At 32.0% G+C, this 72,089-nt stretch overlaps 2 protein-coding genes across 7 annotated transcripts; both read left to right on the plus strand.

Annotated features, from left to right (window-relative positions):
- Positions 1-12,783: 12,783 nt before the first annotated feature.
- LOC106124753 (uncharacterized) lies at positions 12,784-30,610 on the plus strand. Of its 2 annotated transcripts, none has more exons than XM_013321709.1 (17): positions 12,784-13,084; positions 19,267-19,597; positions 19,743-19,907; positions 20,167-20,350; positions 20,445-20,588; positions 20,673-20,788; positions 21,084-21,258; positions 22,798-22,926; positions 23,201-23,346; positions 23,699-23,924; positions 24,477-24,751; positions 25,005-25,186; positions 25,365-25,556; positions 26,306-26,465; positions 27,991-28,115; positions 28,601-28,770; positions 29,722-30,610. In XM_013321709.1, exons 2-17 carry the CDS (start codon positions 19,507-19,509, stop codon positions 29,900-29,902), a joined length of 2,661 nt encoding a protein of 886 aa, XP_013177163.1. In that variant the 5' UTR covers positions 12,784-13,084; positions 19,267-19,506; the 3' UTR covers positions 29,903-30,610. The 2 variants fall into 2 exon arrangements, with proteins under 2 accessions (XP_013177163.1, XP_013177164.1); XM_013321710.1 differs by lacking the exon at positions 12,784-13,084 and adding an exon at positions 19,040-19,130.
- LOC106124756 (keratin-associated protein 10-5) lies at positions 15,401-18,685 on the plus strand. Of its 5 annotated transcripts, none has more exons than XR_001228220.1 (3): positions 15,401-15,828; positions 16,121-16,418; positions 17,003-17,237. XR_001228220.1 is itself a non-coding variant. In XM_013321712.1 (3 exons), exons 1-3 carry the CDS (start codon positions 15,508-15,510, stop codon positions 18,597-18,599), a joined length of 504 nt encoding a protein of 167 aa, XP_013177166.1. In that variant the 5' UTR covers positions 15,409-15,507; the 3' UTR covers positions 18,600-18,685. The 5 variants fall into 5 exon arrangements, 3 of the variants coding, with proteins under 3 accessions (XP_013177165.1, XP_013177167.1, XP_013177166.1); XR_001228221.1 differs by having other exon boundaries at positions 16,121-16,412; XM_013321712.1 differs by lacking the exons at positions 16,121-16,418; positions 17,003-17,237 and adding exons at positions 17,264-17,377; positions 18,531-18,685 and having other exon boundaries at positions 15,409-15,828.
- Positions 30,611-72,089: the final 41,479 nt, after the last annotated feature.

Consider the following 72,089-nt stretch of genomic DNA (forward strand, 5'->3'; position numbering starts at 1 on the left):
GACGGCGGTTGTCCGTCGCACGAAGTCGTTCACGCTCTCGGCGTAACTCTTGCTCCAACATCTGTACTCTCTGACGGCCCAAGTAGAAATCTTGTCCGTCTCTGGCTCGACTCCGGCTGCGCACACTTTGGCCGCTTCGACTTCGTGAGCGATCCTCTCGACTCGGTGTCTCCAGTCTATGCCGCCTGGAGTCTCGATTTGAGCGTCCCGGTGGCTCGTCCATGATCTAGGCACTCGCAGAAAAAGAAGGTGTGTTAATAACAGTTTCTTAAAATATGGTGAAAAAATAATTATATAGCATCATATCTCCGATTCGGGGCATAATTACTATGTAATATACTTGAAAACTCCAGACTTATTATTATTAGAATTATAAATTTATACAAAATAATTTATATTAAATATGTATGAAAACGTTAAATCGATAAAAACATACTGTAGGTAACATTTCAACACAATACAGCACTACTTAGCGCCGCCGTTTAGATAAGTTTTAACATTGTTTATCTTACTACCCTTGTTCAACGCATGTTCATTCGCTACGAAATACGTTTTAAACTACCACTGATTTCAATAGCATCATTAGCTTTAATCAAATTCTAGTTCTAAATAAAACTATAATTTAATATGCACAGGTAAACACATTAAGAAATATAATATAAGTCAGAATGATAATAGCCATGGGCGTGTACTTACGTTTTAAGTTTGGTTGGCGTGTCACTTCTGATATATAAGACGCACGATATATCTGGGTTTCAGGATGTCTTACTCAAGCAAAACCAAATATTATATTCACTGCTTTATTTTCACTTTTGCGACAACCTTCCACTTCAACCGCTCGATGCCGAATGTCCAACCGACCTCCTTCTACCTCCCAGCTCTCGATAAATTTTCCGTCCCTCTCCCCGACAGCTTAAAGTGTTGCCCGTACAATTAACGAACCCTAATATTAGGGAACCCTAACACTTTGAGTGTGTCATACAATAAAGTAAATTAAACTTACGCTAGAATGAAATCATTTCTAAACCGTTCGTGTAGAATAGTAAAGGAAAGTTCCAACAACAGCCGCGTGACGTATAATTAAAAGTTCTTCTGTAGATTGTTTTGTACAACGCGAACATGCTCCAGGTTTTAATGTATGGAGTTAGAAACTAAAGGTGAAAGGCGAAGTGCAGTGAAAATCTGGTGGTAGTTGATTAAATAATTAGTAATTAATTATAAGAATCAAGAAATCCTAGAGACGTAGAAGTAACTAACACGAGACATACTAGCGGTCGCCCGCGACTCCGTTTGCGCGGAATTCAAAATAACTTAATTAGAAGTATACGTGTTCTTCCATGCAGTCGTTCTGGAGACACCTGCAAACAAACATTTATCCATCCCAACATTTGCATTTATAATATTAGTTAGAATAAGATTTTAAGAATTAAGAATAATAAATAGATAACTAATCCTTCAACTATACGTAAAATTCAATAACTATTACCTTATTTAATGTTATTAATATGATAGGAATTATGTTTCGTGGTTGATTAAATTGGCTTAAAATATCGAATTTATTAACGCGCCTATAAATTTATATGCGGTTGTTCAGCTGTTCATATTAAATTGTAACTAACTTACAGTTTATTTTGCATACGTTTTACATAGAGGATATTTATTTTTAAATTTCCTACTGAATGCAATAACATAAAATTAAATCGAAGGTTGTTACAAACAAATGGTTCTGTTATCGTCTTGTTCATGCGATATTGTTTTAAAGCTATGTTTAAATTGAAACAAATGAATGGTTATTTAGTTTAAAATAATATTAAATGAATAAGTTCTCATTGGTTGATCTAATATTTCGTGATTTGAATTGAAAAATATTAATTTACTACGTACTTGTTACGTATTAAAATATACAGAATATAAAGAGATAGATGAATAAATGAATGAACTAGAAAGCTTAAAGTTTACCTCTAATAATCTACGTGGTTCCTTAAATATCTATTGCAAAAAAACAAGAAAACGTTCGTACATTTTATAAAATTGTGCAGGGGTGTGAAGAATCCTCTAATCATGGCCACTTGTAAAATAGGAACGGCAATAAATCAAAGTGCGCGAAATGACGTCACCTCGGATGTCGTCGCACTGAGTCGCACCGGAACGACGTGCCACGAACAAAATGATTTCCGGCCGAGATGAACAGTTTACTTTGTTCTGCCGAGCTTCGAATAAAATATTATAGAACTCTGAGTCTCAGAGAGTTTATATTACAAAGCGAGAATTACCTCTTAGTAATATACTATTGGACTGATATTATAAACATGAAAGATTTTGTTAGTTTGGATTGAATAGGCTCCTAAACTACTTGCTCATTTTGAAAAATTCTGTCACTGTTGTAAATATACAATATCGCCGGGTAACATAGACTATATTTATGACTATAATATTTTTTTTAATTGTGCGAGAACGCGAAGTTAATTGTACAAAAATAAATCCTACAATTTTTATATTTTTTTTATTTTTTTAATCTATGGATCAAAGTTTCTACGTTTTCTATTAAAAATGAGGAAGCATTTCGACTAAAAATAGGTCAGACCTTAAACCATCAACTAATTTAACACCATTGATTAATGAAAAATGTTAAAACCTGCACCTTTTTAATTTTGCTTGTACTGACTTTTCTCAGTTCTTTTCTCCGTTATGAAAAATACGTTTCGTATTCATTAGAGTCAATTAAGATACGCTTATAGCTGACAGGATTTCTTAATAAAGTAGCTTCTTTTGATTTTAATCACTAAGAAAATTTAAGACATTATTTTTAATTAAAAAAAATAATGATGAATCTGAAATAATACTTCGTTAGTTTCAATTTAAACATGCGGAAGTAAAAAGGGTGTTTAATTCTTTACGATGAGAATTTTCAAAGTAATATTTTAATTTTGGGCACATGTATTACTTCTGAACTACATTTCTTTCTAATGTTAAATTATAAAACTTGGAAAACAATGAAGATAAAATCTAAATGTAAGAACAGCTGCAAACGCTGTGTTCAACAGAGCTCCTCAAGTACCAACGATTTATGATAGCTATTAACGTGCGGAGAGTATTAACCGTTCTAAGCTAGTGGAAAGCAGCTTGATTATACACTTTCCGAACAGCGAATTAAAAAAAACCTGAACGCTAATAAAAATAAAGATTAAAGATAAAAGCTATTGTATAAAAAACAGATCTAAAGAAAAAGAAAACTTGAAACAAAGAAATTCGATAGACAAAAAGGAATCGAAACAGTTCTTAGACACACAAGATGAAGGAACGGGATACAGTTCTAAGTAAACACAACAGCAATTAGGAGAACAAACACTATAATCATAAACGTAAATCTGTTGCCAGAAGAATTTCACTTATAAGAAGATACCATAGTGGTGGGTGAAGGTTATCATTTATGAACTTCAAAATTTACTTTTCACCGTAATTATTTGTCATGTGTCTGGTATTGTAAATATCCATGGGCGTCGTTGAACACCTCGCCGTTCCGTTTGCTCATTTCCCCCATCATTTTATTTAAAAAAAAAATGAATTTGGGAATTGAAGCCTCTTTCATGAAGCCGAAGTGAGGTGTTAGATAAAGAAGTAGTAGCCTTTATTGCATTTAAAGTGTTACTACTACGATAGTACTATAGGAGCGACCCGAAGTGGGCCTTGACCTCCAACAACAATAGTCTCCTCTTTCCAATGTTAATTAATTATTCACTGTTCAAATAGCCATCCAATTCTTACCCATCATTTTACTTATGTCTCATGATGTTTGTGAAATCTTATATGATATTATCTGAGTCACGTAGCTCGAGTGATAATTTGGGTCGTTGCGATTTCATCTGCCATAAAAAAGCTTTCAGAATTACAGGAAAAATACGACAGGTGATAAAACTAACGGCTTTTTGGTGAATGCCGTGGTGTCGGGAGATTATTTTTGATGGTCGTAATAAAAGCTTTTGGTAAAAGTGTTATTGTTGTGACCACTTTGATCTACTGCTGACCCATCATTGATTAAATATTAAAAACTAGCTTTAAAACAAAATAATCGTATATAAAAATCCGCGCAGATAAAAAAAGAACTTAATTAATATCCTATGTATTCTTTCAGATTATGTTCTACATGTGTGCAAAATCTCATCAATATCCGTTGAGCCGTTCCGCAGATACCTTCAAACAAACATCCATCCATCTAAACTTTCGCATTTATAATATTAGTAATAAGTAAGATATATAAGTTAATAAATTTCACTTGAATAGTATTTTAATCAATTAACTTATAACTAATTACATATATCTAGACATATCGTCGTATATAATAGTCGTAATGTCCATTATATACTATTCAGGTATCTACTTTGTTATGCAAGCTGAGGTGGAATGAATGATGGCTGCGATTACTGAAGATCGATAGCGATTTCTTATCTTTTTACTACTTTTCCGCAAAGCAATAAAGTGAAGGGACTTTATTTTCGATAAAAACCATCGTATCAATAGATTTATTTGTTCAACATTTTAATATTAATAGTATAAATGTAACATAAGTGTAATTTGTGTGTAAAGCGGTTTAAACATAATTAAGTCCTATTTCAAAATACCGCTACATTACTCCAAACGCATATCATCATCAGCTCACTATACGTCCCCACTGAAGGGCTCGGAGCCTAGCCTAAATCAAGGTTGGCTAGGCCTTAGTCAACCACGCTGGCCCAGTGCGGGTTGGTTGACTTCACACATATGTTTTGAATTTCTTCTCAGATATGTGCAGGTTGCATCACGACGTTTTCCTTCACCGTAAGAACGTCGGAATAAATATACATATGTAAATCGAAAAACACATTGGTACATGGCGGGATTTGAACACAGGACCTGCAGCTTGCAAGTCAAATGCGTAACCCACTGATCCACCGACGCTCAATACCAAACTCATATAAACTACACAAACGATCGAAGCGTCGAATGCTCTACTGTTTTGCAGCTCTATTCAAAATTTTGTTCAAATTTTATCCACGCTTGCAATACTGACATATTTCGCCGCATACAATTACGCGTGTCAATTGACACATCTCTAGTGAATACATGAGAGGTATTAATTATTACTAACAATGCCACATGGATTGCGTCAATCGGAATTAGGCTAAATTGTGCACGTACAATTTCTGAAATACCTCATACAGCATACATACATAGGTTTCTATTCCTATTAGACATCATGACGTCAGATTCAATGACAGCTGTATTTAATTATTTAAAGTTATTTAATACTTACTAATATAAGTAATATTATGAATGCGAATGCTTAGATGGGTGTTTGTTTGAAGGTATCTTCGGAATGGCTCATAGGATCTCGCTGAAATTTGGCATAGATGTAGAACATAGTCTGGAAGAACACATACGCTTATTAAGTTTTTTTCTATACTCTAGGACGGAGTCGCGGGCGAAAGCTAGTGTACTATAGATATAATGTTGTCTACATAACAACAAGATTTGAGGGCCTAGCACGAATATTTGCGACAAGCGCTTTCGCAGGTAATGCCATCGACGAAATATGTCAAAATAACTATGATATTTTTTTGTACTTTACGCCCGGTCTCGCTGCACAAATTTTTATACAAATTTTGTCGATGAAGTTACAAAAACGTACTCAGGATAGACGTAATTCGTGTTAGGCTCTTTGAAGTGAACTAAATAACGTTGCAATTACTAAATCATATCCAAGGGGTATAACTACCTAGGTTGTTATATTTCGTAATTGTTCCACCACTTCTAACATAGAAATATGTGATTAAATATGCGGCGCCTGTTTTAAACCCGGCGCAGACTAGTTGTATCGATCCAATTATATTTTTAGAAGCCACACGTTCACTACTACTTTTTAACCTTCTCTAAAATATTCATACGTATTGAATTTCAGAATGTTAAATATTGGTAAAAACTATTCAGTAGTAAGTAAAATATTTTTTTTAATTGAAAAACAATTCGTAACTAGTTATAAATTAAAAATTGTTGATGCAAACTATGCCTTTTTTACCTTTTAGAGATAAAGTCATATATTGTTACAGTTCGTGTGGTAGTGGCAGATTCAACAATACCTATGGACGAGGTTTGGTGCGTATTTCGTAGTGTGGCGTTGATTTATTGTGCGACTTTTTATTCTTTAAAACACTAGTTATCGCCCGCGACTCTGTCCGCGCGGAACTAAAAAATAAATGATTAGTAGTCTATGTGTTTTTCTAAACTATGTTCTATATGTGTGCAAAATTACATCGAGATACATTCAGACGCTCTGGAGATATCTTCAAACAAACATACATCCATCCATCTAAACGTACACATTTATAATATTAGTAAGATATAAATGATACATACTTATTTTTGTTTTAATAAAATTGATTTTTAGGTTACTTTGTGAGGAGCTGACTAACTTTTTATGTATTATTTTGTGATTTTATTATATACAAGCCTAATATTGCTTCTGTTTAACTTCACTGGTCAGTTCGTTAGTTAAGTCAGTTAGAGAACGAAGTTAGCTAGATTTGTACTTCCGTATTTCACATTGATTTTAAATACAGTTCGAATGGTACTGAATATTAACTGCTATTTCACTGAAACAGTTTTTGAAACTAAAATTACAAAGTTTTTTTTAGTACGTAAAATTATTTGCTAAATTTTTGCGGAGTATTTTTAATTTTAACCCAAAAATTAAAAGGTGAAAGTAAAAAGAACATTTAGTTATAACATGAATAATTTTAGCAATGCCAAAATTTGTTTTGGATCAAAATAACTAAAAAAGTAATATGTATAATATAAATAATTAATGTATTTTAAAGTACATATTATGTACATACCGCCAAAAAGTACAAAAGCCAAAAGAAGCGTATAAGTAAGTTGTCAATATCGTGCTACAAGTCAATAAATTTACGTAAAAAAGGGTCGGTCACATGCAAACAGTTAACACCACAACCTACGCGTAGACGAAATACTTTCGCTTTTTTATTTCACTTGTCATAACCCCTACACGCCCAGTCATTTTATGTTTTTTATCAATGGGACCACTCACTAAAATTACAAATGTAAAGCCAAAGAGGTTAAGGCGAATAATAACGAAACCGCTTGTCTCATCATACACGAGACTATATTTCTTAATCCTTTAAATATACATACGTTTTCTTGGTTATGTTGCACTCACACTAAAAGCCAACAAAAGGATACGTTGAAGCTACCCTTCACCATATCCTTTTGTCTTCCGCATTTGAGGGTTTTTGAAATAAGAGCTTGTTTGAAACAAAGAACGGCTTACAGTTGCGATGTGCTACGTATGTATATAGAAAGGGTAAACACAAGTCTCATTACACTTTATAAAGTTAGTAAAAGTTACAAATGTTATATAAGGATGAGCAGTGGCCTGCAACTTCGACATCGAAGTATTAATAAAAATTGTAGCCTATAATATTCCCGCGTGTTTCAGCTACCTTCCCGTTCTTGTCCCGTCAAAATCGGTCCAACCGTTTCGGAGATTACCCGGAACAAATGTGACTTTACAGATAGATTTATATAAAAAATTTAAATTGGATTTTCATGAGCACAAAATATACGACATATTGGGTGCTTCAGTCCTAAAATATAAACAACACACATATAAACTGCGGAAAAGTTAAATATCGCTTTGGCTAGAAACTAAAGAATGTGCTTCAACTTTTTTACCTTCTTAGAATTAGTAACTATTTAGTCATTAAACCTTAAAGTGCGAACATCTGTGGTGTAGTGTATTTGGCATTAACGTGTCTATTATTCAAAAGATGTTGGTTTGTAAGGGTTTCTTTAGTCATTCCTGAATAATTAATCAATCTCAGCTTAATTGAAGCAACGTCTAAGACAACTGTGAGCTGGGGAACATCATTTGTTACAGTATTAAGTGCAGATTGTGACTAGGAAGAATTTAAAATGTTTTTGCATTTTGTTACCGTGGAAATAAATCCAACATGTATTTAAACATAATCATAGCATAGACTTTTTGTGAGTTTCCGCTGCACATAAATTCGAACAAAACACATTCCTATCACAACTTTCTCGCGTAGAAGTAAATATTGCCGGCTATGTTTCGCGCAGTGAAAACTTACAATAAGTCATTACTCGCAATAAAAAGGTGCAATATTATTTACTTACCTCATAATATTTATCTGTTTGAAGATGATCAAAAACTCTAGAATAAGTGAAGAGTTTAATATGCTCATCTTGGCTTATATCTCCCTAGGTAAAATAGAAAGATAAAAATTGTACGTAGGTAGCAAACCAATCACATTTGCATCCCTTTTACTTTGTAGTAAAATGAAAAAAACAGTAAGCTTTCAAAAGCTCTTTCAAGGTCTAATTTCGTCTATATATATTTTTTATTTACTTATATAATAGAGGTACAACAATTTTATTTAATATATTTTTTTTAATACCAAAATATATCTTATCATAAATTTATCAGGCATTCCATATTAAAAAAAACGTGTTGATTTAAAGAAATCTTCCCGTTTGATAATTTGGTTACGTGCGATTTTTAAATTGCGAATTCTTTGTATAGTGACTCAAGATAGTATAGCTTGAACTGTAAAATATTTTTAGAACAAAACTTAATTAAAAATTATTTAAAAGTGGTGATGACTTAAATTACACCTGTAATATTTGTATTCAAAACAAAAAAGCACAGAATGAGAATTACGTTGCCAGTATTAGCTAATCGAGAAATTGGTTCATAAAATTGCTTATACAATTTTCTTTTACAAGTCAAGTTATTCTCCAGGGAAATTAAGGACGTGTTCAAAACATGCGTAAATTGCTTAAAAGGAAAAAAAACATAACACGTATGTAACCGTATTCTGATGACAGAACTTTTTGTAAGAAGAGTCTGAATTTTCATATTTTATTTGTTTATTACATAAATGAATAGCTCAGTGGTTGCTAGGCTTATCTGATAGTCTAAGATTCAATTTACGATTAAACCTTTTTTTCTCTTACAAGTCTTAATATTTTTGTTATATTCCAAATTAATACGCCATTTTAAAGGTTCGTGAAGTTATCCATTCACATGATAGTTTAACTATCATAGTTGTGGAAACTCAAACATGAAAATGTTATAGATTTCGTAGAACTCTGTTAAAACATAAGTTATTTAATACGAGATAGTAACAATATTGTAAAGTTGTGAATAACTTACAGGTTCAATACCCGTTTACGAAGCAACTCTAAAAAGCGGGCAGGTAAAATACAATTGCTATAAAAAATTTACATAAAGGAAAAAAATATTTTCAGCACACAAATATAAAATATTAAAAAACGTTGCAAATATTCAAATGTTTATTAAAAAGCAGGATGCCATTTCCTTTACTGTTTTTTTTTTTCGAAAAATATTTCGCTATGAATATGAGTCGGTGGGTATGAAATAAAACCTTGTGAGTTATGCGGTAAGTAAAAAAATGTTTTGTAAAATATTTTTTGGTTACGTAGCGTGTAATATGGTCAACTTTCCATCAAATGACGGTATACTAGGTACTTAAATACAATATTTATGTATGAATCTGTCATATGTTACCGTTTTAGGAACGGATGCAATTTTATGAAAGAAAATAAAAAAAAAAATATTTATAACTGGCAACCAAAACTGCTTTATTGTCGTTACTAAAGGAAAAATAATTTAAATATACAAAGTTTGATACTTCTGGTAATCACAACGAATTTATCTTACTGCTTGTATTTTGACAGACAATGTTCGAGGTGCCTCGTAAAACGATTCTACTAAGGATAATAAATTGCCATTTGATCGAGATTTGTTTACGGTTTTATCGGTGAACATTTTACGATGTTAATAAAATCAAATCAATGTTTCATTGTAATCTATTTTATTTAATGAAATAAAACGAAATTAAAAAGGTTTCTTTATCTATAATATTATAAAGGCTAAAAATTTGAGTGTTTATTTGCATTGATCAGGCTCCGAAACTATTGAACTGATTTGAAAAATTATTTCACTGCTGGAAAACTACATTGACCCTGGTTGACTATATTTACCCATCGCAAGTTTTTTTTTAATTCATGCGGATAAAGTCGGGGGCAACTGCTAGTATAAAATCTAAAAAAGTTTACGATTTAACTATATTGTGCCAAAAGTATTAAGTACACATTTACTTAAATATATCAACAACTTTTTAAAGGATCTTACATTTATTTAATATGCAGATTTTAACACAAATATGTAATCACTATAAGATGGCTCTTTAAATCTTTACTTCGTAGTTTTTCTTCGAATAACAGCATCACAATATTGTTGATAACTTGGGAATAACTTCTTAATTCAATTACAAATAACAATCATAAAGTTATGCAGTTCCCAAAATAGTGGCAGCAAATCAAACTTTAACAAAGCTTTCAATCTAGGTACCAAGAAATATGAAGTTCTCCTAGTATTTATGTCCAAACCCAATAAAACTGACCATACTCTTGCGTTAAACAACCTTTATTTAATAACTGGCGCTCACGAGTCCGCGGGACACGCGCGGTTTAAAAAAAATATTTAATAAATAGGCTAAATAATGTCTTCTACGGTATGATCTACATCTGTGACAAATTTCATCGAGATGTGTTCAGTCATTCTGGAGATACCTTCTAACAAACATTTATACATCCATCCATCTAAACTTTAACATTTATATTATTACTAAGAATTATATTAATAAATTGAAAACTTAACGCCTGCAATACCTTTTGTCTATGTATAACTTTCTACTTGGTTCAGTCATGTTATCGTAAAGTAAAACATAAAAGAGCGAATAGCACATATAACATGATGGTTTGTTTGACGTCATTGTGACCTCGGTTTTCTATTTACAGTGGGGATTACCTGTCGCAGTTGACATTACCAAAGCTAAATCTATGTTTAAGCGGTAAAAAGTTCCTTTTTATGGAAGTAGTTTAAACTAATAAGCCGCTTTACTCATATTATATTATCTTTTATTTTTTCTGCTGTTCGATGTTGTTTTTAGATACTTATGAACATTTGTTATTGATTCACTTGAACACACAAAGCTCTATATTTCCGAGAATACAACCTACGTTGAAAAGACGATGCCTAAAAAGATTCGGAATGTTCCTGTTTATTGCTTGTAAACAGGTATTATGCCAACATTTATAGATATTTTAGCTTTAATAATCATTGTTATTAGCTGTCCAAAACTGATTGTATTGTGCCTACCTTTTTGTATTGATCGTTTAAAGCTGAGCTTCGTTGAAAACTCCAAGAGTTGTTATGGCATCTTTACAAAGTATAAGACAATTTTTATCGGCTTAAAAAGTACCTTAGCTCATTTTTTCTTTTTTTGCTTTTATACAACTCAATTTAATTAACCAATACCATTATTACACGAAATTTATACAAAAATTAATAAGATTCTTAAAACAATCTAAGTTTGAATTTCTACGTCGTCACACCCTAAAAAGTTTTTATGACGGGCTTAATTTAACCTCAAGTCTCTGCCCGCCATTAATTAGGTCGAAAGCTATCTGCTTTAGCGGTTTTTGTGGCTTCAACTGACGTATGTCCGTCCCAGGGAACTCTGACTTTTACATTGTTAGGTATTTACATTTTAATCGAATTATTTCCTTCTTTATTGAGATTGCTTCGAATTAAATATACCTTCTACTTATAAAAGGTCAATAAGTACTTACTAAATTTATATTATTAAAGAAAACAATGTAAATAAATAAATAAATCTTCTACAAGATAGAACACATGCATGAATAGATTCAACCTACATATAGTCCCTATCGATTGTTACTATTTTCAGATTTGTCCACTGACATCTTCTACTAGCGAACCATTAGCCAATGCCTTGTTTATATTCTGTCCTTTAAATGTAAATCTAAGAACTCTAACCAATGCGTTTAAACTCTACCACAGCTTATAATAAAAATGTAAACATTAAAAAAATGCTTCAAAGTGAAAAGATACAATCGCGCTCCGACGATTCAACTCAAGTGTTTCAGCGTACCTACTTACATAATAAATTCCGGCATTGTTTGTGCGGTCATGTTTTATTTATAAGATAAATGGAAATGAAGCAACAGTGAGAGTAAAGTTGTTAAGCGTCACGGTTGAGGGATCGGCGACCGTCCTAAAAATACGATAAGGAACCTATCGGGCAGCCGGTTATTGGCCCAAAAAACATACGCCCAACCTTTCATGAATACTTAAAATGTACGCGGTACTCAAGAGAACCCACACAAGCGAATAAACACGTATACAATATCTTACTTCTTACTATCTTACTAATATTATAAATGCGAATTTTTGGATGTGTGGACGGGTAGCTGTATGTTTGTAAGTAGGTATCTTCCAAACGACGGCATGAATCTCGCTGAAATTTGACATAGATATAGAACAAATCTGGATGAACACATACGCTACTAATTTAGTTAAAGTCGCGGAGGACAGCTAGTACCAGATATTAATTATAATGTGATTTGTTGTGGAAAAAACAATTTTTTTGCTACATACAAATCTTTTGCAGGAAAATAATACAAGCAGAAACACTGGCACGTATGCTTTATTCACAATAAACGAAGATAAAATGGCATATTATTACCATAACAATCATTACAGGTAAGAAGAAAAACTTTGAATAGTCCGCGAGAGACCTACTGAGTGGTGTCTGAGTTAGGACTCAGTTTGACGCATGCGCACTAGTGTTGTAGCGAGAGCTTGCAGAGTGTCGACAGACGTCACGGGGCCAACGCGGGCTCCACAGTACTCCGCGTAACGTCTCGTAACAATACCGTTACGTTAACGACGTGCCTACTTACGTAAGTCAATAGTGAAAATACAATTAAAGTATACGAATAAATAAAAAAAAATATAAAAAAAATGTTGAAGGGTTGAATATATTTTTTTTATGTTTTCCGCTCTTCAAACATTGATAAGACGGCAAAGTGAGCAATCATAAGTGGGTGTTAGATATTACAATGTTGTTTGACGTTTTTGTGTGTTGCTGAATATTGTCGAAGATCCTTGTGAAATTTTAAGGTAGGTAAAAATAAGATTTTTCCTAAAAATACAATTGTTTGTTAAAATTTCATCACTAAATTTCATGTTTATAGTATTGCTGTGTGTTTACATTATGATAACATGAACAAAAAAATAATTGAAATAAAATTAAATGCATACGATTTATACAAATGCGTCGATAGTATTTGAAAATTGAACCTTTATAAATCCCTTTGCTTTATAAAACTATATTTCTTATTGACCATACTTTTAGCGATATACGTATTTTATCCTAACTATAATATCTAGCATAAATGTCAAAAATGGAAAAAAATTGGCAAATATTAAAAAAAATGAATGAAAAATGATGACGATTTTCTTACTACTTAATATCTTATCTGCTTTATATTACTGTAAATTTAGTACCGGAATAACATAATACCGATGGCAGGTTTTTTTTTGCAATGACGTGTAATACATAATTTAAATGTGTAAAGTTAGCGACAAAGTTTTGATCATAGTGTTGTACCGTAGCAATAAAGTACTTAATTTTTTGTATGCAGGCAAGAGTGCCAAAAGTTTTGCGCACTGCGTCGCTTCCTTAAACCACAATATATGATGCAAACCTGCCAATTCCAATTCGACAAATTATTTATTCTTAAGGAATTTGAAATTATACAGAATTCTAATTTATCAAATATTATTTCACAATTTATCATTTATTAAATAGTATATTAATGTACCAGAAACCTAAATTAATATAAAACATTAGTTTATTGAGTTTTTAAAAACTATAATAAATTTAGCAATCAATAACTTTTACTTTCAAGTTGAAAACAGCTTCTTTTTCTTCTCTTCTAAACTTACTACACTTTATTTAATATGTATTTAACAACTGAAAATTAAATGTACGTCGAAGTAACAGACTTCACTACATATTGGCCAGATTTAGAGACAGCAGTCGTCGCTTAATATCAGGTGAGCCGCGTGCTCGTTGGCTATATTATTTTACAAAAAAAATGTTACGTTTTATTAAAGAATTATCGGTTGGTCCAAGTTCCGCACTGGTGGATTTTTTTTTATATTTTATAACTACATTAAATTTAGCCTATGTCGTAGTCACCTCGTGCCCACTGAGAGGCTCGACGCTACCCTTAATTAGGGATAATTAAAGGTGGTATTCAAATTGCTTCCAATATAGACTCTAGTAACTACTACTATACTGTAGCATTCTGATGGTGAAAAAAATTGAAATCGCTGTAGTAGTTTTTGATTTGATTCGTTATAATCAAAAATACAATAATTTCACGTTTATAACATTAGTGTAGAACACAGATTTAAATTAAAGTTTTCAATATTCTTGCATAAATTAAAGTCAAATTAAGTTAAGGTATACATCATAGAATTTAAATGAGAGTACGTTATGACGTCAGTTTAGGGTTCTTCTCGTAAGCGAGGGCGCGGAGATGGAGAGCGGCCTTGAACTGCTGTAGTGCGCTGCAGTGTTTATGTGTAGCTCGTATTCTTGCCGAATGTGAGTTTGCACTGCCGAAACATACACATATCTTAATTGCAACCTATATCTGATAGTATAGAGAGTAGTTGGTATCTTTATCAGTCACGATATATCACAGATCGCCTTATTGTTTTTATTCAAAATCACTTAAAAATTAGGTAAATAAAAATTTAGATAAATTACAAACAATTTTGTACAACACAAAAATGACATGAAACAAATAACGTCCATTTTATTTATTCTATTCACTACTCGCCCAGGAATAAATTTATTGCGACCCGATAAATTGGTGCCTTTAGGCAGGCATCCTCAAGTGTACCCACCTCTGCTCTTTGTGAAAGGGCCATTAATCAAACCAAAGAACCCCCAGCCCACATTGACAAAAGTATCGTTATACATAAATAAATTACACGCACTCGGGTATCACTTTCCGCAAATTTGGGTGGATTCGCTTCAAGAAATATACGAAAAAATTATTATATTATACTTATAATTTTTTTCTTTGCGGATTACAATGAAATTTATTGTTTCTACATTCACGTTTTAATAATTTAGATTCCTGTCATTGCAATATTTTGTTACATTATTGTTTATATTTGTAGTAGTAAGAGATAAAAATAATAATAAGTTGCTCTTAATATAAAATGGAACACACAAGAACTGTAATAGAAACCCCCCAACAGAAATGTAGACGCAAAACTCTGCTTTGTAACAAAAAAATCAATTGAAACTTTTTCGTCTAGATTAAGATTAAAAAATTAGAATAAAACATTCTTCTTCAAAATACTGGCATTCTAATTACGATAAGGAAAAATAAATTTATAATACGATATTCAAAATTTGAAGTTGCTGTAATGCATAACACATAAAAATTTTAAGTATTTTTTATAAAATAAATTTAAATTAATTTATTTAAAAATCATATAAGAACAAATTAGATATAAAAATGGATTGCTGCTTCGTAAATGAATGCGAAAGATTTGCCGTAACCCCAGTACTTGTGAGTCCTCAAGTCAAATGCTGCGAAAGTGCACCAATATACGTTCCGTGTTGCAATGATAAAGTAGTATATTGTTGCGAGAAGATACGACCTTGTACGCCGGTGGCGAGGAAAATATGCTACGATGGTAATTGTGACCATACGTGTACTCTATGCTCCGAGCCACCACAGAAGTTTTGTCCGACCTGCCGTCAACCAACCGGCCCACCTGCGAAGCCGGCAGTCAAATACGTCATGCCATGTTACCGATATGAAGATGGCCGAATTGTAAGTTAAATGTATATTCCTAGAATTTTACCAATATCATAAAAGTGGCATAGACGAAAGAAAGTACAAGCAAAATCTTTTATAGAGCTCTTTTCGTCTGATGTGTATATCTTTAACTTTTAATATAGCCACCGTTGTCCTCTACCGCGAACAAGGTTGCGTCTCTCCTCCGTCCTTTACGCTTGGTGACAGTTGCTTACGTATTCATGTAGATTCGTACTTTAAGAAATTCTTTATTGATATATTGATCCTCTAACCAATGGTTTATTTTTAAGTTTTCCGTTGGTTTCAGGAACAATTCGATTCTAATATCCACGGTAAACTCCCTGCTACTGCTTATAAGAGGAATGGGATACAGGATCAAATTAATGGATATAGAGGAGCAAGGCGTGATTTGTGCGCGGTAGAACACGATGGCAAATATTTTGTTTACACTGCAATTGAGCCTTTTAAGAGAATATATCCAAGAATTACTCATGAAGTAAATCCCGTGAGACTGTCGCCGAAAAAGATTTACGATAAATAGTTTAAGGGAAAATAAGAATGGCGACTGACATGAGTAAAAGTTGAAGTACGAATTCGGAGTAAGGGTTAGCAATTACATATTATAAGCATTTGGCATAACATGTAAAAGTTAAGACGTTAAGCATATTATCTTTCTTGACCCAAATCTATACAAAAAACAGTTCAAAAATAATACCATGCCAATGTATTATTAACGTCATAAAATAAGTTGCATAAAAAGGTTACAACACAATATGCAAATAGACAATAAAATAACCCAAATATGTTATTTTATATGATAGATTATTAAAGTATAAAACATACATAACTTAAATAGTACAATAAACTTGGCAGGTAAGAGTTATGCCATCAACTGCGCTAAAACGGAACGGCATTCAGGACCACGAGTATCACGAAAGTGGAGGAGTTTCTTATTTATGCCAAAGTCCGGACACCATTTGGTCGGATAGACCTATTTATATGCCTATCAAGCCATTGAAGAGAATTGCTAATACAGTGACTTTGAAAGGATTAAAATGACACGAAACGAGTACATCGATGTCATTTTGATCGTTTTAGAAGAGAATGTCAAAGTGCTTGAAATGACTTACGATTGATTGTCAATTGATAGCTATTATGCTTATGAATTAAAGTTGCGGTATGATTACAGGTACAAAACCTGCCTGTGTCCGCATTCAAGCGTAATGGAATGCAAGATCAAGAGCATTCCAAATTGTTGGGAACCGCAAATTTCTTGTACCGATGTAGGAATGATATTGCGATAGATTGTGACGCGTAGAATGTTGTGATTTTGCATTTTAACTGTTGTCTTGTTCCATGAAGCCTTATTGTTTTGTATTTGCCGTATATATTAAGAAAAATAAAGTGTTGTTTTATAAATTACAGACCCCTTTTTATATTTTTCTTTTAGATTAATCAACCCACTTGTTTAACAAAACACGCTTGTAAAGTGGCCTGCAGTTATTGCCCGACACAGAGACCGCCATCAATGCCAGTGCAATGTCTCCCCTGTGAGCCGAGAAAGGTAGTTTTTTTGTTTGATTTGTTTGTACAGTAAAAGGCCAATATCTGTCATTAAGGGGTTCTGATAGATAATTGTAACAAAGATAGCGATTTGTTCCCTAATGATTCAAAATTATAATACCCTTCTTTTTGTCAGTTCAAATAAAAAATTAATACGGATCTACGAAAGTTTTAGAAAAACACTATTGGCAAAGACGCTGAGTTCAAATCTCTCACCAAATTTCGTTTATTCCTAAAACTTTTTTTTCGAGTATATTGTAAAATAAAACAGCGTTTCATTACAGTTGAATTAGTTTAAAATAATGTTTTAAAACGCAACCACTAGATGGCGCTATTTCATTTCCCAGAGCCGCTTATTCGGGATTTTTTTACACATATTTGTTATTATATATTTTCTAACATTAATACAAAAAAAGAATAGTAAAAGTAAGAATTGTCGATACGATATGATTCCCACATGTTTCTTTCATAGAGTCATTTACGTCGAACGAGGCAATAGGTATTTTCGTTTATTAAATTTTAATATTCAACTCGAAGTATGGATGAGCGCCACCTGAATTGATTCCCACGCAATATCCTTTCAGAAGCTAAAGCAAAAAGCTGAATAAACGTCGTTGACGTCGAGTAGAAATTCAATTTCATTACAAACCAGGCTTCGAACCGGAAAAATGGCTGCTGAAACCTGTTAAATTAATTGAAATCCATTTATAATGATAAAAATTAAATGACGATACCGCAAAGAATAATTTACTATTATAGAATTATTCATTAAACAAAATACTCAACTCTAAGTAGGCTTATATCTGTGGTAATAAGTGGGTAGTCAAAAACAGAAAAAGAAGTAACAATGTTGTCTTCACACCTTTGTTACTCGTATTACATATGTTACTCGTATTCCGAATATTCGAACACAAGTGACATATTTGTGGTTAAATTTTATTCCGTATTATTTACTTTTTTCATGATCATTATCACAAAAACTTCCCACATCGATCGCCAAAAATTCATCAACTGCCACTTATTTAGTGACCAAATTCCATCGTCGACATTTATATATATGACTCTATATCCGGAACCCTTTTGTATTACCGTTATGTTTTTTCATATCTGTTTAATGTATGTTAAGGTGCAATAATTTTTTTTTTATTTCGTAGCTGACTTACGTCCAAAGATGTAGAGTTCCGGAAAATTGTTGCACGGCATGTTTAGGAGTTGAAGAGTGAAATGTGCGCGTAATACAGTGAAACCGATCGAAGAAAATTGTGATGTTAATTTTGTGATTGTGCCGTAATAAAGTTTTTTTAATTATCTTGTTTTGTTTGTCATATAAAATAAATATTAAAAGTAATAGTCATAATATATAAAAGAGCCGCAGGGTTTAAGCGGGAGCTTTACAGAATCGAGGGGATTGATCTGATAAAACAGCAGTCATGATTGGTCGTAATCAATGGAAGGGTGTCGATACGTATTATATATGCGATAGTTACATATAAAGGTGGAATTTTGGTGATGATGAAAATTCTGTGATGCTGGAATAAAAGTACAAAGTATAAATAAAAATTAAAGAATATTTCTATTTTTTTTTATTCGTTTTTTAACTGTGCCTACATTTTTATTTGTTGACAATTGACAATGACAGCTGCTGCTGACATTTGGAAAAAATCTTAAATTAGTTTTCGATATTTTGGTTACTAAATCACATTTCCAGAATAATTAAAGATGCATAATATGACACGAATATGTAAAACACTCAGGTTTGTCTATAAGTTATTCTTGAAATTACTCAACTTTTTAGTTTTCTAAAAACCTTGGCCTATTTTACCTCGATTATACAAAGGCTTATGAGTTTCCATTATGACACTAAGGTTAACAATGTTTAATTTGTTACAGATTTATGCGGCGAGCTAAAACAAAGTCAAACAACTGCGCCAGAGGATTAAAAAAAGCTATCAAAGCTTTAGCTTACGTTAATATATAACGCAAACTTATAGTTAATCGGTTAACAATGTGGAGAAGAAAATATTTTGATGTGCGGAATAGATTTTATCTTACGTAGGGTATAGTGTGGGTGGGGGAGGGGTATGCACAGGCGAAGCTGGCGGCGGGGGGCCAGGCGCGGCGACACGCACCATGCACCACGCCATAGCGCTGCTTCTCGCTGCCATTTGCACTATTGTCTCCTCGCAGATAGCTTGGACACCAATCTTCCTTGATGCAAGCAGTAAGTACTTCAAGAAATCCTATTGCGTCGCAATATAAATAAGACCACTAACAGAACCTCTAGGGTGAGAGAATGATAGTGGAAAATATTATTATTAGTATTTGATGGACGTCAAAGGTGGCAAATAAACGAATTGTTGGTGTAGGTCAAGTAGACCTGTGGACGCAGTCATCGTCGGGCTGTGCGTGCCCGGGCGGCGGGGCCGTGGGCGAGGAGTGCGCGTGTTGCGTGAGGGACGGCGCCTGTCCCTGCGGCGACGACGCGCCCGGCCGCTGCGCCCAGTGCGGACTCGAACAATATTGCTCCAACAGTTAGTTAATATAATTTATTTTTAAGTCAATATAGAACTTCTTAGTGTTCTTTCATTGTAAATAGTCATGTTCCTATGGCGGCGATTAATAAAAAAAATTGTACTGTTCCGTAGTCACGTATCTAAAATAGCAGTCTCGTACTTACTGTCTCTGACATGCAACGCTAAATATATTAATTATAAAATACTCAGTTACATGATTTTTTTAGTAATCTATCACTGCCTTTCTATGAATATACATTTCTTTTTCATTGTGTAGTGTGCAATATTACAATCGATTCGCGCGTCCTCAAGAGCAAGTCGGGCAAGACGTTCGGCCAGATCAAGTCGCCGTCGATCGAGGGCCCGGGCGCCTGCTCGTACTTCCTACAGCCAGATGCGGGACAGAGAGTGGAGATACAACTGTATAGGCTTGTCTCTGTCGGTCGGTTTAACGGAACTAGGTAATTAAAATTTTTATGTTGTTCTTCTTAATGTATAATAAGATTTTTCTAATGTGACAAACGATGAAAATATTTAATATTTTGTTAAAAATAGTTGTGTTGGTGGCTGGTTGCAACTGAGCGGCGCAGTTCGCAATGTAGACGGCGTGGCTGAGACGCGTCTGTGCGGAGAAAACGAACGATATACACCACCTGTCGTATTGTTTGCTGATCATGGTGCTTCTACACTCGATTTTAGGTAAGATATTTTCTGACTCTCAAGTTTTGTATGTCCTATAATATTATTAAAAAGCATTTTGTTCATCCGTCTTATATTTCCCAGGATAACAGAAAAAACAGTAAGATCGCAATTTCTAGCTTTCTTCAGTTTTACATCTTTAAGTAATACGCAAGGAGTTGGATTTCATCCCCGAGGGGGCTCGAGAATACCGCATACAGGTGAAATTAAAACATATGATGTTTTATTACTTTCTACAGATTTTTTGAAACTCCCAAGAACCATTATTACAAACAGAACAGTTTTAAAGAATCATTATATGAAATAGTGGATAAAAATATCAAAAAATAGTCTGTTCCAGCTTCTTAAATATTTTAAGATTATTTATTATCAATAATTTACATTAAATTCGACCCCAGTCGACTTAAATGATGAAAAATAAATTAGAAACATAATTATGAGTGACATCAAAGTAAGGATAACAATATTATGGTAACAAAAACTTTTGTTTACCAGATTGTGACTGGCTATACCAGGACATATCATGCCGCGGTGCTGGCGCGTGTGTACTGGCCAGTCCCGGCTACCCCGGGTTGTATCCGCCGCATCGCCGTTGTCGATATCTTTTCGCAACTAACTCTGTACATACGAGAGTCAGGATTATTTTCTCATCTATATTACTGCCTCACGAGTAAGTATTGCTATGAAAATTTAGGAGTTAGCTAACATCGCCTCTGGGCTATGGATAAGAACATAATATGTTAATTGGTGGACTCACCTTGGGTTTCTGAGTCTAAAACCTCCGTTTAAAATATATTGTTATCTCTGTATTGTCAAAGATAATGACAGGGATGAAGATATTTTTATGCAGAGATTTTAATCTTAGAAACTAACGTTCGACGTGATTTAATATAACTATAATATATGTAGTTAATGTAAACAAATATTTTTAAAATTCAATAACATGTTAGATATTGTATTCTGCATACGAAAGATTGCGCGAAACATGTCATGGAATAAAGAGATTAAAAAACAGTATTTTATGAAAGAACCTTTGATTGTCGACGGTTTGAGTTTTTGGATGCTGAACAATTGGTTGAGTAAATAAAAGAGGCCGTCTATCTCGTTTCCACTTTTGTGAATTCATTCCATCGCACGTTATTGAAAAATTTACCGTGTACTAGTTCTTTCTCAATACGTGAAATACGTTTTCGAAATGCATGCACAATTCTTGTGGGCTATTTTTGGGCAGTCTTAACTGGAAATTTTTTGACTGAAGATTAGTTGACCCAATTTTACTATTGTAGGTTAGAGCAGATACGAAACTGGAAATAATAGAATCGTAATCATTGGCTTTTTGGTCGTTTGATATGACTCACATACATATACCCGAAGCAATTAATATCCTTTACTATTAGTCACCGTATCACGAAATGTGAGCAATAAACTTTACCTGACAAGTTATAACAGACTATAACATATTCCATTCAAATGAAAGTTTTGAACAAATTTTACCCTATGTTTAATATCACTGACACACATAAATATAAGCAATAACAATTGTGGGTTATTCGTCAACTTTGTCGAACAACGCCGCCCCTAACATTCACAATACGGTCACGTTCGTATGTCATAAGCTACACAAAATTTGGACTCTATTGAAAATCTAAATTGAACACTATGTACTTATTTGACACTAATTTGGATGAATGTTTGTTAGTACGTATCTTCATAACGGCTAATCGGTGCTAGCATAGGCTACTAATTACGTTTTTTATTGTGCCCGGAAGGAGTCACGGGATAAAGTTAGTGTATAATCCTCACACGTCTTCATGTCTCCTGGCCGTTCACTTATTCCAGGATTTTTTTATAAAAATGCGATAAATCTCTCGCGAGAATTGGTCTGTTTAAAATAAAGAATACATCTTCTGCACATAATTACACGATGAAAACAAGTACGCTAAACGTATATATATAAAACCAGATCCAATACATTCGCGCTACTCATACGTATTGGAAATATCCAATTGCTTTATACTATCTGTTATCACCAACTTCTAGGAAGAATAAAATTCCACTTGCGTTTGCTGAGAAAGAAAACATAGTAGTTTGTTTTACTATGAAAAGTACCGTATTCTTTGCGTCACGCCTTCTAAAAAATGTATTTTGTGCTCATAAGCCTTCTGTTCGAAGATTTTACTTTTTTGTAAAGAATTTGTATACTTTGCAGACATTGTGCCTCGGACTATTTAACACTACGAGCCGGCAGCTCGCCGTCAGCGCCCTTGCTGGCTTCTATTTGTTCTGAAAAAAGTGCGACGCTAGAATATCCTGGACCCAACTTGCTGCTGGAATTTAAGTAAAAATTTTTTAAATGAAATATTAATAAGACTGTAATTAAATTAATTATAATGTTCGTGTGTTTTATAATAGGGTTATTAAGTTTCGTAATGTCCCCGATTAGATGTCATAATGGTTTATAAAAATTTTAGCACTTTATAAATAAAAAAAAGTAGAGAAACTTTTGAATTCTAGTTAGAAATGATTTCGTAGGATTTTTTCGCAGTAGGTATATAAATAATAAAGCTTAATAAGTATTTGGGGCATATGAAATAATATTTTATGTCATTTAGCTCCGGGCCGTTGATACCGCCATATAATTACAACGGATTTATAGCGAAATTGGAATTCATAGAGCGACAGGAAAGCAGCGAAGCACCCCCTACTATAGTCGCTGCGTCACCGCCCCTTGCGGCCCTCACGCATCTTACACACCACGGTATGTAAAATACAAGTCGCTATATATTTGTGTTAATTTTTTTTTTAGTATTAGGTGGCAAACGAGCCAGAAGTCATCTAAATTCGTTAAAATAGCGAAGTGATCGCTGCCTTAAATGCTCTCAACTTTAACCTTACTTAAATTTTAATTGATAATGACTTTTATGGTTACAAACAATTTAAATCGAATTAAATAAAGATGAGCTTTTTGACTTACAAATATTTGAAATTAAACATAAATCAACTAAAATATTGCTTTGACGACGAGTGCTACGAGGGTCTACGAAGTTACTACGATCATTTCTTCAAATGATTCAGTTGATCACACATATGGTTTAACTTTTTTATTTTAGCTGACAGATCATCATCTGTGGATAGTACGGTAATCACGAATGAAATTTCTCATACAAAGAACGGTCGTGTTGGTTGTGGAGTAAGTGTGCGAGGCTTTGGTCCGGGAGGTGTACGCTCCGGCCACTTTGATACCCGGGCTACGCCCTGGCGAACACAATGTACTATACACTTACTTGGCGCACCAACAGACGTCGTACAAGTATCACTTTTTAATTATAATTTAAGGTAAGGGCTTTTTAAATAATAAGGATAAACTTATTTCTTTTGTAGCAAAACTGCTCCGGAGCTACAAAACATGTTAGCTACGTACAAATTTGTTAAAAGGTTATATTTATAATAATTACACTAAACTTGTATTGCAAAACGCTGCTATGTTTTTGTTTTTAAAATAAACATCTGGCGAATCGAGGTTGTAAAATATTTCACTTTAAACTACAACGCTCTTGAGACTAGGTTGATTTAAAATCAGTGTCTGATTATGACAGTTCCCACTTATTTTAGGCTTTTAAAATGTAAAGTTTTTTCAAGTTATTGAGAGAAAATATGTTGTTTGCATAAAAATGTTTTGTCCTTTTTATTTAGGTAAATTTTCAAAATCAATTAAACTTAAAATAAGTTGGCCTGTGATTGATTTTTAGTTGTCGACATTAAGAGAAGTTAGTGAACTAAGTAGTTTTAATTGCTGTTGTAACGGGGTCGGTGTGGACATGACATAAATTGTGAAACTTTTCATCTTTGTCAACTAAAATTATAATTTATTGGCATACATCTTTGTAGGTTACAAAGCTGTCGATCTCATATTGAGATTTTAGAAGGATACTACGAATTTATTGGGAGAGGAGAAAAAGTGAGTAGATCTGAGAGGGGCGATAGAGCACTACTTAGGGTATGTGGCCCTTTTATAAGAGAAGCTAGAGACCCTTCTGGAAGATTTCTTATTCGGCAAGCTGTGACATCGAAGGGCGCTAATATTACTATACTAATTCGACGTGCCTCTACTCAAAGTGTTGATGAAGAAGAGTTTGTTGATGGAGCTTTTGCATTTCATGATGGTTAGTTTATTTTATTGTAACGTCACTTAATAAAAATAAGATAAATATAATTATTAAATTAAATATAAGACCAACAACATTACTTTTACTAAAATATTGGTTAATCCTTTAGTCTTTTAATATACTCAGACTTCTTTTTCCTCTTTTGTTATAATAAATATAGTATTGTGCTGTATATTCCCTATTTATTCTGGCTACCCGAATACTTTCGCTTGCTCAGTTCGCTACAATATTTTAATTCGCTTACTATCAGAACAGCACGAGGGTACGATATCGCCGGAAGCGACGTGTGCGACCACGCACTATGGACTGTCGGCGCTACGACACGGCGGAGTCTCCGCGCCCTCGCATCATCACATATATTGGAATATTGAGGAGAGATTGTTGTGCACGCATCTCTTCATGCCAGCTATTAACCAGAGTGTCACTATTGAGGTACGTATTTATTGTATATTAAAAAGGTCAAATTATAATGTCTATAGATTTGACCAAACAATAAAAGCTTGTGAAGAGCTACTTTCGAAGTATTGAAATATTTCATAGTAGCAATCACTTTTTCACAAATTAAATTAAGATTTTAAATAACGAGTTACTGACGACTATTTAAAATTAGATCCAACGGCTCGACCGTATGTGGAGCGCGGAGCCGCCGGGCACAGCGCCTGCTGGGTCTATGGGGTGTCGCACGGCGTGCGGGGACGCAGGCTGTGAGTGCCGCGCCGCCACACCGCTGCAATATCACGACCACATTGCCCTCGTCGCCAGCGATGGCACACATCTGTCGTGTCTCTGTGGCGATTTTCAGGTAAATGGGATAACATATATAATTTTATTTAATAATTAATATTATTTTTAGTTTCGTTGCCAAATTACTAGCCAGCTGATACGAAGTATTTCCTTTTCAAATACTAGTGGTTGCACTTTAGGGTAAAACAGTCGAGGCGACAGGTCACAGTTACGTCCGTGAAAATTCAATTACTTAACAGTAATCTACCGTGTGCGTATTGCGTAAAGCGCCGGGGACAAATTTTATTTGCCCGCCTCGCATTGGTATGCCAAACGGTATCAAAGGATTGTGTGGACACGTTTTTGTGTATTGATTCGAACCGCAATAAAATTCTTGCTGAAACTTTAAATGAATACCTTAGTGGTGGCTGTAAATGTCGTGTTCAACTTAATGTATGCAGCTATTAAAGTTAACTGTTAGGTTTAATACGAATAATTTTAGTGATTTATTTTACGTATCGCAAGTTTGACGTGAACTACTAACGCACAGATAACATCGATTTTGTGTTCTTATTTAATTGGTACAATTACTACCTACAGACGTATTTATAAATTAAGAATAAAACACTAATTGACAGATCCTTACTAATATAGTAGCCGCAAGACAGAATAAGATAAAAACTTATATTTGCAATAATTGGTTTCACATATTCAAAGCGTTCTGTATTTAAACTACGATCGATATGAAAAGAGAACCCGTCAGGTGTTTCGACTGGGTCAGGGCCGTCCTAAATATTTAATGTTATGACCACTTAGTTTTGTTAACAGGCGGAGTGGTTGCCCGTTGTGGTTCGCAGTTGGAGCGGCCTCAGACTAGAATATTCGGTCGCACACTACACGTACGCGAGTCGAGGGTTCGATTACGCCGCCGCGTATAGTTTTAATGAGGACGCGATGTGTGGCCAACGTACTTATACAACTCACTCGGGTAAGAAATTAAACGTAATTCTCATAATATAAGTAATTTGAACTATGTAGTCATATGAATGTTTAGGAAGTTTTCTAGTTGCTACTACAAGAAAAAGTAAGTAAGTTTTCATCGTAAATATTTAATATAAGTTTTGATTATAAGAAAGAAAAAAAAGGGCAGTACTATTTCATTTTAATATAATGCTATTTTTTGCAGAAAATGCTATGCATTATAACAATGCATTTATTTCTATGATAAACGAAGTCGAACTCGAATTAAGTTGAATAGATTAGGGATAAGGGAAGGTTGGCTAAGGCTCACTAATGATCCTCAGGGTGTTATCGGAAAGATCAGCCTACGTATATATATATAAATGTGTGTGTTTGAATGTATGGAAAGCGATATACATAATATACTCAGTATTGTTCTTATTTTATTATGTTATATATATGTATGTATATATTGTACAGAAATGTTAACTATGTGCGTAAAAAAATATAATAACATAAACGACCCCAGAAGAGGTCAACACGGATAATAAGTGTTTCATCTATTTTGTGAATGCTTAAATGAATAAAAATAAAAAAAATATATTTTATCTCCTTATTGCAATGGAACTAGTTAATTCACTTTAGAGTTTGAAAATCAACGCCTATTTGTATTTATAATATTACACAGTGTTTTGTTTACTATTTAATTATAATGAGCTCGTAACAAAGGTGTTAAAATTTTCACTCAATTGATGGCAAATATTAATACCCAAATACAACAAAAGATTGTTATGTGTTATCGAAATCAAAGAAAGAACAGTACAATTTAACAATCCGCGCGTGTGGAATAACTTATTTTTTCTTATTGTCGAAGGGTGTGTCCGGGAGAATTACACGGCCCGACCTAGTTCCGCCTCGTTGGTAGTAGCACTGAATCGAAAAAAAAGCCTCGAACAAGATCGTAAAGTTACCAATTACTGCTTAGCCACTGCGATTCGTGTCCGATTTTTCGTTTAATTAAATTTAATAATTTGTTTCTAGATGGTCACTAAATAATTTCATATTTATTTCATCTTAATATTAAATTGTTTTGAATGATATAAAATAAGTATAAAGCAAATGTCATAGGTCCGGATTATTAGTCCGGTCCGTTTTTTGGTCGTTGAAATGGTATAGTTGCAAAAAAGTGGGCTAAAAAAAGAAGTCGCAAAATTGGGAAAATGGGGACGAAGTAAAAGTTTATTTCGCTGTGGATTTTTCCATGGAACATCAAATTTGGAAGTCGAAAAATGACTGAATCTTATTTCATTTTTTTTATATGTGTCTGATAAAGTTTTGTAGTCGAAATATATACAAAGGAAATTTAGAAAATTTAGACGAAGTTCTATTGTTAGTAACATTAGGATTGGTATTTAAGGCAATGATGCTAAAAGATAGAGTTCTCATTACACGAAAATAAAAAGTTACATAATTCTGAAATTAATGACAAATTTGATAGCACAATTCAAATAAATTTGTATGTAACAGTTTACTTAATACGTATTCATTTTCAGGTGAAATATCATCAAGAAATGTATCAGTTACGGGAACTTTAAATGAATTTTTTTACCAACAATGTACTTGGGTTTTAGATTCTAATGTTGAGAGACAATTATTTATTGACATTTCTTCAGAACAGGTAAGTCTTTAAATGATCACTTAAAATTATATTTGCTTCATGAATATAATATTATGTAATTGTGAAAAAGGAGTATTTAATTATACGATTAAATAAAAATATATATACAAAAAGTCTTCTTCTTCGTCTTCTATTTATACAAAAAGTTTAAAATAATTATATAACTATCTTCCCAAATTTTATCATGAATATATGATGGATCTACTTTATGATTTTAAATATTAAAATAAACATGTAGCCCATATTATTTCCTTTATTAAAATTAAACAGTGTTGATTAAAAATATTATGAATATTTTTAAGAATGGATAAAGCGACCTTGACCACGATCCATCCTGAGTTTAGTAGAAATTGTTTTTTTTTATATCATAAGGTGGCAAATGAGCGAGCGGCCACCTGAAATCGCTGAAATAGCGAAGTGACCGTTGAAAGTAGAGTAGTAAATGAACTGTCAAAAACATATCCGTCTGTTCATTTGTTTCTTAGGATAAATCTTGTGGATCATGGAACATAACTCTTCACGAGTGGTCAGGACTCGGAGTGCAGAGCTCCGAGGGACTGGCAGCAACTGCGGGAGAACTCCTTTACACGTTTTGTGCGAGACATAAAAATCACACGTACACGTTGCCATGGCGACTGAACACCGTTGTTATACGGTAAGTCACACTAAAATATCCTACATGTGTTTATGTTATTCAAATTACAATGTTCGTAAATTTATATCACAAGGAATTTTTAGGATACGAATATAAATTATATATACCAATGAATAGTACTTTTCATTCATTTATTATTTTTATATTTACGTAAACTTTTTGGTTTTCCTTCTTATGTTATCTTATTATAATGCTTCCTTTATAATAGAAAATATAAGAGATCCTACCCTCTCCAATAATAATGAATACACTCCAAGCAACAATGGATTTATGAATATTCATAGACCTTTCGATGTAAATCCTCGAGTATGCTTAATATTATTTGTAAATACGATCACTTTTATAACATTTAACCTAATATTTTAAATGTCGTTTGAAATAACTTATCAATATATGTTATACTTTCATTTAACCTTCATACGTCTGGTAAAAACAAATAAAAAATAATGTGAGCTTAAACTCACAAACAAATTAAATAGTTTTGAATCTAATTAATTTTCCCAACCAATGCACAGCTCGAGACAACCCTTGTAACGAACGATAACGAACGAAAGCCAAGGTTAGCCAAGGTTAGACGATGTCTACGAGACAGTTGCTACAGAACCCAATCCTTTGTACTACAATACAAATATTTTATAAATTATTTTTCACGTATTTTTAATTGTGTTAAATATTTGACAACACATTTACGTATCAGATTTAAAAGTTATTAGACATTTTGTACTGAGAAATCGTTTGAAACTTTGGTATTGATTTCTACGATTTGGAATGAAACTGATTTTTTTGTTGTTGTATAGTTTAAAGCAAATGACCTCCACCCCTAAAGTGCAGCCAGCACCCATACATTGAGCGTTTAAATCAGTTTAAAAATAATTGTATAGAGGGCCGTTCATACTAGTAATTTTATTCAAGAATTATTCATAACCGATTTGTTTATCCTTGCGCAATTAGGTTAGTCGCGTTGTCAAGGCAGCAACCGCTGTACGTGATCCGATGGAGGTCGCAGGTGGTGCGGGCAAACACGCGCCTCGGCCCGCCCACACCGGCGCCCGCCGCCGCCGCGATCGCCACTACGCTGCGAATCTCTCTCACTTGTTTATCTATTTTATTATTGTTACGAATACTAATTTAATTCATAGCTTCAATACACAAGTCACTCAACCCGGCTTCGCACGGTTAACTGTGTTTATAAAATGATCACCACCTTTTCTTAATAATACTTTTTGTGGCAGACAAACCTTTTTGTTTACAATCGAAAAGAAATTAAATTGTTATAAATTGATGTTAGGAAATTAACGATGGTTTGGGAAGAAATGTTTAATTTAATAATGTGCGTAATTTTTTTTAAAGATTGGCAAAACATATATATAAGCAAAATGTAAATTAGAAGTGACGCACAGTGCATTGTAATGAAATAGAAAAAGCCTAAAATACATTAATTGGAATATTTTATAAAATAGGTTCTATATTTTATCTAAAGACATATTCACACGACCGGGTGAGATCAATTAATGTAATTTTTTTTAGTGTGAATTATTTTGTTAAATGAAATATTTAGAGCTTTAAATAGGAAATACTCGTAAAATTAAAATAGAACATCATACCCGCTGATAATTGTAAATTTAAATCACTAACAAAATTTATAGGGAAGTTTTTGTCAATTAAAAATTGTCACCGATGTAATGTACCATTACTTTTGTAAATAATCATATGGTTAGTAATCCCTTAGTTATAAAACGTATGCGTTTTTAGGAAAATTTGTTCCTCACTTTAGAAAAATTAACCTATTGTTCTTTCGGAATGTTTGATTTAATTATTCGATATCAAAGTTTCATATGAAAATGCGCTTTGGAAATGTATACAAATTATATTAGAAATATATATATAAATATTTTTGTGAATGAATTCGGTTGCAGAATTTCATCCACATTATTTTATGTAATGCAAATTGTCTTCGTAAAGATCTTCTTCTTGAGGTGCCTCTCCGACTAACGAAGGTTGGCGATCAGTTCTCCATAGTTTCTCTCGTCTCTTGCGAGGCGAAATAGTTGGGCGGCACTCGCAACCCCTGTCCACTCTCGGATGTTGCGCAACCAGGACTTTTTTCTACGACCAACACTCCATTTACCGGGAACTTCGTAAATATCTACGTACTTAAATACCCATATAATAAACATTGTTTTTTCTTAGATTTAATTTATTTTTATATGTAATAAAAGCAATCAGATGAGTAATGGCTGTATATGAACTAGTCACTGAGGTAAGTAGATGTAAATATGACACTAGGAAAATTCAACTGTTAGGGAGATGCCACACATGCGGTTCAGTTTCGTCGCGACGCCGTTGTTTTACGGAAAACAACTTACGTTACTTAAAATTTTATAACATTAAACTCAATTTTATTATTCAGAGATAATCCGAACGCAATTTAACGATTTATTGCATTTTCGAAATTTCTCGTGTGGCACTGCTTACGGAGTTGTACGACACCGCACCGCCGGTGTGGCATCGCTCTAATAAATTAGTTAAGTAGGCTAAATAATAAGTATTCAATAAATTTGTTATACGGAAATAAACCAGATGAAATAAAATTTGTGTACCACCTATTTGTGTTTTTATTTTTCTTCTGTTCCTGCAGTTTGTCATAACAAAAATAAACACATTTGTGCAAATTAACAAAACTTTTAATATTTCCAGTAAGGTTTTTTGTTCAATACTGATTTTAACATATTTTTAATTTAAGCAAGCAGCAAAGTATTAATAAAAAGAAATATAAGTATCAAATTTTCAAAACAATAATGCAATGCTATAACACCCAACGGAAAATTTTAGTCACATAGTCGAAATAATAAGGTCACTGGTTTCCATCGCACATAAATTTTACATCAACAAAAGTGTTGTTTGGATTGTTCGCGGCACGCAATTATTACACTTCGTGACTGTAGTTAGCCCGCATGCCTTCAGGCCTCCCGGGTATGTGAAAATATACGAACGTAATTAACCTTGTTTGGATTTAATATTAAATTAAATTAATCAGTATACTTCTTTATGTCATTGGGAATGATCTTGGAGTTTATAGAAAATAATTTGAAGGGTCTTACTGACAGACTAGCTACATAGCTTACATAAAAAAGTCGATATACCGTGAGTTACCAAATTCCCTGTTTACTGTTACCTGTATTTTGTCAAAGATAATGACAGAGACGATGAAAAGTTTTGTGCAGAAATTTTGAGCTCAAAAACCAACGGTTAATTGATTATAATAAATCTATATACTAAGTACTACCACTATGCCTTAGTGGCCAGTTGATTTTATATTTGAAATTCCGATTAATTTTTGTAGAACAACAACGAACAATTTTGCATTGTACTGCTACAATTTCTTTTACGCGGTTTTTCCAATTCGAAGAAAATGAAAATCATTGTTGAAACTCTATAGCACGAAACTGACAGAATTCGAACAGAAATTGATGTTGAAATATCTACTACCTATCAAGATTTGAGCCCATTGAGGCAAATACTCTTTTATGGTCAAGTGATATGAAGCTGAAGTATTTTTAATAAATGTCAAACGTAGAGGTAACAATATTGAAGAATTTTCAGCTGAAATATTGGACGAAAGTGCAATGTCACGGAACTCTCATTTGGGCTGTCTCCACAAGCCATTAGTGAGCTATTGATCCGATATTGAAATTTTTTTCTCTGTTTTTCAATTTTGTTGTACTTTGTGGCATACAGATTACAATTTTTGGGTGTTTATTGGTTGTTATTGAATTTGAATTCCTTGCCAGCTCTATTTAAAATGCTAAGTAGATCTTGGTTTAGGCTTTAAATAAATGTTTGTTTTAGGTTTTGAATTTACAAATTCAAGTCATTTGCATCATGAATTATATAGTTTATTTTATTTTAAATCAAAAACTAAAAATAGAATTTATTAAATAATTTTATCTCGATTGTCACTTTTTTACGCTCGTCGCAAGATAATTATATGTCAACCGCGGTTTTGAGGTAGACAAAGGGCGTATTACAGATTGTAAAATCAATAATGCTAGGATTCTTGCCAGAGTGCGCCAAACTGTGAAATCCCTTCACGAATATAAAGAGCTCCCGTGAGACGAATCGCTCTCGGCAAATACCGAAGCATTTGAACACGTAATCCAGATTTGTAAATTTCATTCCTGATTGTATCATTTCAATAATTTTTCGAGAACATACATTTATTTACCTATAGCTTTTGCCCGCGACTTCGTCCGAACATGATGATATCTTGTCAAAATCGGATCAGTCCTTTACACACACGCTAGTTGGTTACAATGAAATTGACATAGATACAGACCCACATAAATAAAAACATATATACGCGCCATTAACTTTATCCTTCTGAGAGAGTACTAATAGTATATTTTTTTTAATATCATCATTGACAAATATATTTATATATTTAAAATACCGGACCCAAAGCTTTCTACAATACAAACATTTCGCTCGTAACCTAGATAGACAAATTGCTTGTCACCTATGACATATATATTTAATCTGGCGTTCCCATAGTCACGTACTGTGACATTGTTTATCCTGTCTATTGTGTCTGCAGGCACGTCCCTGTTGTAACAATAATTTATAAACGTTAATTATTAAAGAAACAAACATACGAGTCTTTTTAATCAACAATTTTTGTCATTTCATTCAAATTTTCAACTGTCTCTTATAATATCTTACAGTAACAAATCTCATATAATCTAGGCTTTTACTACTTTTATGCCTTACGTGTAACGCTGTTCAACAATTTGAATGAACATCATTTTCATTTCAAAATTCAAAAACAAAGAAACAGTTAAACAAGTTTTGTGACTTAAGTTAAAGTTTTAACGATGTTAAAGCTAAGTTACATTTAAATATACAAAGAATTTAATTACGACAAATTTTAAGCAACGCTCAGATTTCATGTAACGAATGGCAAATGCACTCTGGTTTTCATCAACAAAATAATTGAATTTTAAATGAACTTCCTTACACAAGTTTTCGGGCATATTTATCATTAACTTATATTAGGGAAAATAATTTTCTATTTACAATTAATATTTTAGGTACGTGAAAGTAACATCGAATTATTTTAATTCTAAATAAATACTTGAAATTAATAAATGTAATTAAAACAATTAAATAATAATTAAAACTAATTACGAAAAGAAAAATAAACTAAGTTTGTTAATTACTAATTCAAAAACATTTTATCATCGCTCGGAAAAACTCTTTAAATTACAAACATGCCATCAAATAACGTTTCTACTATTGTTCGTACAAACATGACCACAGCTTTCTTATCCTTACTTAGAAAACGTCGAGCTTGAATTATATTTTAACTTTTTTATAATTAAACAATACGTTATATATTTTTTGTAAGATTGTATATTACTTTTTATATCTCTATTGAAGGGATTATGACGAAAATAGTGTTGTAATATAACTAAACAGCTTTTTTACGTAAAAAAATATCATGTAAAAAATCTAAAATAGATTTGTGGCATTTTAAAATATTATACAAGTAGTTACTTAAATAACAAAGCTGTAAAATAAAACCTAAATTTCATGTTGATGTTATATTTAATATCATGCTTATTATGTTAGATTATGTAAATGGCAGGAGAACGCGAAGGGGCCGCTTTTAAAATGTCGCAAACCTTTATCTGTGCAAAGCAGCTGTACCAATAACGACGTGTCGCTACGAACATAAAAGTAACGTCCTATTCCTTGAATATTATCTTGTTTTCAAGAACATTACAAAACAATAACCTTAATAATTGTTTAAATCAAAATAACTACTTGTGGAAAGAAACAAAGACCATTTTTATGATTTTTATTTCTTTGTTGTTGTTTTCGACGTACAGATTCCAAATGATTATTTAAGAAATCTGCAACTTCTTGGGACCATAAGTTAGCTAAGAGTTTTAGTTTCGCCAGTTTTACAAGGTTTTTGATAATGGATCGACCTGTTCTGAAACTGAATTAAAAAAACCAGACTGACTTAGCGCCATCTGTTGTCTGCGTTGTAAAACATTGTTTTTTTATTTAAATTAAATAAACTGTAAAATCGGAAACATCGAAAAAATATTTAGCTATGGAAAATAAAGTTATGGAAATTGAGATTCGAAGGCTCTATGCAATAAAATAAAAGATAAGAAAGAATAAAATTGCTGTTCCAGCCAATCAACTGCCAACAATATTGTAAACAAAAGTAGAAAAATAAATTTGAAGTTCCAACACGACAAATGAGCAATTTTTGGAAAGTGTAAACATTTGTTGCAGTTAAAACACATGCAGTTTTTAAATGACGGTGCATCTAACTTATGTTAACTAGTTCCCGCACACGAAGTTGTACACCGCACTGGATAAATTGCAGTTTTAATTAATGCTTGCATAGCAACCGCTTATTTAGCATTCCGTTTTTTATCTCATTTGGACACAAGAGGAATTTAAAATACTACGTGAACTTAGATGGTGAATATACGGATAATTAGTACAAAATGGCTTTTAATTTTGTTGTTATCTATCTATATACATATATATATATATATAAAGGAAAGTTGTGTTAATTACACTATTTATAATTTAAGAACGGCTTTACCGATATTACTAAAAATTGGTGAGAAGGTAGCTTAGAGCCATGAGACGGACATAGGATACTATTTATTCTTTTTTTTCGAAATTATGCCTTGAAGAGCTGCTTTTTATTTAACTTATTAATATTATAAATGCGAATGTTTAAATGGATGTGATGTGGATGGATGGATAGGTGGGCTACATAATTAAGTTTTTTTATATATCCACACGGACGGAGTCGCGGGAGACAGCTAGTTTAATATAAAAGAATTGATTCTTTTTATACTAATTATGTTATTTACAATAGTTAATTTTTTTAATAAAATCCATATCAGAAATATATTCATAAAAATTAAATATTACTGGTAAATAGCAGTTTAAAATTCATATCTGTCTGTCTTTTGACTGATAAAAGATTTTAAGGAACTGAGGTGATCGCCATTTTTATTTACATATCCATGTTAGACTAGAAAACTTCGTGAAATAGCTCAATTTGCTTATACGGTGAAGACGGAATAAGTGAGCATTTTGTCGAGCGAGATAAAGTTTAAACCTTTATTTTGTTAGGATGATGGCAGTTGGTATCAAAGTAAACAGCCCTATTCTCAAAACAGCTAAGTCATTATTTGCGACAAATGTAAATTCCGATTTTATTTCTTTGAAAACAAATTTATTGGCTAAACGTAAAAAATAGATGAAAAGATTTTATTTTAAACGAATTTTAGAATATTCATATTATTTCGAATACAAAACTTATGCTTAGCCCAATTCACTTTGATTAACATTGCGCTTAATTAGCCTAAAATGTGAACTAATCTCTATGTATCGGGCGATAATACAATGTTATCACAACACAGTTTCAGATATGTACTAATCTGCCGCAATTACACTTTAATTCAATCCATTACCAAATTATTCGAAATACAGTAAAAAAAAATTAAATAAAATTAGTCTCTGGTAGACTTGTCAACTTTGTAAAGATGATGATTACTAAGTAGAAAATGTATTAATTCTCTTCACTCTTCACTCTCAAACTCTTCAAATTATCAAAGTTTCTGCTCAACTTCGTAGAGGGTGCTACGAGGCTACGGAGTCAGTTTTAGAATTACAAATACAAACTGTGGTATTATGACAAAATGAAATCGTATTTTAGTACTATTACTGATTCCATTAAAACTCGGAAGTATTGTGTTTTTCTAAGAGCATATACTAAAACGAAAGGTTATATTATTTTTTACATTTTTCCAAAAAGTGTATATCATAATAAATATTCTTGCAGTCTTATCTTACATTCTATCAGTATTATTCGAAACTCATCATGTCCCCTAAAATGTGCGGTACAAGAAAGTAGAGCAAATGATAATGGAATGCTCTTTAATAAAAGCGTCAGACCGCAATGCTTTAGGCCTTGGCACAGTTTTCAGATGCTCTGTTTGCACTACATCTGTCGAATATTGTCTAAGCATATTTGTAAGCTTTGAACAGCAATAACTGAGTGTAGATTCGAACATAAGACTTAAGTAAATAAATTAACTGCGATACACTGACGCAACGTTTATTTCAACTGCCCATATGCGCTGTTTTTTTTTAAGAGAGAAGGGGGCAAACGAGCAGCGGTAACATCGAAATTAGCAACAACAGAGGAACAGCAGATGCGGTTACTAGACCTGAAGACACCAAACTCTTCTTTTAGTAACCATTAAATAATTAAGTGTTGGGGGTTAGACTGCGATCAATGAGCAATAATTTAATTATATTAATTTTAGGCACACTCACAAAAATAGTTCAATCACTATTAGAAATTAAGATAATTACAAAATTTAAATACATTTATCGTGGAAAAGATTTTATGAAATTAAAAAAAAAATGTCTTTTTTACTTTCTACAAGATATGAAAAATAAAATACCTGATACATTTTATTATAAAAACTTTTGACACTGATCGCAAAGTTTTATTGTGTGTAGTTTAAATCTATCGACAACATAAGAACGACTGCCTCTAGAGATCTATACAGTACTATAAAGTTCGAGATCCGTGCTGAATTCAAATAAATGAGCGTTAAGGGATTATCGGCATGCTGTAGTTAACAAACAAATTGCGATTGGGAGTGTTTAGGTCTGCACAAGTCGTGAATATTTTCTCAATACTATTTCCACCAGTGACGGACTTATCTGAATTTATTGGATCACGTGTTCGAATGCAATCACACTGATTCTATTTCAAAAATGGAATAAAACAATATAGTATTTTTATTATGTAACTTACGTAATAATGTCAATTATTAATATCTACAGTTAATTGCTACATTTTGGACCTACGTAAGTACCTTTCTAATGAAATACGACTAGGAAAAAGGTACAGTTAATTCCATGTTTAACTTGATAACGAGTTATGGTTTGAAAATTATTTGAATAAAATTATAATCAAGTTTGGTGTACGTAACATCAACATCTCAATTTATGAAATGAAAATTACAACACCGTTTGGAAATGTGAAATATTTGAGTACCGTTTAATTACCACGAAATAAATTTTGTACCGTTCTAATAATTTCTTGGCTCCTACTTGGGGACTCCTCGTAATTAACGTCTAAATGCAAAATTTATCCGCAAGGGTCTAATCCCATTAAATTGTCGTTTACTACGTAGAAAATTTAATTCAACGATTTTGTTTTTTTGAAAATGCCGTTTTATTAAAAAATCAGAACACTTTCAGACAATTACGATTACAGTCTTCTACAAAGGTTTGTAATGTTTTTTTTATTAAATTCCTTGTTAAGTTGTATTAGTGAAATTAAATTGTTAATTAAATATTCGGTACCTGGCTATACCATTCCATAGATAATTTCGTCACAACGTATTATAATAACGTAAATTCATGACATTAATATCACTTTGATCAAATTATTAGCCCATAGCCAACTATTTATTTATTAAACAAAGCCAAGAAGTTATGGGACATGAAATACAAAAATTATTACGTCAAATTATAATAGCATTTCCTGTATCCTGTCGTATCTATGTTATAACACCAACACTTAGTAAAGTTATAGTTAAAAAACTCAAATTTCAAACCATAGTCACATCAAAAAATGCTTGCAGTCGCAAGCAAAAATGGATATATTTTTAAAGTATGTATTTGTCAAGTAGAACGTTTTATGTTCATTTTTTAAAAAATGAATATATATTTTTTTATTTCAAATAGATGAAATTTTAATGGTCATTTCAATCTTCATAAAGTTCTTTCTTTGTCCAAATTTATTTTGATAAAATAGTCAATAAGAATCAATAAGACCATTATAAAATAATTTAACAAACAGAAAAAAAAAACTTTGTGGTCTCAATATCTTTATTATCTAGATCCACTGGAAATGAAACTCAGTAAAATATCAAAAGGTACATTTAGTTGATGTTCACTAACCGGTTCTCATACACGAAGTGCACACCGCGGTAGATAAATTGCACTTTTAATTAACGTATACGTAGTCCTCGTTCATTTAACGTACAATTTATTTTCTGATCTGAATTTTAACATTTAGCGCTAGACGAAAATCAGATACAGAATGTCTTTACAACTATAGATGTACCCTATAACTGTGATATATGTTATAGCATTTTTTTGGTCTCTCATAAAATTGTGTTAGTAGTTAAGTCAATATTATTGAATTTTAAATTTTATTTATTTATAAAATAACATTAAAAATCATGTCAATTAAAGATAATTAACGTAAATAATAAGCAATTGCAGACAACGGCTCTGGCCTTCATGCTAGAGGTAAACGAGAGGGTGACATCATGTCGCCCCTGAAAAAAATAAGATGTACCTAATATTATTGAGTTCTTTAATATATCTAGCAATGATATATGAATATTTTATTTATTGGTATAGTTTTAAAATAGATGAATTTGTAAGTGAAAGAAATCTTATCATAAGAATTATAGAAACAGTTTTGCGTTTTTATTACTAAATAAATTTCACAATCACAAATAAAGAAATGCTCGAATTAGTTAAAAAAAATAATTAATACATATATGTTAGAGGAATATTGTATTCGAGATACAAGATAATATTGAAGTAATGGGACGTTACTTTTATGTTCAAAGCGGCGACACGTCGTTATTGGTACGACTGCTTTGTTCAGATAAAGGTTTGCGACATTTTAAAAGAGGGCCGTCGCGTTCTCCTAGCCATTTACATAATCTGACATAATAAACACAACATTCCCTACAACAAAGATTGAACTTAAAATTTTATTTAACTGTTATGAAGGGAAAGAGCTGTTCATGTGTGCTCCGAAAACGACGAGCAATATGTAGTAATATTATTATTTACAAAGAATAAATAATTACGGAAGAGACATAAAACTTAAAGTAAAAACAATGACAACAGGTAATAAAATCAAATCAATACTAACGTTAATTCTCTCTTTACGATTAACTTAAATAATACCATTAACATTAAGTGAAAAGATTTGCTTCTTCATTCTTATTTAACTATTTGTCTTTTTAAAACAACTAGTAACTAAGTTATATTTTAATTTTATCAATCCAACTATATCAAAACACTGTCGACTTATTTGTTAACAGCTTGTTAACGAAACTATAATATTGGGAATGATCGGTAGGTCGCATATTTCTTTAAAATAAGCTCTTCTAAAATTGTAAAAGAAGATCAAAGGAAAAATCTAATTGCATTGAATAAGGTTTCTACAGTTAGCCATGTTTTAGAAAACCGCGCTGGTTATTTTTGCACTTTCTTTGTATTTGCCTCTCGCGTTGTTTTATCTGAAATTCAATTATAAATTCGTTAATTACTTTCCGCTCTCCTGTGTCAAACCATCTGCGTTTTATCAACATTGAGTTTGTTTATTCAGTCTTTTACAACTCCAGCGTTTACATTTGACCATGCAGATTTCAATTTTGTGTCACGAAAATGTACATATGTATTTATTATACGTATATAAATATAATATATAAAAGTATGCTATTAATATACAAATTACTAGCTCTCCCAGATCCTAACGTAATCTTTATCCTTATTTATTCTTCAGACAAAAATGTTTTTTAAAATTATATAACGCTTAAGCTGATTTTTATATTCCAAATTATTATCTTAATTAATTATCAACACTTACCTAAGTAACCTAATTTGTAGACCTACTGCATATTGTGGTTAGATCACAATATTAGTAAAAATCGTGCTATTTCTCCACGGTTCAACAAAATGCCAGTACATATGTAACAACGTGCCCGACGAACGAGTTATTCACTTACTTTAAAATTACTTGTGTTAAAATACATTTAAATATTCATTCATTTAAATTTCAAAACAATATTTAGATTTAGAAAAAGAAAAACATCGTTATCCACTTTAGTTTTATCTTTCCTACAAACAAAATTAAACATAAATACGTTCTCATTGTAACTCAGTTTTATACACAAAAGTACTTTGTTCGCGTAAATGTTAATCCGTATACAAAATAAACATAAAATAATACAGCGATATACGAGTAGTGAGGATTGACGGCTTTATTGCTCTGAAATGGAAATATTCCGGATAACTTACTCGTATTTTTCGAAAATGAACTGTCGACAATTGAAACGATAATGAAGTATTTATTACATTTACGCGTCGTAGCCTTTAATATTTCTGTTTGTTTTTCACTCGAAATCGAAGACAATACATAAGTACACAAATAAAATAAAAAATGTTTTACGAAATACTCAAGAGTAAGACGTAAACTAGATACATAAATATGTAGTACAAAGTTATAGAATAAGCTTTTTCTTATTTAGAATGGTTAGGATATAAATATGTACAGTCAGCGTCATATAGATCGTAACAGACAAGATATGCAAATATATAGGTACATCAAAAGTAATCAATTATATCGGTACAACAAAAGTCCTCAAAATAATAGATACATTCACCCTGCTCAAATACATCGGTACATACACAGCGTCAAATATATGAGTACATGCAAGATGTTCATAAATATCGTAGCAGCCACAGCGTCATAAGTAACGAAGCAGTCAAGGTGCGCAAAAATATCGGTACATCTGACAAAATTGAACTCTATCTCTATATACTTGTGATACAATTTGGAATAAACTACTTCTGTGACATTCATTTGACACTTTGCATCAAACCATTTTTCAAAATTTACTAAAAGTGTTCGACGCGGATGAAAGATAGGTAGATAAAACCAACATCAAATTTAAGTTTGTCATCATATATGCTAGTTTGGTCTCGTGACCTTACTGTTCGCCGCCGTTGGTACGTAAGGTCGGCGGTTCAAATATCAAGCCACTATTTTTTTTTTTATATTTAAACTTTTTAATTTTAATATCGAAGCACATGTAATTAAACTCTATCGCCGTAGTTATTAGGTACTTTTTGATATTGCCTTGGACTAATGAGTTTGACCGTTAAAGTACTTTTCTATTTCAAACAAAAATGAAGGAGATAAAGCGATGCTATTGGCAGGTAATTTGTTTATTACTCATGTTTGTTAAACTTGTACCGGTAAAAATAACACTTTTACTTTTACCTTTTACTGATACTGATTATATTTAAGAAACAAAGAAAAAAAACTGAATGTCAATATCCAAACTACAGTCAGCGTCATATAGATCGTCACAGACAAGATATGCAAATATATAGGTACACCAAAAGTATTCAATTATATCGGTACAACAAAAGTCCTCAAAATAATAGATACATACACCCTGCTCAAATACATCGGTACATACACAGCGTCAAATATATGAGTACATGCAAGATGCTCATAAATATCGTAGCAGCCACAGCGTCATAAGTAACGAAGCAGTCAAGGTGCGCAAAAATATCGGTACATTTGACAAAATTGAACTCTATCTCTATATACTTGTGATACAATTTGGAATAAACTACTTCTGTTACATTCATTTGACACTTGGTATTAACATTATAGGTTGTCCGGAAAGTTCGTTCTGATTTTCGATATAAAGCTTACAATAGACTGTAGCTGAAGTGGATTCATTTTCGGATTTCCACCATTATCAAACGTCACAAAAATTTCTATATTGTGAATAATTTCATTTCATAGGTTGAGATAAAAACTAATTTTTAAAATTGTATCCAATAATAAAAGACGTTTTAGGTATAGAGTCGTACCAATATAATTTAAAAACATTTCCAAAAATTTAAGAGAACAGGGTTTCAATTTTCAATTTTCCTTATAAAGCGGCACGAACTTACTGGGCAACCCAATATTTTTCTTCTCCTGTCATAACGCTTAAATATAAAAGTTTGTCACGCCGAATATGACAGATACGTATTAACTAATATCAAATGTATCGCAAGTATATAGAGATAGAGTTCAATTTTGTCAAATGTACCGATATTTTTGCGCACCTTGACTGCTTCGTTACTTATGACGCTGTGGCTGCTACGATATTTATGAGCATCTTGATTGTACTCATATATTTGACGCTGTGTATGTACCGATGTATTTGAGCAGGGTGAATGTATCTATTATTTTGAGGACTTTTGTTGTACCGATATAATTGATTACTTTTGGTGTACCTATATATTTGCATATCTTGTCTGTGACGATCTATATGACGCTGACTGTACTTTATTCAATTAATTTGATATTAAATAAGTGTGTAAGATATTTCTATTTGATAAAGGTTATTTATTCAAGTTATTAATTAGCGAGAGTGGCAATTGGCTCGCAACTTGGCATTCACAAGCGCTGTAAGAAAAAAGTTTTTTCAAGTAGTAACCTGGTTTCTCAAGTACGAAAATGCAGCTTAGTAAGGAATAGTTCTTTGTATTACGTCTTTTACGTCTAATTAAGTAATTCCTTTTCGTTATATGCTTGTTGAAAAGTTTTATAAGAATATGTCTTGATATATTACATATATAATTTTTAATGTTTCTTATATAGAACCTAATACCATATACAAAACATAAATATTTAGATAATAAAATAGTTTTTTTGCTTGCCATACAACTCTTGATTTTTTTTTATATAATAAGGTGGCAAACGAGCGAGCGGCCACCTGACATCGCTGAAATAGCGAAGTGACCGTTGCCCATACACAAACGTAATTGCGTATGCGTTGCCTACCTTTAATCGACGGAGGAGAGGATGCACAGAAAGAAAATTTTCCCTTTCATGCATCCTCTCATCCGGAAAGTCCACTTCCACTTCCCATCCTTTCCTTATAAGGAAAAGGGTGGGAAGGTAAAGAGGACTAAATTAGGCCTCCGGGACGCACACTCATCAGACGAAATGCGGAATTGCTTCCAGTTCACGTCTGTCTTCTGTGTGGTCGTGGTATTTCACCGGGTGAGCCGGGCCAATTCGTGCGAAGATGTTAAAGCGGGCTCTACCACTGTTATATGTTTTATAGTTATCATAAACATTATAACAACAGATTTATTTACTGGGAAGGGATACATTTATTTTATAGTTATTATAAACAAGTTAACTATAGATTTATTTGCCAACCCGCTGACCTATAAATTTACTCTTCACAACATTCTCAATACTCTACCAGACACTATAAAAGAGTAATAATGTTGCAATAAAAATACTATCAAATCTTTATAGTGCCGTAAAGTTTCACGGCAAACTAGATTTAGTCGTAACACAGCGATATGAAATATGAAAATAATCGCTTGAAAGCCAAGTTATAAATGATATTAATGTAAAGAGCTATTATAGCACTTTAATAAAACAATTAAGTTGCACATAAATACAACACTTATAATAAACTACTGATATCGTATACATTTATAGAACTACTGGCTGTTAGCCGCAACTCCATCCGCGGGGTATTATAAAACATAATCAGAATCCTATGTGTTCTTTCGGACTATGCTCTACATCTGGACCAAATTTTATCAAGATCCGTTGAGCCGGTCCTGAGCAAACAAAACATCCATACATCCATCTAAACATTCGCATTTATAATACTAGTAAGATACTAAAAACTGTAGAATTATGAATCCAACATGTTTGCCGTGGGTTTCTGAGACCAAAATACCCGTTAAAACATATTGTTAACTCCGTTTTCTCAAAGATAATGACAGGGACAATGATATGTTTAATACGGAGATTTTGATATCAGAAGCCAACAGTTAGAGATTTTTTCATATAGTTGTCCTTTATTTTATTAAGCGCTGAAAAATATGCGATTAATCCATATTTTCTAATTTTAAAATCGTTACAAATCAATTATGATGTTTCATTAAATTAAAAACTTAATTAATTGAACTTGGAAGATATCCAAAGTTCAGCCGTAGAGTTAACGAATCGCTTGTTTTCGTAAAAAAATAAATATATTAAGCAATTAAAAACACGAAAACAAAGCAACAACAGTAATTGTCTCTGGTGTGCGTTCTATTGTCTTGTTTTGTTCACTGTCCCCGGTCATTAATCATGAGAGAAAAAAAATGATGATTAATGCAACAAGTTTTTTACTATCTATACATTTTGTATGAATAAAAAAATAGAATGTACAACAAACTGTTTTTCGTTATTTTTAAGTTAATTGCCGGAGATTTAACAAAAAAGCAATTTCCGTTAATTATCAAGTTTTTTTATAACAGACAACGCTGCTGTGCAAGGCAGGAAGTTACGCGCAAGCGTACGGTTGTGGATTGCCAGCCATTGATGTAGTGTGGATGGAACCTAGCAGTCTGTCTGGTTGAATTATGCCGGGCATCAAAATACAGTACAGAAAATATGTTTTTTGCAAACTTAAACAACTGTCTTAGATTCATATAAAAATCTCGGGTTTTATTAATTTTATTAGCGATGTAGTAGCGACGTATAAATGGTCATGTAAACTAGCCTGAATTTATGTTGTTCCCATACGCACGTAGATTTGAACAAACAGAAATATGAAAACCGAACTGAAAAAACAACCACTGTGTCAAAGTTTCCACAATATACACAAACTCTCCGTTGTCACGTGGCTTACTTACGCAAGCAAAAATCACTACTACAAGCACTATAAAAGGATTTGACGAAATTCATCCCCTAAATACAAACATGTAAACAGTCTTCATATCTTATATATATAAAAGATAGTCGTGTTAGTTACACTATTTATAACTCAAGAACGGCTTTACCGCTATGGTTGAAAATTGATGAGGAGGAAGCATGGAGACGGACATAGGATACTATTTTTTTTCGAATATATGCCTTGAAGCGCTGCTTTTTATTTAACTTACTAAAATTATAAATGCCAATGTTTAGATGGATGTAATGTGGATGGATGGATAGGTGGGCTACACTACATAATAAGTTTTTTATATATCCACGCGGACGGGGTCGCGGGCGACAGCTAGTTTTATATAAAGCAACGTTATTACTTCATTAAAATAACTTAAAAATTGACGTAAAAACTTTCTTTTCAACTATAACGATCTAAAAAATGGTGTGGTAATTTATTGTGGACTTACAAACTCCATGTAGGAGAAGTCGCAGGGAACAGCTAGTCATTATGAATAGGACGGTGTTATCGATAACGTTGAAAAAACTAAATTACAAAAATAAATAATTAAAAGCGTAAAGTTGTAAGTGAACTCGTTTGTTTTGTTGTCGTGGTTACACGAAGCAAAATAGCTGACGTCGCACTCTGTAAATCACGGACTCATTATTTGCTTCAACAAACAATTCCTGGGATCATTTTCTTCCTCTCACAAAGAACTCTTTGCACGAACAGGAAATACCGTTTGTTTTGTTTGCGAAAACAGTTTGCATAACCGAATTCTGCTATGATAAATTATTCTGCTTTTTCTCTTTATTTATTCATGTCGTGGGGATGTTAATCTTCTTGTATTGTATGTTAATATTAAGTGTACTCGGTTGTTTTTTGAAGAATTATAATTCGATTCTCAATAAAAAATAAATTAAAATGACTGGAGTGAACTAAAAGAAATAAGAGACGATTCTGGACTAGACCAACAAACTTAAGTACGTTCAATATACCTATATTTGTTTATAAAAAATTGGTGTTTAAAATAATGAAGGTAAAATGTTCGTGATAATTTTACTTCTTGTCATTTATTTTTCAAACCTTCCTCAATTTTCAAGAACACCAATTAGCTTCGATCAAAAGGGCGTCGTTATTTTTTATTTGAGCCTCAGTAATTACCATTAACGAAATGTCAAAGCGCGAGACCTTAGCAATAATAAAAGATGAAAGCGTTTTTTTATTAGCAAGAATGCATTTTTCTTTTATTTCATAAATAGAAATTTGGTTTCTGTAATAAAATAGCTTTAAAATAAGATATTTTTATTTCCGATGATACAAGTAAAGTTTTTTTTTAATACACCATTCAGTACTCCACGGTACATTTTGGACTTTTGCCAAAAATAGTTTTGTTTCGACAGTCAGTAGCCTGGTGCTGTTTATACGAGTGCTACATGTCCAATGCAAAATGTACGTCACGAAACGAATATGAAAAGACTTTTTTTTTGAAAAGTTTTTCCGCCTACGTCTCTTGATTTTTTTTCAATCAAACATTTCTTTCTGTTGAAGCTGTAAGCAAATATTTGAAATATTAATACATTATGAAACATGATTTTAAAAGCGCGCAAATGGCTATGAAATATACTAACCATTAACGAATATTTAAGTGATAAATTAAATTGATATTCCAGTAATCAACGTCTATACTCACATCATATATTTCTAAGCCGTAAAATAACTGTATAATTCCTAACGTTTTATAATTATATACAAATATTAATAATATTTTCTTATTATTTTTATATTTGACATCATTAGGAAATAGGCAGAATCTTACAAATTTCCTTCTCAAGAGGAAATTATGCAGTAGAAAAATCTTACAACGAGATATTTCAACTGACTAGGCGCTATAAGGAAATGGAAATATAAAACAACTTTATTTCAATTTACCTCGCTGAAAATGTTTGGTAACAAGTTTGGTATATGGATTAAAAATTACGAACGTGTAATAGCCTCGTGTTTTGTTTCGTAGTTGCGTGGAAAATCGTGTTTGAACATAGGTACAAACAAAACGAAAAAAAAGAAGCTTCCGTCATTTTCGCTCGTCTTTCGCGTATGCTTCGCGTTGGTTCCGAATTCCATTAGGTAACAGTTAAAAAGACATTCATTCCGTTGAAATGAATTGTCATTTGTTCAGGTGGTAATTTTTTTATCATTATAATTGTGCTAACAAGTTTATAAAATAGAGAATCAAATGTAAAGAAGCTTAATAAAATTATCGGTTTCCTAATAACGAAAAAGTAAATTACTTTCGTTTTTTTCCTTAAAAGTGATAAAGTCATGAAATCATAATAAATTGTCGTTATAATAATCGTAATGTTTCCGCTCATTTTCTTCCGAACCTTCCTCATCCTTGAGAGTTCCAATTAACGTCGATCAACTTGTAATTTCAATGTAATCGTTTAAATTTCGAAAGTGCTTCAGTCAGTAATAAGGAACCTTTCATAATAATTTTATTCATTTTATATATTTTAATATTATTAACTTATAGCTATCGCCCGAGACTCCGTCCGCGCGAAATAACAAAAATATTTAGTAGCCTATGTACTTTTCCAAACTATGTTCTACATTAAGGCGAGATTCGTTTAGCTCTTCTGGATATACGTAATAACAAACATCCATATAAACTTTCACATTTATAATTTTAGAAGGATTGTTTAAATAACCTTCTATTAACCATACCCTATCAAGTTATTGTTAATAATTTGTCTTCTCACAATATCATTTGATAAAACTTTCCTTAAACAAAATAGCATTAATTTATAATTCAAATTAAATAAAAGTAGAATAACAAATCCCATATAAATAGAACAATTTGTGAGAAGGAAAAGAAAAACTCCAGCTGTGTTTGTTTATCCCAAACATTTTACCAAACATCGTGTACTTTTTATGGTGATTCGGATCTTAGTAAAAGAGATTTAGATTATGTTTGTATTTAATGGCATTTATAAAGAAAATACGAACGTTTTATTTACTTATTTAAATATTTACAAACGATTAACATCAAGGTTTTTGCCTTTTAAATGAAAGATGTCTATTTCTTGATATAACGCATTGAGCAGTTTCCTATTCTCCATTTTGAGACTTTCTAGGTCATCCTAATTACAGTGACATCACATTTAGTCTAATATTACTTAAAGATAAAGGTGAATACGCGTTAAAAGATCTTACCGCTTATAGCGCTTGCATCGCTTCATCATCATCATCAGCTCACTAAACGTCCCCACCGAGGGGCTCAGAGCCTACCATAAGTTAAGGGTGATTGCATCGCTTGAATATATGAATTTGCACACAAAACACGTTTTAGTGAAATTGGAATTTTGAATTCATATGCAGGTTTGTTGCGAGAGATGAGACAAAAAATGCACACAATCAAACGAGAATTATACAATGTTGTGCATTCTAAATTGAATTCCATTTTTTATTATATTTGCTTTGTATGTACGTTTTTATTTACTGGATACTGTATAGCAAATGCTATGAAGTAAGTACTGAAAGGTCGGTGAGGTATCACAAAGCCAAATTTAGTTTAATTTTGATTTATACATTCAAATCAGAAAAGAAAATTAAATTGTACATATTTAAAAAAGTTTGATTGTGACAAATTTATAACTATTTTGTGCATATACCGCTACGACTCAGCGTCCTTCAAGAAGCGAGCTTATCACCATCTCAAAGGCCGGCAACGCATCTGCGGTTCCTCTGGTATTGCTGATGTCCATGGGCGTCGTTGAACACCTCGGTGTTCCCGCTGCTCGTTTGCACCCTTCTGTTATAAAAAAAACACTGCAATCCTTTAAACATAACATAATTTGATTTTACTGAAAATAATTATTTTGGTGAAAGCTTTGACTAAAAGTAATTCGCTATTTCAACGTATAATATTTCTTAAATTTAATTCCGTATTTTGCTAAATTTCATAATTTCTTCATAATCATAATAGTGGAAACAATTAAGTACAGTTTACTTCATCGCCATATATTAGGCAATAATGGTTAAAATATATGATATTAGTCATTAAAATAAGGAGTACAACTGGTTACATACGAAGAACTGGTACATCCAAACGTAATAAGTTACATTCCACTTCGGTACCTTGTTATATTTTCTTCTATTTGGCTCTGTACCAAAAATCAGTTAACTCAATTAGTTCCAGGATAAGAAAAGTATTTTATCATAATTTTAAAATTTTATATTTAATTCCATAACCTACATTGTAGTAGCGAATGCAATTGTACATAATCATACTTCATACTAATATTATAAATGCGAATGTTTAGATGGATGGATATTTTTTGAAGGTATATTCAGAACGGTAAAACGGATCTCTATGAAATTTGGCAGTCTTATAGAAAATAGTTTGCAATAACGCATAGGGATTTACATACTCATTACCTTTTTTTTATTCTGCGCGGACGCAGTCGCGGACGATCACTTGTATATACTATACATATGTATTTATATTTCGTTAGAATTCCGACAAATAGATGTTAATCTTCGTGAGATATTGTTATAAAGTAAGTATATAAAAAGACTAACACTAACGAAAATTATCCGGTGTCAGCACCTAGTTTTAGTCCACTGGCGGCTCTATTTCAGGGTTAGTATGTAGGTGCTTAATATGTTTTTACAATGTTTTTTGCTGCGAAAAATTGCTGTGAATATTAACGTTTGTAGTAATACGGAACCTAATCATATCCGAGCGACTCTTTTGCTAATTAACGCTCTAAATAATTACAATGAGGGGTCAAACATTTTGGGACATTCTCAGCATTGTACAAAACATTACAAAAATATAATCCCGTATTTCAACAATGACTTCTTGGAGCTTTGCCAAAAATTTGAATCTATGTTTGTGCTTTGCTCAACCAACTGGATCCTTCTATGTGTATTCAGTGTTTTGTATAATATGTACAGTCTTGGTAAAAATGTTCCTCACTTTAAATACGACAATTGCTTTTGATAAGGATGTTGAATGACCTTGACAGTTCATAGTTTTTTTTTTAATTAGTAATAATCAAATTATGCTGAAATTATGAAAGAAGATACGTAAGATACTGTTATTTTAAATACTCGTAATATTCAGATTCTCCTGTAAAAACCCTTTAGATTATTGAATAAACGAATATAACACAACTCTCCAGTACTAGGCAGACATATCTTGCACCTTCCGGACACCGTTTGAATTACAACTTATGTCGACAAGATAATGTCTTAATAATATATCTATATGCGTGTGTTTAATGAATTCTTTATTATAGCACTTATTTTCAGAAATAATAAAAAAAAATTTACCTTCACCAAAAATATATCATTTAAAAAGCAATATTCAACTAATGATTTATCGACTGAGTCCGACAGTATGAGAGTTCCATGACACTGCGTTTTCTCTATAACATTTTACACAAAAATATTTAAATATTTTTCGCTATTTGATTGACATCTGGGGGCCTAGCTCGAAAAATTTCGAGAAAGTATTAGTATGCCATCGACAAAATTTGTAAAAATTTGTATGAGATTTGTCGAAACTAAAATTAATTTTGTTAATGGTGCTACGAACACGTAGCTTCTCGCAAAATTTTCGTGCTTTTTTAAATAGAATAAACAACGTGCATGAAACTAAACGCGAAAGCTCCAAGTATTTATAAGCTACAATTCAAGTTTTTGACTTTAACAAAAGAATTTCATTAACTAAAACAAAATCTAATAGTTGTAGATCGCAACACGTAGCTTTTAAGTGCGGATCAAAATCCCACAAAACTCAATTTAACTCTTGATCCCAAATGAAACAATTCACCAAGCTGAAGGATTTTATCTAAAGCTTGAACAATGTTGGCTTAATAGAGTTACATATTAAGAAGATTTATATGTATGCAACCTTTTTTATGTATAATATTTTTTATAAATGAATAAATTAGCAGACTTGTTTATTAATCCATATATCTTATTACAATTCAAAGTAGGATTTGATCAACAATAGTTGAATTCTAGAGTTAAACTTACGACCACTTGAACGGATGTCCGTACCCTTAACCATTTGTCTATTGGTACTTTAGCTTTTATTTCCTACCGAACACGAATCATAGTAATCTTACCAATATTATAAATGCGAATGTTTGGATAGATGGATGTTTGTTTGTTTGAAGGTATGTCCAGAACGGCTGAACCAATCCCGCTGAAATTTAACACATATTTAGAACATGTTATGGAAGAACACATAGGCTACTAATTAATTTTTTTTTTAGTTCCGCGCGGATGAAGTCGCGGGAGACAGCCAGTAACATAGTAAACTAATGATTAGTATCACAATTAATTTTAAACATTTTAATTAATATATTATATGTACATATGTACACTATATGTATAGCTTTATTACAGTCAACAAAGTCGTTAAAATCGTAATACATACATATATTTACGTAACATATAAAGTTGTATGCGTAGCTAACATAAACTTTAAAGCAACAATATCTTTACCAGTTACAGTAAAGTTAGCAAAGGAAGGTACTATGTATTATGTAAATTGCTTTACAAACTTAAACGGATTCAAAGGAGTTTTCTTAAGTTAGTAACAAATTATAACTTGAGCAGATTAAATCGTTTTAATAATGATCATTTAAGTATACTTTGTGAACTGCATCAACTGCACAGAGTGCAATCGACGAAGAGCAATCGAAAATAAATTTGTTTACAAAGAAATACTTTTTCTATATCATAAAGTTTGACTAAGATTATACGATGATTTCGTTTTACAGATAAATTCCAAAACGAGCGACCGATCAAATAAGACATCGAAATGATAAAATTAATATAAAGTAGTTATCATCAAAAGTCATATTACGATTTGAAATCGATTTTATATGCAAATTGTAAACAACATTATGGAAATAACTTACAAATAGTACGTTGGATATGAAACCAAATATACCGTTGAAATTATTTATTTGCAGCTTGCTTCCAGAATGTGTTTACCCGTGGTTTTGAATATACTCATAGAAAACACTGATACTAAAATATTATCAATGTTTTTGCAAAATAGAAGACAATTAACCACCTTACATTTAATGCTAAACTGGTTAACAGTTTTTCGTGACTTAATATAAGCGTTTACATCACTTCAAACGTGTCTGTAGAAAGCAATAGAGTTAAGTTTTCGATAGAGCCGAAATGTGGTTACCCTGTGTACACCAACTGCCGTACCATGTTACGGAAGGCCTGCTTCATTTCGTATGCAAGGTTCTGTAGGGCGTTTATGTATACTTAATGTTCCTACGTGAATTAATTGTTTCACTTATTTATTTTCAACCTTAACTGCTGTAAACAGAGTTAAGTGATCACTATGAGAGTTGGTTGTCATAAATTTATAAGTACGCTGAATATTCGTCACTATCAGTCATTTATATTTCTTGAAGGAAATACTGAGCGGTGTAAAAGCAAACGCATTAAGAATGTACTAACGCTTAAACCATTTATAAATAATTTACGAAATGGGCGCCCTAAAGGAAGTGGATGCGTCGAGATGAGTTGAAGAGAATTGGCATTTTAAATATGTATCTTCCATACGTGTTACATAAAAAATAACTAACATGCGTAAAACAATGAATAGAAATTGTTACATTTTCAAATATATCTTGAAAACAAAAAAAAAACATAGAAGAATAAATTAATATACAATACTATATGTATATGTACTTACAAGATTTTCGTCTTCAAGGGTATTTTTGTACCTATTAAGTACTACTGCTGTTAATAATAACAATCTTAAATATTTGTTGCAACAAAACCACACGATACCCTTAAAAAAAATATGACGAGAAATAGATCAAAAAACAAATTATTTTGTTTTACGATTCAAGATATTAAAAAATATACACATAATATTTATACGTAGGTTACTGAATAACGTTTCGGAAACATGTTTATGTTTGATGAATAAAGCATAATGTAATGAAACGCAATAATATCGTGTATCTCGATATTCCAAAACAAACAAAACCCGATAAATCGATCTCTCATTCTATTGGAAGAATAGTAAAAGTTTTTTTATAAACATTTGATTATTTTAACAGTTTGCTTAACATACAAAATAATATTTAGAGAAGTAAGAATATTTATAAACGAAATTAAATTGATTAGCCCGGAGCCATGCATTAGTATATTTTTAATTTGATACATGTTACTAATATTATAAATGCGAATGTTTAGATGGATGGGTGGATGTTTGAAGGTATCTACGGCTACGGATTTTAATGAAATTTGGCAGTCACGTAGAACATAGTCTGGAAGAACACATAGGCTACTTATAATATATATTTTTTAATTCTGCGCGTACAGAGTCGCGGGCTACAGCTAGTTTTTAACATTTCTTTAATTTGATTACTAAGGATATATTCAGGCAGTCCAAGGTGGAGTAAGTGGGATTTTTTAAGCGCAAATAAAATTGAGCTGTACACGATGGAAACAATCTTCCGTCCTTGTATGTGTGAACGGACCCTAAATCGTATCTTATAGTACACTTTATCGTGTATTACTCTTGTGTATGACATTGTGTAACAAGTTTGAAATTTGGCTATTTACCAGCAAAACAGTGGAATGGTATTTGCTCTGTGTGAGGCCTATCAGTAAAGTCCCCAATGTGTAGCAGCCAGAAGTTTGAATCATTGCCAAAAGCGGAATATCTGTTATACAATAATTATTGTACGTGACATAATACTGTTTTCTATACATTGTTATCGCTAGTTGAAACGAAAAAGATTTTATGTCGAAATGTTATCGTGTTCTATACTACGGTTATTTTTTAAGAAACAGGTTAAAAATTATAGAGCAACTAATGAGTAATATATAATAGATACACAATTTATGACATGGAGAATCTTCTTTTGCGAATAATTGGAAGCACAGATTATAAAAGTAGCGAGTCCTTGATATCAACACTTGACAAGTTGTCATTGACAATAATAATAAAATAATATTTGAATATGTACTTAATAATTACCTAAAATATATTATTAAAAGGAGTCCCTTTAGGCAAGGTTCCGAAGATACTGGCAGCGTTCCCCCTTTGAATAACTAAATTATTCTGTGTCCGAGGTTGCTGCCAGCTCTTCGGCACATCGTGTTCTTAATTTTTTTGTGCTTTAACTAACATTAAATGATTTAGTTCCAGTACGTCCTTTTCGATTCCTTACTTTTCAGGGTTTTCAGTGTAGAAACTTTTCAACGTTTGCCTGCAAATGGGCGTATTGTGTTAAACAGGGGCAATTCTGGTTTATTTACGGCATGTGATATGTTGGTAAATTAGTGTAGTCGCAAGACTTATCTTACATTAAATGGCGCGAGCGGAGCCCTTATCGTCCTTTCAACTTACAGGATGTCCGAAGATCTTTTTACTACTTACACAATGACAATTTCTAGACCACAAGGAAAATTTTGTAAATTAATCGCCGTAAAAATATTAAATATAAATAAAACATAGAATTCGTAAAGCTAGTCAATTTTATTTTTACTAATTATGTTGTTATTTATTATTTGAATAGTAAATTTTAACTATTTGTATTGTTATAGTTTTATTTAAATTAATGATTGTATTATTATCGTAGAATACGTAGGAATGTATAAAATTGATTTATTAAATAATACCCTAATAACCTAAATACCAAAAATGTGTATATTAGGGGAAGTTTGAAAGTAGCGCTAGTGATCTAAATTGAGGAGTAAAAGATAAGCATGGTTTGGACATGTTATGCGGAGGTATCATGATGATATAAGCAAAAAAGTAATGAGATTGAACGTGGATGGCTACAAAGGTAGAAGAATACCAAAAAAAGTATGGAATGACTGTGTGAAAGTGATGTATGGAGGAGTAGTACATACTGTGCCGACCCTCCATAGGGATAAGGGCAGGTTGATGATGACCAAAGTCTTTGGCTTTTACAGCGCCAAGGCAGTACGATAGGGCACGACGCTGCTCAAGGAAAAAACTCATGCTAGACCGAATATATCTTAAGTTTTTGATGTAAAAGTGTTTCCACTTCGTTGCATACGTCGTTTGAAATCTGTGTCAATATTTGTTTGGTTAAAAAGGTAATGTATAGTAAGTAAAAGAAACCTAAATAAATACCTGTGTAGTATAGGGCCAAAGAAACTTATTAGACTGGAAACGGTAAGAGATATTTCTATGGATCAATGTAAAATATTTACACAATTTTCTTTTATATTTACAAAAAGGTTTTTCCATATCAATATTGATGTTTAGAAAAACATATTTAAAGTACATAACTAATAAGAAATAATTTATTTATCTGCATAAGTATAAATCGTTAAGTACATAATGTACATTTGAGTATATTTATAGCTTAAGTATAAAGTTATTTTCTTCCAGTTTTCTGTTTTTTTTTTGTAAATAATCTAGACCTTTAGGTAGTTGCGCAAAGCTTACAGTTTCTGTACAGCGAACACAAATTAAATGTTCGCATTATTTAATTGAATTTGCCTACATCATAGCATGTGGCTAAGCGCTTATAAAAAATATTTCAATTGAGTTAAATTCCCCGGAAGCACCCTGTATATCAAATGTACTTTTCTCTAAACTTGCGCTAGAAATATAGGTCAAAAAGTCAAATGCACTAGTATTTACTTAACGTTGTTGCTAGTTTTGATAGTAATGTACATTGGGTTTAGATATGTGTTTGAATATTTAATATTTATGTTTTAAAATATAAATTGTAAAATGTTAATATTAATCCAGTAAATTTTCGCCTATAATCCATAAATAAATTTCATTTAAATCATATTTAATAATTTACAAAGAAAAATTTATATGTATAAGCATATTTTTATTTTATTTTAATAAACGTACTGAATACATTTTACAGCAAACTATTTAATGATAATAAAATCAAGCTACATTTATATTAATCCGTGATAATATAGATACGCATCTATATACACGTTCAACGCAAAACATTTCTGCCCTGTTGTTCGTGATAATTTCATCATGACCTCCATAATTAATGTAATTAAAATTGGCGGGTCAGCGAAAAACTCGGGACCACTGCCTCGAAGCTTTATGAAAACTCTGTCCATTAAATTTTGAATGATTTCACTTTTCGTTGTAGGTGACAGCAGTGATATTTAAAAATAGTCCCGATTCTACTTCTATAAGTAGTACTATTACTACAAATTTATGAACTCCTGCTGATGCAACAGACATCCTACTACTAAGTTACACGCCTGATGTGAAGTAATATTGAAAATTTTATCGAATTAAATATGCGATAATTTAAATATTTAGTAACAAAAAAATAACACATAAATTGCTGCGTGATTAAATTAGTTTGTTGACTAAGAATTTTAGTTAAGAAAAAAAACCATATCATCTTTTGAATATTTTTTTACCCTTTTTACAGGCCACAGTTTTGCAAAAACTCATTTCTAAGTGTGGAAAGGCATACTAAACTTTGACTTAAAAATACACCGAGCAATCTAGAAAGTACACCCTTGAGAGCCATTGTGGTAAAAGTTAGCAAATATCGTTACATTATTTTGCACCTCTTCACAGATCTCATATGAAATTCTTGAACAAGTCAGATGAAAGAAAGAATTGCAAAGAAATATAACTTTTAATAGTGGGCTATAGTTTTATAGTGCGATTTGCTAAGTTCATTCGTTATGAAGCAAATTTAAAAATAATAAGTTTAGTATAATGTTATATATATAAAAGAAACTCGTGTTAGTTACACTATTTATAACTCAAGAAGGCTTTACCGATATGGCTGAAAAGTGGTGGGGAGGTAGCTTAGAGCCAGGAGACGGACATAGGATACTATTTATTCTTTTTCTTCGAATTTGTGCCTTGAAGAGCGGCTTTTTATTTAACTTACTAATATTGCAAATGCGAATGTTTAGATGGATGTGATGTGGGTGGATGGATGGGTGGGTGGGCTACACTAATTAAGTTTTTTATATATCCACGCGGACGGAGTCGCGGGCGACAGCTAGTAAACTATGAAGGTGTTTAAATATCACTTTTTTATAAGAGAAGGGGACAAACGAGCAGCGGGAACACCGAGGTGTTCAACGACGCCCATGGACATCTGCAATACCAGAAGAAGCGCAGATACGTTGCCGGTCTAGGAACGTTCATATGTGCATATGTTTATATAAGGATTAAAAATAGAATTTAAAACAATAAGAAAACGTAACGCATCACTTTTTACAAACAGAAAATTCTAATGTGCAACATATATAGGTAAAATAAATTTTACGCAACGATGACAGAAATAAAAATTCTAAAACGCTCTCATATTATAAATGTAGGTCGAAGAAAATTGCGACGAAACTATTTTTAAAATACAAGTTTCCAGTGGTGTTTCAAGCACAACTTGGCAAGTTTTCCATTTATAAAGTTTGTTATTTTGAATGGCGTTGCCTCAGCCACGAGTCAAGTGAACGATTAATTTAAAATTTATGGTTATTCAACAAATAATGTAAAGATTTATTTCTTCGCCACTTTTATTGATTGTAGCAGTGAGTAGTGAAAATTTTCCTTTGAATATTAGACGTTGGTACAGTCGAGGGATTTAATTTCCTACTCATTTTGATAAAATATCATTTGAATCTGAAAATATTCTTTACACCGACAAAATAAACTGACGAAACACATGAACGTAAAACGGTATAATAGTACGTTAAGGAAGGTGTGTTTTATAAGACAAATTTCCGAGTAAGCGGACGTTTTGAATAGAATTTCCGCAAAATTCTTACTTGAGTGAATACTCATCTAATCAAATTTTACTCGTCGCACAAAGGAACCTCTGTATCGTGACTTAAATATTCCATGTGAAATGCTTTATACTACACTTAAATAAACAAGCAAAGAACGTAACTTCTTATTTGAGAAATACATGTTTTTGTAACAATTTTGTGAGTAACTTGGAGTTTGTGGTTATTACTATATTTGATATTAGTTGTATTAATATGTCACATAAAAATAGTTACCTACACTTTACTTAACTAATTTAGTTAAAACCGCTCGAAGATATAAAAAAATATCGATGGAAGGAATGAAATCTGTGCTATAAACTAAGCTTATGTGTTTTTCCAGACTATGTTCTACATCTTTGCCAAATTTCAGCGATATCCAGGGATAACTTCATACAAACATTCATCCATCTTAATATTCGCATTTATAATATTAGTAAGAAGTGTGGTTTCTTGTGTATATAAAATTTTCAAGTAAACAAGACTTAATTTTAGTAACATTGTTTAGTAAAATGAATTTCTCGTACGTTTTGAAAGTATAAAAGCAAAAGAGACGAATTCGCAGTCGTTTCATGTGATACATTAAGCTTTATCTCTCGTTAAAAGCGGAGTAATTAGATAAATGGGTTCTTTGATGTTTGATACCATGCTCACTACTTTACCCACTTACATAAGACAGATATGTTTACATATATTCCTGTCACATACACAACAACATATCCTAAATCCCTCTTCCCTATTTCCTAACGTAGTAGTATACTAGAACACAGCCTTTTTTTTATATCTTAAGTAAACTTATTAGTTTTGAAATCTATCATTTGAATTAATAATTTTAATAATGTTGGTAACGTTTTGTCTGTTAATAATTGATATTATCAAGGAGGCGCATTCCCCTGTGTTAAAATATGAATTAGGTTCACGTTTGCTTTAGTTTCGCTTGATTAGTTTCTCAGATATTTTCAATCCTTGGTTTCCAAGACCAGAATCACTGTATAAAAGATAATAAAAATATATTTTATACTAGGATTCCATTCCAAATAAGAGATTGATCGGGGATTTTTAAAGTTTTTAATGGCGTTCTGAATATTCCTATTAATTTGCTTTGTAGGATAAATATCGAGAATAAACTTTGCTTTAACTAAATTAACTTACTACGCTCTTTTATAACAATTTATTCACACTCTCATAAAATGGTCAGAATATATTATTACCCTTAACTTAGGGTAGGCTCCGAGCCCCTCGGTGGGGACGTATAGTGAGCTGATGATGATGATATTATAAAACTTATCTTTTCCTTATTAACTCTATTCATAACCATAGGTTAGACATATGAATAGTTGTTTTTAAACTCACTAACACTAAATAAATAAAGTAAACAACTAATTAGGTAAAACTTTCGAATTAAGGATAAGTAAAGAATTAGTAGAAGTTTTCTATTTAAAATAGTGTAATGGTTCGTAACGAAGATAAGTTAAACTTGGAGTGTTCTTGATTTATTAGTTAATAGAAACTAATTAAATTCGGTAAAGGACTAATGAAAACGTATTGTTGGGGACCGGTAGCATTTGTAAGATGCTGTAATTCGATTCAACATTATTAGCCAATTATTTATGTTGCCTAAATGATTATTTACAGTGAATAGAATAGATAAGATTGATTTCTAATAGATGTTATTTTCAGCTCACTATGCGTCCCCACCGAGTGGCTCAGAGCCTACTCTAAGTTAGGGATGATAAGGCTATAGAAAAACCACGCTGGCCCAATGCGGATTGGTTGACTTCACACATATCTTTGAATTTCTTCACAAATATGTGCAGGTTGCATCACGATGTTTTCCTTCAATGCAAGAACATCGGATAAATGTTTATACACACATTGGTACATGGCGGTATTCGAACCCACGACCTGCAGATTACATTTTAAGTGCTTTAACCCCTGGGCCACCGACGCTCTTTACTCTATAAATAGATGTAAGCATTAACACAAAGGGAATTGATACAAAGAGATATACCATAGTCTCTATTTATGAGAATATATACGTTTTAAAACCTAAGGCCTAAACATATACAGATACTTTGAATACTTTGAGCTTCCCTACGTTTGGCTCCTTCTCATCTATCTTATATATATATATATACATATATATATAAATCAATTACTGTTCGTTAGTCTCGCTAAAACTCGAGAACGGCTGAACGCATTCATCTTATCTTGATCTTGAAATGTTTGAAATAATCGCCGAGCACTAATTAAGTTTTTTTTTTCATTCCACGCGGACGAAGTCACGGGCGACTGCTAGTATTTAATAAAAATATTTAGTCATATTGATTTTGAATCGGCAGATAAATTTTCAATTTTCATTTTTGATTTACATATTTTATGGTAGAAAAATTATTGTGAATATTCATAAAATGCCGTTTATGCAAAAACTTATGTAAATATCGACAGCACGCGTGACGTGATACGTTAAAATTTCATCTGTCCCGCCGTAAATCGAACGCAGGGGGATTAAAAAGTTTACCCAGGAAATGTAAAAAAAACATGGTTGATAGACTTTTTAACATAAAATGAAAAATTTTCACTGTTTTATAATTTTAATATGGATCTATATTAATTGAATGATATTTTAATTTTCATTTGTCTTACCAGTACCATAGCTGATGTCACAAAAAAGTTTATAAGTATATCAAAATAGGTGAACTGTTTCTACCTATTCCTAACAAAACATATTCTCTCTCTGTATTTCTCTCTATCCAACTGTATTCAGTACCGTATTCTAAAATTAAAAATTATCAAACGAGGCTTGACTGTTATTAAAGATTGTGCAGCATTTTCATGCATTATGCAAAGAAGCATACGGCAAAATGCATTCCGACATTTAAAGTATACGTTCACGGCGGTAGTTATTCATCTTATAAAATTCATTTTTACTTTTCGCTTAATGTCCGACGTGGTTGAACATACTGGTAGAGAGCATAAAACTTGTTCGCTCCGATAGTAATTTGGCAACGACTCGCGAGGTTCTTGCAATTTTTGACATTGCTTTTGAGTTCGGAATTTATTGCACATTTTATGTCTTTCATTTACGACTTCTATCTTACTAGTAGTAGGTATGCTCGAATTTGCGACATCGCATCCAATATAAATCAGTATTATTTATAAATTGATTTTAGTGTTATCCATATGAAATATTAAATATGTAAAATATTAAATCTTTAGAAGCCCTCAAAACATGACTTTGCAATTACTGAATTTGTTGCGTAAATATACGAATTAGATTCTCAAAATACTGTTACATAACAACACTACTTAAACAATATGCTGCATTTAAAATATAAAATACTAGCTGTCGCCCGCGACTCCGTCCTTGTGGATATATAAAAAAAAATAATTAGTGTAGCCTATGTGTTCCTACAGACTATGTTCTATACGTATGCCTTATTTAATCGAATTCCGTTTAGCCGTTGTAGAGATATCTTTAAACATCCATCCATCCATCCAATCACATCCATCTAAACATTCGCATTTATTAAATAAGTAAGTTAAAAAGCAGCTTAAGGCTTCAAGGCATAACTTATCGGTAAAGCCGTTCTTGAGTTATAAATAGTGTAACTAACAGGCCATGATTTTATATATATATATATATATACATATATATATATTCTTTATTTAGCCACTAATAATCTCATACAATTTTTTCATAAGAAAGATCAACGTAATTCAAGCGAATGATTTTCTTAAGAGTTTGTGTATATCCGAAAGACCGTTGTTGAAACTAAAACAGCTTTGACACTGAGTCTCAGTATTATCTGGATTTCCCGGAAAATATGCTGCTCGATTCAGTAAAAACTAAAATCCTATCGAACGCTGGGTCGTCTCTACGAAAATACACAATCTCGATTTACTAGTAAATCAATGTTATTTTTAAATCTACTAAACATAAGTATATTCGACAGTATGTGCTATTCCATTCTTTCGTTCAACTCTATCGGCCGTTATATTTGTATTCACTTTCTTCTTACCCATATCTTTCACATAATCCATCCACTTTTATTCAATACAATAAATTTCTCGTATTTTAAGAATATGTTACTACATATTACTTAGCATCGTACTAACGATAACATTTGCTTTCCACTATTACAAAAGGCTATTGTTTTTCCTTCAAATAGAGCGGAAAAATGTTTTCTAGAACAGACAGTTAAAGAGAAAGTTTAGATCTAAGACGTTTCAAAGTACCCAGGAAGGCGGTACGCTTGCTCGCTTCGAATTTTGATGCCGCCTCATTTCTTTCTTATTGTTTCACGATTCAGTTTTGTAAAATAAAAGTTACGTCCATTATATAAAAGTAAACAAGTTTTTAAGACTTTAAAGCGAAAGGTAAAACCCCAACCGAATAGTGAAAAGTTTTATATTATAATTTATATCCTCTTATAACATTAGTACGTATAGATATTAATTGCTATACTCAAAGTAAATCAAAGGAATTAATCGAGAAGAAAGAACTAAAGAAGAATATTTTCCTAATACGTATCAAAGATTATGATGATAATAATATGTAAAGTAGCATATTTAGGCCATGTCTTGCGATACGAAAAATATGAACTTCTTCAACTCATAATGATGGGCAAAATCGCAAGCAGAAGACGAGTTGGAAAGAAAAGAAAGTCGTGGCTGAGAAACATCTGGGAATGGACCACTTTTTCCAGAGTTGAACAACTTTTTTGCTTGGCAAAGGACAGGGATGAGTTCGCTGAGCTGACGGCCAAGAAGAAGAATATGTACTGTGTCCCATGTTAATATTTAGACATTTAATTCGTCATAAAAAAATCTCCCACGAGTCTCATTTAGTTGTTGTTAGAAAAATGAGACCGCCACGTACATTTAAATCAAAATCTACCTGTGTTGCTCAAAATGTACAATGTAAGAAAGTGGAGCAAATGAAAATGGGAAGCTCTTTATTAAAAGAGTCGTCGAGTATTACTACAAGCCTTGGCACGGTTTTAGATGGGTTTGTGTCATATGTACCAATGATGTTCTGTTCGTTTTTTTTTAAATTACAGTTAAAAAATCTTTCATAATAATAATTCTATAACAAGTTCCTAATAAAAGAACACGACCAGCGCATTAAAGTTACACGAGGCTTCGGAAGTTCAAGAAATATAACCATAAATGAGCTTTAGAATAACAATTATGTAGAAAGTACTTATCAGTGACGCTTTATAAAGTTTCATAGATAGACACGATATCCAAACCCTGTTTCCCCGCATAATTAATACTAGATGTCGCCCGGATCTCCGACAAAAACTTTATTAGTAGGCTATGTGCTCTTCCAGACTACGTTTATCTGTGTTATAGAAAATGTATTTACTACGAAGGTTTCAAATACTGGATTCTATTTTTTTACATTCCATTAATTATCAATGTGAAAGGCGGTTCAGGCGCCCTCTGACCATCATTTTTATATTCTTGGTCAGGTTAACTGTTGTTTATTATTACAGTAGGGTAATAAAGGACTGTACTTTACATAATATGACGGTAAGCGAACCAACAGCCCAAAGACATCTACATTCGTCCTCATTAAGGAAATGAGATGCAAATGCGTTGTCGCCTGTGGACTAAAATGGAATGGCTCATTCCCGTTGTGTCGAGGCATTCCTTACTGCCAACCAATGTTACCTTATATACTGCGGTATTCAGTAGTTCTAAATTAGATTAACAAACTTGTAGACTAAATACGTGTTGTTGAAATCTCTTATACCATATTATTGAGATGCAATTTAGAAAAGTGGCAGACTAGTTGTTCGACTGTTCAATCGAGTCGGTCCACTTGCCAGTTGACTAATTATTGGTTATCTGGCTGGTCTATTTACGAGAAGATTGATAACAGATAAATATACGTAATGTTTTATGTAAGCAACAGTTAAATATATAAAATAAATTGTATATTAGTCTGTAGATTCTATCTAACATTTATCATTAAATATACGTATATATTTTAAATTAGAATTCAACAAGCGCCGACTTCTAGGAACGGCTTACCTTTTAATTGCCTCGTAATAAATTTGGTACACTTCTAATATATCCTTGGGCCGTGCTTGGAGACTCCTTGTAATTAAAGTCTAAATGCAAAATTTATCCTCGGGGTTTTAATTTCATTAGACTGTTGCTTACTGTGTATCAAAGACTAATTATTTATACGAAGCCGTCATAAGATTTTGTTCTAATTTGTCTCATTCATATAATGTTTAAAAAAAATCCAAAACAACGGGAGGTTTGACGTTGATCTCTTCGATATCTGTGATTTTCGTGCAACAAATGTCGTTGTTGCTGGTGTCGATCACTGTTAATTTATAGTTTAAAATCGTACATCCATACGAGGTGAACGTTTACTACTACAAAATGTCAGTGTTACTTATATTTATTTCAATCCATCTATATTTTCATATTATTCCTCAGTCGTCCATTGTACGTAAATGTGCTGAAAGAATAGCGTACTATTTTGCACTTTGAAATGAATAAAATAGATTCTTTTAGAACAATTTTTTATGGAAGCTCAATTTCTTGCATTTGCCGTAATCTGCGTCAATACCATATATGTATGTTTGTAACTAAATTGCTAAACACGAGTCGCAAGTCGGAGAAATTCAAAATCCAATTACATGTTCAAACCCTTTCGCGATCGTAAAAGATTTGTCGGGACAGATTTTCTCACGGGATGTTACTCCGTGTGAAATAAGATTTAGCGCTGCCTAACTCGTGAACATATTTATTTGTATATATTTGTATATATCTTGTCATGCTGCAGTAAAAAAAATAGAATAGACAATCCTTTATACAAGTGTGGGAGTCACAGTCGGTGAATACTTTTTCAAAAACACCGCTCTTATATTGTCTTTACGAGTACTCGAATGTCCGTCATGGCCGTCATTCAGACGAGCAACTTTTAATTTACGATAACGAAATACTGTCAGATTACTAACATGATAAGTGGAATACTTCTATTTTATATTAGAGAATCATATATTTAAATAATCTCTTGAATCGTAATACTAATGATTAGTGTTGTTATTTTTAATAAATAAAAGTGTTATTGACATATAGCATAGACTAAATAACGTTTTAGGTTAAGGAATTACAGGATATATAAAATGGCTAACACAAGTCTAATAAAAACTAACATAGGTGTAGTAAAACGTATACTATAATGAACGATTAAACTATTTTAGCCGACTTCAAAAAGAAGGACGTTATAACATTACTGTCTGTATCAAAAAAGTAGAGTTTGAGGTGACTATCCTTGCATGTGATTTATATCAACAATTTTTTTTTGTTGTAATATAAAAAAAAATTAATGCCAAAACATCTGTTTAAAAATCGTATTCATTGCCTTTACATTTGTTCCTTATCAGCAACCGTTTCAAACGAATATTAACACTTTTTTACTCATATTGTACGTAAAAAAGCAATTTCCGCGACCAACGAGGCAAAAGAAACGACCCTTCCAATGTGCTCCTACACAAGAAGCAGAAATAGCATTCAATTTACTGCGCTCTATTCAAATTTTCCGATATTAACATTGAAGAAAAATTGTTCTTTGATATCATTTCTTATTTCTTACATTAAAACAAGTCGAAACGAAATGCATTTCGAGTATTACGATCTTTGAAATGAAATATTTTCAAACAAACCGAAACATAACTTTATTTAAAAAATAGACTGTTTTCCTTTTTCTTCATAACAAACATTAATTTTATTTAACACGTGGGTGCTAGTGAGTTGTCTTTGGTCTATATATAAAGATCTTCTTCTGTGGCATATTTAGTGCTTACCAGTTGGTAAAAGTTAGTAAGCAAAAGTCCGTTTTTCTCCCTTCCCCAAAGCATATGTTTCTTGTTTCATAAAGATGTCAAAAACTCCAATACGTAGTTGTCGAGTACGAGAAAGCCCGAGTGAATAAGCTTGATATTGTCGAGTATGTCCCGCGACTCCGTCCGGCACGTTAAACGAAAACCAAGAGGGAATACCGATGAAGAACCGCCGCCGTGACGTAACGTATTCAAGTGGTGTCCAAATGCACTTTGCCGTATGTTTCTTTGCATAATGCATATGAAAACATTTCACGGTCCTTGACTTCGGTCGGTTATAATATTTTCAATGGTTATTTGCTCTCATATTACTTACACTATACATTTTCTTCTTATACCACATTTATCTCAAGAAATTATAGAAGCTGTTAATTTAGTTAAAATCTTAAAATAATTAAGAATATGATTCGAGACGCATAATTTAAAAAGAAACATTAATGTTTTTACTCCTTTATACTATGGAATTATTAATTTAAGTTTTGTCAACACAAAGGCACCATGTGCATCCAACTATGCGCGTTATTAGTAAATTTTTTCATGTCGTTTAAAATTTCACAAGAGACTTTTTCGAAAACAGTATGTATACAGACAATATTTTTAAATCTCCTAAATTATTGAGGACAAAATGAATCACTTATTATGTAGGATATAATAACCTATTATAAGAAAGTTAAACTTAAAGTAGATTTATATGTTTTTTCGTATATCCATGATATTTTAACTGTTGGAATTAGATAAGTGGAAATTGACCTTTCAGAGATTATATTTAAACGTAGGTAAAGAGAGATTTACTATAAAAGACATTAAAGAGCTAATTAATCCGATGAAAAATAGTGTGGCCTTAACTAAATCTCAGTAACAAAAACTTTCCTTAACTATCCATTTTAAAGAGATTAAGAAAATTAATGTTTGTGATATTTACAGTGTACATCGGATTTCAAAAAACTCTATTGCAAATCGTTTTAAATTTATTAAGTCGTACAAAATGAAATCTCCAAGAGTCTAATAAAAATAGTGGTGTAAAAACTTATTATTCTAGATTATTTTACGCTAGCTCAAAATATGAAGTCTGCGTTTTGTTTATAATATTTTCGTTTTCATTTGAAACGGGGTGTATTTTTATTTACAACGCAGTAAATATTGGATAAGCCCACACTCCGAGGGGCTATATCCCTCGGTTGCAGAATCCTAACGCCTATTAGTCGGTTATTTGTGTTCACATACAGGATGTTGTTAAGCGGCAAAAATTTAGTCATGAAATGCACTCTCGCAATTTTATTTACACAGAAATTATTTTGATTATATACGCCATTTGATTTTATTACACGATAAATTTATACAATAGAAGATAATTTCCCAAAAGATTTCCACATGGCTGCTGATTCATTATTTGTTTTTATTTTGTGAGCATAATTCTACAAGTGTTCATTTTAGTTAGTACTTAACTCAAGCTATAAGAGTCATGTTTCCGTGTAATATTTTCATACTTTTATTTTTTGTATGCTATGATACAAAATTCATGTCTCTACGTAAGCTTATTTTAGTGATAAATTGACAGAAAGAATAATTTGCGTGCAGTAAAACCCCAAGTCAGTCAAACTGTCGAGCGCGCAAGGATTATAGGCTCAGAGTGTAGTTAACAAACAAATTGGCCGAGATAGTTGAGCGGAACCCGGCGACCGCTCCCGCATCGACATTATCCTACGGAGCGGCTTAAAAAGCTTTCAAGTTTGATTGAATTACGATACAACGTTTAGGTCTGATGAATCTCTTACTGATTTGCATACGTCGACCCCAAATAAAGGTGTTTAACTTATCCCTGATTATACGAGACATGTGTTGATGTGAGGTAAATTTTGACTTATTTGGTCATAAACATATTTAGATGTCGACAGATCACGTCTAGCATTCATTAGCGCAAATGAATACTACTTTAAATTCACGATTCTTACGTATTTGTGATAGTACGTTAAAATAAGTCCAGAATGTTTCGCTTTTTTTTTCTAATTTTTAAAACTTTAAAATACATATTGCATACTCGTAAATGTTTCAATAGTCATAGTCTTAATGTATTTAAATTCCTTTTTATTATAAGCATTCTTCGTAAAAGTTTTTAATATAGAAACTTTCTCAGTTAACTGTCTAGTGATCTAAATAGGAGACACGTGTCGCCCTCACCGCGCTCCACTCGAGCTTACGATTTGATATTCAAGATGCAATGTGATAAAATTCAAATTTAATGTAACTAGAAATATTCCAATTTTATGCAACTCTGACAAAAGATTTCAACTTCCAAACAAATGTTGTCATCAAGGTTTCTCCACAATAAACTATAGTAATTTCAAATGAAGAAAGGTGTGCATGAGATGCGTCTGTAATTTTGACAGGAGTGTGTATCTTACTAATATTTAAATAGATCGATAGATGTTTGTTTGAAGGTATCTCCGGAACGGATCTCGCAGAAATTTGGCATATATATAAAACATAGTTTGAAAGAACATATAGGGTACTAGTTATGTATTTTTAATGACGCGCGGTCGAAGTCGCGGAAGAACGCTAGTGTGTAATAAAAAAGCACACACACTAAAACATATGACTCCAGTCAGTGATCGTCCCCTTGACTAGACAATTACTGAAATCTCTATATTAATTTTTACCCTTACTCCTATAATACTATCCACTAATAAAGTTCCAAATCACATTTTTCTTTATTTAAACCATAAACGCGACGGTATTTTGCGACTCAGCCAGTATACTTGAAAATAGATGGCCTTTGTTAATAAGTACGTAAGCTCTGGAGAGTACTTGTGAAGTGGAAATTAAATGTAAACAATCTTGTAATGTAATTTCATTTGCTTTAACGTAAAAGCACTTCAGTGACGTTTTAATTTAGTGCCTGAAAACCATTTGAGAATAATCTGTGAAGTTTTATTTATTATTTTTAATTAAGCTCTTTGATACGTGTCATTCAGGATAAATTAAAAATGCAGACAGGCAACGCACTCATAAAAATACCAAGAAATCTTATAGAATTTTAATACCTTACACACAGACATACTAAAATAATTAATACAATAATAAACTGTAATTTAATCAAATTGTTTTATTAATTTAAAAATTCTTTTGAAGATATACTAAGAAAAATGTCTGAAAACGCAACACGATATACGAAATTAATGAAGACGAATTAAAAATAATTTTCACAGAAATGCTTCACGAAGTTTCCAGTCTCTTTGGATATTGATTTCGTTCCAATTAATATTAATAATTCTACGTAAGCGTGCGGCGGCAAGTTGGAACCTAGATTCATTTACACGAGATACAAGGTCACAGTAATATAGATAATTTAGCCAATAACTTTTGAAAATACTATATTACTATACTTACACTACTATATTAGTATACTTAATACTATATTTTATTAATCTACATGATGACATGATTCTTTAAGCAACAAATATTTCTTAGTTCTTTATAAATTATTTTTTACTAAAATTTTTATGAACGTAAGTTTAATTTTTTAATGTGTTCTTGAATCGCAAATGAAGTCTGTTGAAGCTTTCTTACGATTTCATATCGCAATAATTCTAAAATCAAATTAGATTTATTTTGTTGCAGTTAAGTAGCTAAATTATCTAGAATACAAATAATCTTACTAATATTATAAATGCGAATGTTTAGATGAATGAATGGATGGATGTATGTTTGTTTGAAGGTCTGCAGATCGGCTGCATAGATCTCGATCTAATTGGGTATGGTTGTAGAACATTTCCTGGAAGGAAACATAACCTACTAATTAAGTTTTTTTTTAATTCGATGGACACCATCGAAACGCTACACAGCGGGCGACAGCTAGTATTTCTATAAATTTCTTTACAAACTACAAAACCTTATGACAACCAGTTACCCATAGTTCGAACCAAACCTAGTAACTTAACTTCAAAATATATATTAGTCAAAAAATAACCAAGGTTAACTTTCTTCCAGGCAAAAGTCTCTAAAGTCATAGAATCGCAGTTTAAAGTTGGCTCTCTGCGGGCGGTGAGATGTGAATTTACACAAATATCCGGAACAAACTTTGCTCTCGGTAGTTTTGAAGTAAATTATACGAGTGCGGCTCTATGGCTTGTAGTCGTTCTTACACAACTAATTTATTTACTATTAGACTTTGCACATTCTGGGTATTTACATTGCAATTAGCTGAATTTACGAACGTATTAATGAGTGTTAATTGCCACAAGAGACGTACAACGATCACTAACAAATACCCTTATTTAAAAATTGTAAGATAAAAGTTTACTAAGGTATTGCTTAAGTTATCAATATTTCATGTCTTGTGGTTATATAAGCACGTTTTGAAATATAACTAAAGTTCTTAAGTATTCTAAGAAGCTCTTATGTTTGCATAAGTTAAATGATTCAATTATAACACTGTTTTCACTTAATTTGAAACTTAGAAATGCGCTCTATAAAGTCTGTGTAATTAATAACTATGGAATAAGTATTACTTGTTTAAAATTCAAACCAAGTATTCGTGAGAGATATCTAAGAATATTCAGGGTATTAAAAAAATATTGTCTTAACACACAGACACACACATTTTCAAAACAAATGATAATGAGCAATGTTATAATAATTATTCTAACATACTTAACAGATAAATGAAAATAGTTTCACTAGCATTTCTATTTCCATGCACCGAGCAAAGACCGAGCCCCGCAAACAGCGTAGTCATTAATTCTACCAACAAACAATCTACTTTATGTTCGTTCACAAAGAAATTCTATTAAAAATATGCACTTTTTGTTTTTTTTATTCCTTCGTTCAAATAATTATTTGAACTGAATACGGATCATAATAACATCGTAAATATTCATAATGAGATAAATGTATTTACTAAATAAGTAATGAATAATTTTATAAACAAAATAAACGAGATACTACTCGTATTTCCTATTGTATGTTTATGTTGTAATTTCTAGCTTAATGTCTATCAACATTGCATATCAATTAACTATACGTGAATATACATACTTTTAGACATTATTTATTAGAATCCTTTGGCACGAATGGCGCGCTTTCGCCAAGTCAAGTGGCATAATGATTAGTGAGGGGACATAAATGACATTTTAGTAAGACTAGTGTTGTGCCAGTACAATGGTACAGTGTCAGATTTTCTTCCTAACAATACAACATACACATAGTATTCAGTTTGACGTCTGTTACACAAAAAGGAACAATATAAAGCGATAAAAGTGTTGATATAAAACAAGATAATCTTAAACTAAGCACCGTGTCGATGTAAACGAAACATCGAAAACGAGACACGAGCCGTAAGCGTCTACACGTACATCAGCGCTTTTCGTGTAAAACGAAATCACAATGTCTGATTTTGTATCGCGTCTCAACAAATTGAATACTCTATCGCTGACGTAAAATAAATCATTGTATCCTACATACAATAGGCCATTATTATACGTAGATGTTCATTTATACTTTGTAATAAATGCATATATTGTAGACCGTGTTATCAAATATTATATAAATTGTAGAATCTTAGTCTCTATATTCTTTGAAAAGCGACCAATAAAAACATTTCAACCTGTGATTTCAAACTACTGGAATTTTTTATCTGTGATGGTATAATAAAATGAAAATATTAAAGTTTGCTACTTAATGGTTATAAAATAGTATACGAACGAAATAACGTCAAAAACAACTAAGCTAATGGATCACTTAAACGCTTTGAAATGTATGTTGATGTATTCAAACTAGCGGGAGATTACCTAACTGTAGCGTAGGCGTAATTCAATCAAAGTTGAAAGCATTTTAAGCCCCTTACTGGCCGGGATATCGGTGATGCGAGAAATAGCCACGGTGTATTCACCCCCAATGCCATTAGACGGATAAATCGTTTGTTATTTGCTTTGGCTTCAATATATGCTATATGTAGTAAAATATAAAAAAAGAATTCAAACTTTTTAAGGCCCTTTCTATCTATGCATATCTCTTTATTTATAAAAAAAGTCAGCGTCTATAATAGAGAGCAAATAAA

The sequence above is a fragment of the Papilio xuthus genome, unplaced genomic scaffold, assembly GCF_000836235.2.
Source record: "Papilio xuthus unplaced genomic scaffold, Pxut_1.1 DF825946.1, whole genome shotgun sequence".
Taxonomy (NCBI): Eukaryota; Metazoa; Arthropoda; class Insecta; order Lepidoptera; family Papilionidae; genus Papilio; species Papilio xuthus.

Coding starts and splice junctions, on each gene's coding strand:
- LOC106124756 (XM_013321711.1), top strand. CDS start 15,508: ATGGATTGCTGCTTCGTAAATGAATGCGAAAGATTTGCCGTAACCCCA. Junction 15,829..16,120: donor GATATGAAGATGGCCGAATT/GTAAGTTAAATG, acceptor CGTTGGTTTCAG/GAACAATTCGATTCTAATAT.
- LOC106124753 (XM_013321709.1), top strand. CDS start 19,507: ATGCACCACGCCATAGCGCTGCTTCTCGCTGCCATTTGCACTATTGTC. Junction 19,598..19,742: donor AATCTTCCTTGATGCAAGCA/GTAAGTACTTCA, acceptor TTGTTGGTGTAG/GTCAAGTAGACCTGTGGACG. Junction 25,187..25,364: donor ACCAGAGTGTCACTATTGAG/GTACGTATTTAT, acceptor ATTTAAAATTAG/ATCCAACGGCTCGACCGTAT.